The 72,089-nt window shown below is 37.4% G+C and overlaps 2 protein-coding genes across 2 annotated transcripts; both read right to left on the bottom strand.

Moving 5' to 3' along the window:
* Positions 1-14,173: 14,173 nt before the first annotated feature.
* Positions 14,174-25,683, bottom strand: LOC139726669 (sodium/nucleoside cotransporter 2-like). The gene is made up of 10 exons (XM_071637655.1): positions 25,513-25,683; positions 21,808-22,085; positions 20,889-21,030; positions 19,444-19,635; positions 19,097-19,258; positions 18,440-18,696; positions 17,784-17,952; positions 17,165-17,341; positions 15,447-15,627; positions 14,174-14,502 (listed from the first exon to the last, which is right to left on the bottom strand). Exons 1-10 carry the CDS (start codon positions 25,681-25,683, stop codon positions 14,423-14,425), a joined length of 1,809 nt encoding a protein of 602 aa, XP_071493756.1. The 3' UTR covers positions 14,174-14,422.
* Positions 25,684-43,585: 17,902 nt separating this feature from the next.
* LOC139726667 (solute carrier family 28 member 3-like) lies at positions 43,586-64,123 on the bottom strand. Its single transcript, XM_071637653.1, has 13 exons — positions 63,715-64,123; positions 59,850-59,936; positions 57,407-57,529; positions 55,079-55,171; positions 52,713-52,996; positions 50,723-50,864; positions 49,752-49,943; positions 48,931-49,092; positions 48,104-48,360; positions 47,519-47,687; positions 47,148-47,324; positions 46,109-46,289; positions 43,586-45,396 (listed from the first exon to the last, which is right to left on the bottom strand). The coding sequence occupies exons 1-13, from the start codon at positions 63,757-63,759 to the stop codon at positions 45,323-45,325; spliced, it is 1,986 nt and encodes a 661-aa protein (XP_071493754.1). The 5' UTR covers positions 63,760-64,123; the 3' UTR covers positions 43,586-45,322.
* Between the last annotated feature and the right edge of the window lie 7,966 nt (positions 64,124-72,089).

Here is a 72,089-nt window from a genome sequence, read left to right on the forward strand (position 1 = left end):
TTTGTACTTTATACTTTTGTTGGATATAAAATGAAATGAAACGAAATGAAAATGAAATGATAATAAGAACTATAATGAGATAATGATGGCCCTTTGTCGGTAGTGCAGAAGAACAGTGTAAATACTGTTCTTTCTGATGCAAATTCAAACATACACATCTTTATTCTTACAAACACGCAGGTCTGTTAAATCATAATCTTATTTCCCCGTTATACAGTATCAGGACAGTTTAAACTAAGAAAGAGAACTTTGATTGGACTGTTTCCTTTATCGGTTAAGTAAAACTCATTCGCATTAGGAACGCAATCATTTTCCCCTTGAGTTCTTATCGTGACCTCGGTGTTGCGTGTCACGTCCAAAGATAAGTTGGTACTGAATATCAATATTCACACACTTTGAATGCATATTCTGATACAGATGGTAAACAAGCACAACAAATTTTCTTTGTGCTCAAGTGATAAGCAATGAGTACTTCTTTCTGTGTTGGTGTGCAGTATAGCTATCTGTGTGTCCGCATTTAACATAAATCAACTTTGATATGTCGTAGCATCAATATTGAAGAATTAACAAGATACGCCTCTTTTCTTATCATTATCTCTTCTTTGACGCTTCAATGTAATTGCGTACATCATGCCAAGCTTTACTGACGACGATAAATCTGTATAATTTTTGTCTCTGAGCAAACGCTGGAAAGGTGATACTCCTCTTGTATATAAAGATTCTCCTACTTTTCTCACTACAGTGCATGAGACTGTCGAAAATGAATAAACAAGCACATAAAACAATAAGTCAGCAGCAGTATAAAGTTGTAGCACTTCATTCACACAGTGAAGTTAAACAGATTGCTTACGAATTCTGGTTGTGGTTTTATAACCCCGTGGGAAAATACAATATCAGATGCAGCGGTTTAATATTTGTGCTAAAGTATAATGACGAATCTTTCACGTTTCGTCGATCAGAACTGCAGATTAAAAAGAAGAAAAAAAAGGCAAATAATGCGTCTTTTCTGATGTCACTCTAGGAATTAACAAAATAATTCCGTCAGTAAACCCATTATACCTCTTCAAGATGTTGATACCGGCAAAACATATGGCGGCTACAATCGATAGGTCACTCGTTGAAAATACATGTACAATAATGCACAAGTAATTCATGATATAAAGTTATATGATGTATAGATCATATATGACATATCAAATTTCGATCTGATTTCATTTCTTAAAATTTCAAGGTAGAAAGCGAAATACTGAACAATTGGTTGAAATGTAGTACTACATGTTACACTGTGAGCCACTTCGTTTGCAGATACATGTCGTTGGGGTCGAGGACATAATGATTTGCCTCGATCGACAAATTTGTTATCGTATAATAAAATTATTATTATCTGAATATATACAACATTTTATGATGACTCCCTAAATGATGATTAGGATCAAAGTAATCATCAAGTCAACCAATTGTTTTATTAATGAAAGTCCCCTTTCTTACTTCAAACATTGAATCAATACCCAAGATTCTTCCCTAGATCTGAGTGGGACGTTGAAAAGTCCTTGGAACATTTGTAATACTTCCGCTATGTATACGTTAAAAAAATACTTCCAAACATACAAAATCAATCAAACAATATTTACCTTAGGCCGACAGAAGTACCATCACGCGTGCGGTAATTTAGTAAAATAATTCACCTGCAGTATACTGCTCAAACGGAAGTCTTGACTGCTTGGGACGGAGGAAGCGAGCGAGAGCTGAGTTAACGTAACTGTCGCTTCCAAAAGTCGAAAATCGTGGGTTGAAGAGCGAGACCTCCAACACTCCTTGACGGGTCTCGGAAGCAGAGAAATCTACTGTCGTTCCCCCACGGTCGCGACATGGAAGAGCTTGAGCGTTTCGCTGGCTGGTCAAGTCGCTCCGCTGGAAGGTGCGCCAAATAACCTCCGACTGTTCACGGCTGGAAGACTACACCTCTGCGCCTCGACTACAGCTATGCGGAATAGCTACGTCGAGTGGTACTCTTCACCACAAACGTCAACGGGTTAATTGCAATAGTAAGCGGAGCTGAGGTGAAGTCATGGATCAGATTTTTATGTCCTCTCTTCATTCCTCCACCTTCTAGGTATCCCCCCCCCCCCCTCTCTCTCTTTCTCCCCCTCCATCTCTGTTCTCTTTGCTGACGGTGATTGAGAGTGGAAGTGATACAAAGTGAAGGAAGTCTGCCAGCAGATTTAGAATGGGCAGAGCGAGTACACTGGAATCAGGGAGGTGGAAATACACCCGGTACAGACTTAATATCACATGGTGATTATAAAAGCGTTTTAACCATGTAGCTCCTTGCTTGAACAGATGAACTCAATTTCACTTCCAGTCCACCACTGTTAACCAATAAGAGGACAGTTTATGGAATGTAAAGATTGCATCGTCTGATATCTATCTGTGATTGAATAATCATTTCTTTGCCTATCTATTTTCCTTTACAGATTTGTTTTGGGTTTTTTTTCGCAACATGGTTGTTACATTGTATGTTCTCTCATATTTAAGGTGTGCTTAAATCGATTAAGAATTTCTTGATAATAACATTCTTACATTACACCTAATGTTTGTGATACAAGTTAGAGGAAATAATGAATAACACGGTGACACATGCAACCACTGGATAAAAATGTAACAACCTATCTTGATTACCCAGAAAATCGACGTTTGACATGTTTGATAGTCCCATTATACACTCGACTGTATAATGGGAATGTAGGGGCCTACACACAATATAATGTGCATGCGTGCACGCAAGCTTTTTATTGTGCAGTTTGCACAAGAACTTATAGAACTTATCGAAGTTGGTTTTACCCCTTCACCAAATCTCAACATTAATCAATTTATTGAAAAATTCGCTTAGAAACCTAAAATTTTGTATAATATTGATGAGTAAAGACACTTTCTATTATCAAATTAAATACCAACTAACACTGCAAATAACATAAAGTCTGATCCTTTATCGAAGCTACTATACGTAAAACAATGCCCACGGTCATCTATACGTTTGAGATCGGCATTATTCTTCAAGACATCCTGCAAGAAATTAAAAGGACATGAAAGTAGGTTCTATTATTAATCTTGGACACATTGAAATAGATTTAAAGTAAATGAAAGAAACAAAAAGAAAAGGAAAAAACAGAAGCTGTGTTTACCAGTGTTTTACTCGATGATCATGCAGAAAGGTAATTGATTACCGCATCTACTCTCCTAATCCGACCCCCTCTCCTACCATGTAAGAAGTAATTCTCAGGCTCCGCAAGTCCTTCTGCCACTGACAGATGGAGTAATTGGACAGGTGTACACTTGACGCGTGACGTCACTAATGTCATCTGCAAATGGGAAGAGATTTATTACGCTTTGTGGCGCGCGGCACGCCGATGACGGCGTCGGACAAAAGCGCGCGGGAAAAACAACAACGACAACATACTACAATGAAGTGGGAGTACAAGTTAATGTAAGTCTTTGGCCGTCTGCCCCCTCCTCTCTCCCCCCCCCCCCCCCCCCCGTCATTTTCTTTCTTCATACTCACTCTTCTTCCAATATCGGCACATTTTGGGTGTGTGTCCTAAACTTCTTTTCGGCTTCTAATACAGGAAGACAAGCATTGTGGAAGAGAAACTATGATTTAACGGGCATGAGCGAAATAAATTCACGTCACACGGGTTGAAAGCGTTCAAAACCAAGACACCTTTGATCAAAAGATTCTGCCCGATCCGGCTGACCGTCTATCTCCTTTACGACGTTTTGTGAATAAGTCCATGCTTTTCCTCCTTCCCTCTTCCTACTCTCTTTCTTACCCTCCCTCTCTCTCTCTCTCTCTTTACCCATCTCTATTTCCTTCAACATCGTTTTCTCTGTGCAATTCTAGTCTTCAACCAAGCCTAGGAATAAACCGAGAATTATGCATCCCAATTTTCTTCCTTCCCATGTTTACAGCTATCAGCTTTGTTTTGATCCCGTTAGTCACCCAGTACATCCATACACCTCTATTGTGCTGCCAATATCCTCTTTTCATCCCCCTCCCCTGCACATGAAAGCGTACATTGCCTGGTGAGCTTTTACTTGCCGTGGAAGATTATGCATTATCTTTCTCCTTTTCTTTCTTTTCCCTCCTAGATCGCTGAGGCTCGTTAACCTTGCCCAGCTTTCTTCCTCTTCATCCACATTCACGCCATCTATCTCCGACGATCGCGCCCCTGAAAAGGAAATTTGAATGTTTAGAACGAGCTTCATCACCACTAATTCTTTGTTTGGTCCGAGTATTAGGCTCGTTTACAGATGGGGGATCACCCCTTTGTATTGAGAAGCGCACGGGAATGGAAGTCTTGGGGAATAACACACACACACACACACACACACACACACACACACACACACACACACAAGGTTGAAAAAAAAAGGTTAAAAAAGGAAACCGAAGGGAAGCATTGACCGCCGAAAGTGACATGTCATTAGCAGGAGGAATGAACAATTTGTAACATGGATCGGTCAGTCAATTTGTCAATTAAACCTCCGCTGCGTCGAATGACAAATGATTGCTATCGTCACCTCGTCTGCGCCCCAACACTCGAGTATGTGTTTCAGAAAGTGAATAGAGAAAGAGATAGACAGAAAGATAGATAGATAGATAGATAGATAGATAGATAGATAGATAGATAGATAGGCCAATGGGAAAATATATTACAAGACGTAAAAGCTGAAAATTGTGCTCGTCATCTCCCCTGAAGCTTCCATACATTTTGCTTTAGGATTATTACATGTTACAATGCAGTAATTGCAGTGGAATTTTGTCGACTATAATAGAGCTCATTTTAGTTTCCTATTGTGAGTCAAGTTGTCAATTACATGTAAGAGCATGCATGTCTTTTTGAATTTCCAATAAACAATTAAGTCTGAATATTTGAAAGCCTATCTTAAAGGGATAGTGCAGTTTCGGTTGAGATGGGGCGTCAGGTTTCCAACGTTTTTTTATGATGATTTTTTGAGATACAGTGTAGTGATAAGATCATTCATGAAATATGGAAAGGCAAATAAGAGAAATTCAACGTTTATTTTATGAAAATGTGTTTTGAAATGGCTGAGATATCCAAAACAAAGCGATAATCATAAAAAGGTGGGACCCACCTTTTAATTAAGATTGCTTTGTTTTACTTTTTTGAGATCTCAGCCATTCCAAACCCGATTTTCATCAAATAAACTTTGAATTCCTCTCAGAATAATTGTATGCTCTAGTAGATCATTTCATAAAGTGATTTCTAATTAAAGTAACTCACAAAAAGTTAAAAGCTGAATCCTCACCTCAACCAAAACTATACCGTCCCTTTAAGATAACAGAGGGACTCCTTGAGACGCTCAGATCAAATCTAGATGATAAAGAACTATTTCAAGAGTTTGATCGCGAAATAAGTTACCTCTTTTCTTGTTAATGGTGAGATATTAAAGCTGCTAAAAACAGATATTAAGAAATATAAGAACTTTTTACTCATAGCTATATTTTTTACTCATAAGTTCACGAATATTCCTTGTTATGTAACAAGTGAGGTATGGCCGGAAAGGTTTAATTTTCGTCTGTCTGATCAAGGACTTACTTTAAAATGTTTAAAAATGACGCTTAACTTTTTTTTCGATCAAACTCTTCATTTCTCAGTATCCAATGTCATGTATTTCAAACTAAAATTTGCCAATTTTACAAGTGCAATATCGCCTTTTCAGTCCAAATTTGTGATGGGGCCTGAAAAACAGAGAGCAAATGATTATGTCAGTGACTTTGCAATCTAATCCGTTACCTCCGACATGTATCAATCCCTATATACTGGTGTACGCGACACCCGTTACCAGTGGGTTAAAATCCACAATATAACCTAATTGTTAAAGGGATTGTACGTGTATAGTACAATATCGATGGGGATGGATATTTAGATTTTAGAGGTCCTAGCAAAAGGTGGGAACAACTTTTGATCTAATTTCATTTCATTTATTGTTTCTGCATGGTACGATTAATCAACAAATCACTTTCGAAAACATTGGTTCACCATTAATCATGGCTAACTTTGCACATGAGAAACCAAAATAAAAAAAACCTTCGTGAGAGAAAGCAGACTTATGATAAAAAATTATTAAAAAATCATTACTTTTATCAGGACCACTTTATTTTACTCTGTTTTTCGATACCTGAACCATTTCAAACCGATTTTTATCAAATAAACTTTTGAATCCTCTTCTAATTGTATGCTCTTTGATATATCATGTAAGTGGTTTTTAATTTTCTCGCAAAAAGCTAAAATCTGAATCCCCATCTCAACCAAAACTATACCATCCCTTTAAGCAAACTGTAGTACAGTGTACTGGACACTGATGTGAATACACTGTACGTGTAATTATTTGTTAGGGCATGCGTTCAACTCTATTGCACATACCTCGGTATGATGCGCGTTTATGCTCGAGTTAGGGTTGACTTCAGAACAAGAGAGGATTTGACACTTTCATTTCATTACTTTAAGACTTTATTTGTTTTTTTTTATGACTTATTTTTAAAAACGGTGTGGTTCTCTCGGGTTATAACATCTGGCAGCGTAATGGCTGAAGACATTATCAGGACATGTAGAATTAAAACAAAAACAAAAACAGTCAAACAAACTTTGTCGGCAAAACAACTTTGGCAAGTAAAATTGATTCCACCGAGAGAAGCAGGCAAACAAATTCACTCTTTTTTAGAGCTACTAGCAATAACAATAACAACAACAACAATAACAAATCACTCAATATATGACATCAACATGGCAACTGTGAATGACAATTCTCAATTCAACAAAATCTGCATTACATTTTTTGTTGTAACAACATCATGGAAACAATCAAGAATAGCAGTCCTGATTAGAAAAGATGGCAATATGATTTTTCGTCAAGAATTTTAGTCTAACATAATCTTTGTAATATACCATACCGTATGTCTAAAAAAAATACAACAGGACCTTCCTCAACGATAACTTTTTTAGACAGTAAATCGAAAATACAAAGAACATCTGATTGGCGTCAGTGGTCAAAGAGAAATGAGGAACTAGAGTTCTGTCCATTGTGTTCACACATTAAAGGGGTATTCCAGGCGATATTCATAATTTCACAAATAGTACATAAATCGACAGCTCTATGTATAGATTTGTGGAATTTATTGTGGTCCTTGAGCAGAGAAACAATACTCTGAAAAATCTTAAACAAATTACACTGAACAGTGTTGATGATATACTGTAGAAGTCTCACATATTTCAGAAATGTAGCAGTGTAATTCCATTACAATACCACTTGCTTAACAAGGTCACTTGTGTCGAATTTATGCATACCGTCTTCTTTTGTTCTGCTTCCTTGAGCCCCAACTCATGCATTCTTATGGCGAGGCTGCCATGTCATCATCCTTGTTCATTGCCATTTGTTGTAAATTTTGAAAACATTCTTATTCCTCAACCCAATCATTATAAATTATGAAATTCTGTACTCGATATGACTAATGTATAGTTGTTCAAATGGAAAAGTCTGAAAAATCATCCGGAGTTCTCCTTTAATATGCATTTCCCAGAGCGTCCAAGTGCTAAACTTGGAAGAAACAGACCCATGACATGCTTTACAACGATCCACATTTCTCTGTGACCACTGAACCAAATTGAATGGGGTTGTCTGCGAAATATAGGTAAGATGTTACATTTTTAGATCCTAAAATAGCATTCAGACAGTTTAATCATATTGAAAGTTATCAATGCGGAAATCCGATTGTAATTTCTTTTTGGACATACTGTTGGACATACAATGTGTACCAACCAAATAAATACATACTTAGCGACAGCAGAGAAACGAATATAGATGCGCAAAACAGGAAACAGACACTAATGAATTCGTAACAAGTCACCATACAGCTGTATTACTTTATGAAAGTCGCAGACAGCTGAAAAGAAAAACCCAGCGAAGTTTAGGTTTTCTAGAGAGTAATCTTGATTAAACTAAAATACATGTATGAAATTTGTATTTGTTAGGTAATCTAAAGTTAATAATAATCTTTGCAACCTCTGGTCCATATGTCAAAGTCTAGAAGAATGCTAAAATGGTTAAATAATTATGTGGATTTCCTTATCTTTTGCCATTGCATTTTTTGTTCCTTAGTGCTGTCATCCATTACCAAATCAATAATTACATGTATAACATTATTCTATCAAATAATAATAACGATAAAAATACCATAAAATACTGATTCAGTATCAAGAACTTACACAGAAGCTCAAATGGCGGATTTCATTACACCGAGAGAGATTGACGAAGGTGGCTAACCGCAAAAAGGTACATCATAGGGTATAATCAGAAGTGATACAACCGTACTGAAATAAAATAAATTTTTGAATGCTCAGTTTGAAACTAACATATAAAGGAAACCAAAACCCAAAGAAAAATGTGGATTAAGTGAAAGCGGCAACATTAGTAGAACACATCTGTAAAAGTTTAGGAAAAACCGGACAATCGATGCAAAAGTTTTCAAAGTTTTGGTGTTGGAACCGATGGATGAGGACGGAGGTTATGATGTCATGTGTGGACAACAATATAAAGAAAATATAAGGGAATTCCACCAAAATTAAATTTTCTAGCAATATGAAAGAGCACTTGACTAACCGCTTTCAGAAAGCAGGGGGAATAATTGCTACCCTTAACATATTGTATGTCAGTATCAAGTTGATGGAATGTGTAATTTTCACGAAAAATGATTTTTTTTTAACTTCATGACATTGACACTCAAGTTTTGATATGTGAATCCAGTCAAAGCTGTGAAAGCCACTGATTTTCTTTTTAAATCTCCTACAAAATATGAATTTCATATTTTTTCAGTGTACAATAATACACAAGTGACAAATCACACAAACAAAATCAGGCCCGTAGCCAGGGGGGGGGGGGGGGGGGGGTGCGTCGGGTGCGTACGCACCCCCCAAAATTAGGTCCACTTTTTCATAATAACGGTTTTTAGCAATTCACAAAATAACAATCCAAATAAATATAAAGACACATTATATGCTACGTAAATGTGGAAGAGTACGTTTAACAATGTTAAAAATAATTGTACGAAACTCTTTTGTTGTATGAACCATCGGATCGTCCCCATGCACACAAACGCAAATGTTATGTATCAATTTGTGCGAGCTATATTGGCACTGCATGCCATGGCCCTTGGCGCGTGTGACCGGTGTTTTCTTTTTCCACTGGCCGCCCGAGTACGTGCGATTCGTGGATGACATTGAGGATTTTTTTCACAGGAACAGAGGTAAGTGGATGAAAATCTAATAGCCTCAAGTTTACATATATGATAAAAATTAAAGAAATTTCCTCGAAATTACTATAATCGAAAACCTGAGACATTTTATATCTACGTCTCACAAAGATATAGTACATGTATATACATGTTGGCATGATAATGCCTGGGGATAGATTATTATGTCAACTATTTTCCATTATGAATGCATGCTCCAATCAAATTGTGAAAAGGTGGTCATGAATTAGCATTTCTTACGAACGATCAGGAGAGACAAAACAAAATGAAAGGCCTGTCTTACTCCAGTTCTCGTGTAACACTCATTGGGCCATTATGCATGCCTAACGAATTATAATAGCTGCTTTTTCTAGCCCTTTTGCTAGTACCAACATTCGAGAAAAGATCATCTATCAAATAACTGTACGATCTCCGTGCATAATCTAATGCTTTTAAACACACACTTATTCATATTTTTCATAAAAACACAGGTAATGAGCCGGATTGGGTTAAAATTCTCACTTACAGCTTTGTAGAAGTCTGAGTCAACAGTATCACACAGTACTTCAAGACGTATTAGTACAAACGATTTCTTGAGCCTGCACCGTTTCAGGCTCTGTTCTGGATACGGCGGTAGAAACTCAGTCTTTTTTGTTGTTTATTTTATCATTATTTACTAATCTCTTTTCTAACTTACAGGTAGCGGATTTCTTTGCAGGCCGAATTCGGAAATGTACTGTTGATTATTACTTATACATTTTCTCATGTTGTGACAGTTCTATTGGTTCTCATTTTAAAGTGAGCCAAAACCTAAGAACATTTTCACTTATAATTTCCAAAGAGTATTATGCAGGCACGCAAACTCATTTTAGTTGTATTTCATTTAAATGTAATGGGTAAGAGGGTATGAGAGAGAATGGAAAGTGCTGAGCTATGAAGTAAAATGGTAAAGTAAAAAGTTTGTCAGATAGTATTACAAAAGCCTGAATATTGCAAGAGCTCCGGAGTAAAAACAGTCAGTGAAAAACCCTATGTATGATAACATCGTGAGAGCGTTAGACTGCATTGTGACGCATCGTTATCTAATTTACATTCTTTATTGATATATTTTCATAAATATCTCAGGTAATGAGTCGGATTGGATTACAATTCTCACTTACAGCTTTGTAGAAGTCTGAGTCAACAGTATCACACAGTACTTCAAGACGTATTATAGTACAAACGATTTCTTGAGCCTGCACCGTTTCAAGCTCTGTTCTGGATACGGCGGTAGAAACTCATTCTTTTTTGTTGTTTATTTTATCATTATTTACTAATCTCTTTTCTAACTTACAGGTAGCGGATTTCTTTGCAGGCCAAATTCAGAAATGTACTGTTGATTATTACTTATACATTTTCTCATGTTGTGACAGTTCTATTGGTTCTCATTTTAAAGTGAGCCAAAACCTAAGAACATTTTCACTTATAATTTCCAAAGAGTATTATGCAGGCACGCAAACTCATTTTAGTTGTATTTCATTTAAATGTAATGGGTAAGAGGGTATGAGAGAGAATGGAAAGTGCTGAGCTATGAAGTAAAATGGTAAAGTAAAAAGTTTGTCAGATAGTATTACAAAAGCCTGAATATTGCAAGAGCTCCGGAGTAAAAACAGTCAGTGAAAAACCCTATGTATGATAACATCGTGAGAGCGTTAGACTGCATTGTGACGCATCGTTATCTAATTTACATTCTTTATTGATATATTTTCATAAATATCTCAGGTAATGAGTCGGATTGGATTACAATTCTCACTTACAGCTTTGTAGAAGTCTGAGTCAACAGTATCACACAGTACTTCAAGACGTATTATAGTACAAACGATTTCTTGAGCCTGCACCGTTTCAAGCTCTGTTCTGGATACGGCGGTAGAAACTCATTCTTTTTTGTTGTTTATTTTATCATTATTTACTAATCTCTTTTCTAACTTACAGGTAGCGGATTTCTTTGCAGGCCAAATTCAGAAATGTACTGTTGATTATTACTTATACATTTTCTCATGTTGTGACAGTTCTATTGGTTCTCATTTTAAAGTGAGCCAAAACCTAAGAACATTTTCACTTATAATTTCCAAAGAGTATTATGCAGGCACGCAAACTCATTTTAGTTGTATTTCATTTAAATGTAATGGGTAAGAGGGTATGAGAGAGAATGGAAAGTGCTGAGCTATGAAGTAAAATGGTAAAGTAAAAAGTTTGTCAGATAGTATTACAAAAGAAACTCATTCTTTTTTGTTTGTTTATTTTATCATTATTTACTTATCTCTCTTCTAATTTATAGGTAGTGGATCTCTTTGCAGCCCAAATTCGAAAATGCCTAGAGACAGCTAGTAACCAAATATGCTACTATAATTTAATAAATAAGAAATAACCATTCCAGTATGTATCTTAGTGTGCACAGTAAGACAGATCAAATCAAATAGGAAAACATCTGAGCACTAAGCCTGAGGTCTGAATATTTAATAAATAAGAAATAACCATTCCAGTATGTATCTTAGTGTGCACAGTAAGACAGATCAAATCAAATAGGAAAACATCTGAGCACTAAGCCTGAGGTCTGAATTTGCACTCAACTTCTTCCAATGGCTAACGGATGTTTAATTTTTGAATTTCACTGACCTCCAAATTTCACAAAGAAAACCTTCTTAGCATGATGGTTAATATGACATTTGACTGATATTGGAGATGTTTGCGAATCGGATCTACTACCTTTGATATTATTAAATCTAAAATGATTATTTGAAATTTCGGAAATGCTGGAAATATCCTACCACAAGGAGGCAAAATATAAATGGTTCACATTTACAATTCATTTTGTTTTAAAAATTTTCTTATTTATTTTCGTTTTTGACAAACTCGCATACCAACGGCTGATATACTGTATAGTAAAGTCAATGTTTCATCTTCCAAACAGCATCCAATGGGATGGAAAACTCCAACTGAAAGTCTGAAAGGTGGACACCGTGACCATACTCGCTAAAGAAAACGCGTAATAGGGGTCGTTTTTTCTCACGGATTAGATGGAAAGTGTGATGTACGAGCGTATATAATCAAAGGGTATCAAAAAGGCCGAAATTTGGGAAAATGGTATATTGTTCAATCATGACTTCTTTAGGGTGCAGGAAACATTTAAGGAATACAGGGGAAACTCGGTATAACGAACACTGCTATAACGAGATATCGGTTATAACGAGGAAATTTTCTCGGTCCCAAATTTCCTTCCACACAAGTCTATGTAAAATGCTACTCTTATAGCGAGATCGGCTATAACGAAATAACTGCTATAACGAGATAAATTTTGTGACTTCCAAACAAAGAAAAACATAGTAAATCAAACCTGCTATAGCGAGGTAAAGCAAAATGCCTTCGGTAAAGCTATACTTCGCCTGTGCTATCATCTTCCGAGATTGTAAAGCTTGATGCGCCAAAAACTGTCTTGTACACACATAATCATTTTCTTCAATGCACTCCAGCTAGCACTGCATGTTGTACGTGTGAAGTGTGTGTGTGCACGCACACGTATGCAGAAAGTGTGGTGGGACGGCCATGTATACATGACATCATCATGACGTTTAGCGGGTGTGAGGCAATCTGACGCTGTGATTGGCCTTCTACTTAGGGAATTCCCCGTCTTCACACACACGCAGTCATAGTATACAGAACGTGTCACATACACACACAGCATTGTGCAGACCATATTCAAGCTTTCCACACAACACACACCCATACGATAACCATGCACATACCAATCCACAGACGATCTTGATACAATCGCAAGCTATATAAATTTACAAATTCAAACATCTACAATTAATAAGAAACACATTCTTGATATTGGATTTCCTTGGCAAAAACATCTTCTTACCCATAAAGGTGAGTAATTCCCTCACACACAATATCAAGTTTTCAGTATTGATTGAAATATGATGGGCAGCCCCACATGTGCAAATTAATGTCATTATTTTATGCCTTCTTTTATGCCTACCCGGTACTGATATGAGATATCGGCTATAACGAGGAAAATGACTCGGTCCCGACCATCTCGTTATATCGAGTTTCCACTGTACTTGTTTTTAAGGCCCGAAAAAATCATATGATCATTACTCGTTTAGGGGCCATTTTGAAAGTCCATGTATGAGCATGGTGTCCACCTTTTAATTGTCACTATGTAGATACCCCTCCCGGGACAGTATCAAAGGACCGTTTTGTTAATTAACGCAATCCCCCCTTCCTTTAAAAATCCTGGCTTCAGGCCTGCTAACGCGGGTATACAATAGAAAAAATAAAAGTTGGAACAACACCAGGAAAATCACTATTCTCAATTTTGCGGCGCGCTACGCGCGCAGAGTCTCGAACACAATTAAACTTTGCAACTTCGTGGCAAAATGAGTTTTTACTATTTAAACAGTCAAAATCCACAATTTGCGGCGCGCTTCGCGCGCAAATTCTTATACAACTTTTGTAGTTCGGTCGTCCAAAGAATATATATATATATATATATATATATATATATATATATAATTGTGTGTGTGTGTGTGTGTGTGTGTGTGTGTGTGTCATCACTGGTATTGGTACCGAAGGTCCGTTTTTTTAGTGACCGCACCCCCCTTGAAAAATCCTGGCTACGGGCCTGCAAAATGCATCACAGAAGTAGCATGGAAAGCTAAAAGAGTCACATTGCGTTCCATTTTTCTACAAGTAAAAAATGACGGCAAGACAGCAAGAAAACACAAGCAGTTCCCTAACGTGGGTATATGCACTGGCCTCGGCAAGATAAGTAATGAAAGGCACTGTTGTAATTTATTCACAAGACGACATCATGCCCGGGTTTTTGAAAGAAGACGCCAAATCTCATACGTCTCATGCGTACAACGTTAAATTCAATATTGCAAAGTTACGTGCACAACCCAGCAGTGTCCTTCTCTTCTTCCTTTGTCTTTCTCGTTATTTTATTTATCAGGAGACTTCTCAGCGTATCCTAGGGGAGAAAACCGCCCTTCAAGAATCTCAGTAATGTTCCGATCTGCTATTAATTCATTTCATTTTGGGAGGACGTCCTGCATATCACTATTAGTAGCCCTATAACGTCGTCATCGCTAGTGTCGATGTTTCGTTCCAGCCGGTGGTCCCGCCCGTTTCGTCTGGTACGTACAAAACGCCTACAATGGGGATAGAAATGAAATTCCACACAATATTAAAGTCGACTTTCAAGAAAGAGAGCAAAATCAGACCAACAAAATGTTAGAGATTTCGTCATAAATGTACATTAGATGATCAAAATGTTATGAAATTATCGTCACCAACAAAAGTAGTTTTAGCCAGTGTATATGCAAGTTCTTTGAGATGGTGATGTCACAACTGTGCACAAAAATATCATATTATGAATCATGTTGTGGATCAATGATTAACACAGCGACTACAACACTGAGATCATCACTGCTTGTTATTGCAACAAAACATACATTTTGTGTTATGGACATTATATTCCTTTTTTTTCCCCCATTTACTTCATGCCCAAAAGGAAATTTAGCAGAATGCACATTTCTAGACTTGTGAGGTAATAACGTCACACACCACATTTACACATGTTCTTGCTTTCTTGAAAACGTTTCGTGTACATTTTGTGGCCATGTTGTTTCAGTGCACTTTAAAAACAAGAGTTTGCGTGTTCATAATGTCATGTGCTTTTTTTTCAAATTTATGACGCCTATAACATTCCATTTATTCTAACAAAGCAAAAACTTACAAACAAGTTAACGAAGTAAAGACAGAAGACATGTACTTGCTAAAACATTTAATAGAGTAGTGAAATCAACAGAAGACGTCAGGTCTTTTAACGGTTTATTCCGGGCAAGGTTGATAATTATAAAAGGATTTTATGGGAAGTAAGACAATGACACTACACATTGCTACAGAAGACCGTGAACATTATACGAGAGAACACGCAAGATACGAATGCATGCATTCCTGAAGCAAGGACATCGATAGTTCTATTACACTTGAAATTCCCCATTCCGAAGTGTTGCCTTTTCATTTCTTTGCATCTATTGCTACCATTTTACTTAACCTCACCACTCATAAGCAGCTTCATTTGTCAATTTACCTGCAATGCACGCCGTCGTGAAACAAGCCGCAGACCCCGCGAAGAGGGCCCTTACAGCCAACGGGGCAAGTAAATGCCTCTTCTTGGGCAATAGTGGGGTAAGAACCCCAAGAACAACGCCGATCGAGGAAATATTGGAGAAACCGCAGAGGGCGTATGTTGCAATTACCTCCGATCGAAGCTAAATCAGAGGCAAATCAAAGACATCATATATACCAGAAAGAATAAAAGAAGAAAGTAATTAATTCACACTCCCGTTAACTATTAAAGCTGGTGTAGAATCAGAACATAAATTTGGAAGATTTCTTACAATACCAACACATAATGATCATTTTAATCATTCATAATCATTTCAATGTTATCATTCATTGCTGATTTTGCAATATACCACCCTTGCCGAAGGTTAGAACTGTTGAAATGTTAAAAAAAAATGCTTAATGATATGGTTCTATTGACATAATTTCTGCTCTTTTTCGTAAAAAAAAAAAGTGGAATAGAAAGTGCACAATACTTCGTACAAACCGACGTGAGATTGTATATATACATATGAATACGTTCGCAAGCGAATTCGGTCATATGACTGCCCGCGTGATCACGGTGCCTCGGAACAATATGATGTTAGATTTTAAATCCGCATAGTTTTCTAAGTTCATGTTCCATTTCGTTTGTTTGACTTGATTCTCTTCATTAAAGTCAACTCAATTACGGCGGATTGTAATGTAAAGTATCGCAAAATCTAATATTGCCACCTACAGTTCACTCAGTAAGGATGGCGGATAACTTTTAGTCGTCATTTCAAACGTTCACTCTTTGCTGCCAATGACATGTCTGCACCAATCGTTGTCAATACCTAATCAAAATATACGTGTATACTTCGGGGGGGGGGGGGGGGCGGGGAAGATATCTCAAGAATTTTCCATTATATTTCCTGATTTGACCTTTGCCTGTGAAAGAAAGGGACCGTCTTGTCTTAATAATACAAGAAAAAGCGCAACTGACGAATCAAAAATCGATTAAAAAAATCAAGCGTACAATCCTGTCTATTTTCGATATCCTCCCCCACCCTCTTTCTCTATTAATTTGCTTTGAGTCACACTGGATAAATAAAGTAAACTATTTAGCATAACAGCTTGGCTTTGGCTCTGTTCGCTATATGAGACAAGTGGCTACTGCATGGTTATTATTGCCTTTAATAAATGTCATGGTGAAGTGCTGGCTATACTGTCGCTTAGTGCTTGTTAGGGTATCTCACAATTTTTTTTAGGTTACTTGTGACATGGTTAATTCTCTGTACGCAAATCATTTGATATTCACAAGCAAAGGTAAGACAGGGAAACACCAACCAATATTAAAGTTCTACTCTGAATTTACTCAAGGTTAAAGGGATGGTATAGTTTTGGTTGAGATGGCTGAGATACTCTAGTACAAAGCAAAACAAAGTGATCCAAATAAAAGTATTTTATTAGAATCATTTTGGTTTACTCTATTTTTTTTTTTTGGGGGGGGGTATTTTAGCCATTTCAATATCGATTATAATCAAATGAAATTCTTGAATCGAATGCTCTTTAGTTTTCATATGCACATGATTTCTAATCATGTCGCAAAAAAACCCACCTGAATCCCCATCTAAAAAAAAAAAAAATAAAATAAAAATTGTACCAACCTTTTAAAACGAATAACATTTCGACAAGAGTTGAGAATATGAGTGAAAGTCTTACAGACATGGTTGGGCCGGATCCTGTAGCCCTGTTCTCAATGTAGTGGCCCATCTTCTCGTAGGCGACGAGCTCGTTCAAGAGCGTCTTGAGACCGATGAGTTCGGCAACGACTCGGCAATCTCCCCACTCGACTCCCATAACGAGCGCGAGAGGCATAAAGGCGTACGAGCAGATCCACTGACGATGGAAAAAACAATACCCAGAACAAACAAAATCAAATAAACAAACAGACTGGAGGCAATTCACTCAATAAAATTCTCGTGATGAACTTTACAATCTTCCCTGCTGGAAAGAACACAGTGTTCGCGATGTGTTCACAAGGTTGACAACATGATTGTATGTGAAAACGTTTTTTTTTTTCTTTTCTTTTTACAGAGAGTTCAGATAGTAATATTTTGTTTCACATACTGTGAATTGATGATTCGCAATGTTAATTGTATTCACATTTGCTGAAACGCTCGAAAAAAAAAGCTGCATACAAATGAAAAAGTTCTATTTATAAGCACATTCACAAAACTGACGGTAACAACTTTTGCTACCAGATCGCAGCTCTTGCATTCCGTTGCGTCACATGATTATTCGAGGGCTAGCAGCGTTCCGCGCAGAGCCTTGGATATACCTGTAGTGTCAGTCCTGAAAATCCAACCAGACTCCCGAAATATCCAAGTACTGCGTTGACGAGCGCCAGCAGCGACAAGAAGGCAATCAGGTTTGCTACAACATTGAACACGACGGGCAGTCCGAGCGTAGCCCCGTTTGCCGCTGCTTCAATGACGTTGCGCTCTTCCCTGATAAGAGCAGTGAGGTAAACAATGTTCGTATGATTAGCTCTTGATAATTACGTGTAATTTGCGAATTATTCGCACACAAGTACTAGAGTACACCATTCTATCTGGTAGAGTTTACATCATGTTTCCATACGCATATGCTACTTTAAAGGTGGCCTTTTGGGGGTATTAATCGATAATTGACATGCACATCAAGAACAAAATAAAAAGAAATAAATAGAGAGACTGTGGGGGGGGGGGGTGAAAGGAAGAGAAATATTGGTGTGGAAGACAGGTGCATGAAGAAACTTTCGTGTTTTGGTTTTGACGATATGAAGGATGGGTTTACACTGACGATAAAAGGAAACTTACGATTGCTCACTTTCATATGAAATTTCACAAGAGCCATACGTTCGAAAAAAGAAATGTAAATCACACAGAGGTTTCAGAGAATTAAATGTAATCGCACACTGTATTCGGATGTCACCTAATATTTTTTTTTATTCACCCTTTTGGTATTTTAACATCATCTTGCGTCACCAGCTTTGATTTCTCCGTCTCCGGGTACATGAGCTTCGCCATAGCTAAGGCGGCTGGGGCCGACATGACCGAGGCCGAAATGAGGTGTCCGGCGTCGACGCCGTAGTGAATGTATGCGCCAAAAACAGCGCCAGCTACTGTGGCCATGGACCCAGTCATGACAGCATGAATTTCAGAACTCGTCATTTGGTTCAGATACGGCTCGACGCAGATGATGGATTCGCTCTGTTGAGAAGGTCCGAAAAAGGATACAAAAGGAATACTATGTAATTTTCAGCATAGGTGATAATGTTACTCGAACAAGAAATGACGACCGTGTACTAGTCAGTATGATGATTGATACGGTCATATCTACTAAGGGTATAGGCCTATTCTTCAGTGTAAGGACTATTCCCACCAGAGGGTGCGAAAGCATAGTCATAACGCGAGCATGATATCTTCGTTTACTGAGCTGACAAGTACATCGTATAATTAAGCTTTATAGATCTATGACGCTAACACTAAGACAACGCTAATTAGACAACACACACACACACACACACACACACACACACACACACACACACACACACAATGGTGTTCTGCATGTACACGAGACAGTTGTGTCCATTGATCATGAACTCACTGTGCCCAGGAAAATGTTTCCCGCCGCACTCAAAGACTCGACTGCCGTGGTCTTCATTGTCCGCTGCATCAACCAGGCCATTTTCTGAATTATCACCTGCATCACGCCATAGTAGTACAAGATCTTGACGATGCTGCCGAAGTAGAACAGGATTGGCAAGACCTGAAAACGAAATGCGTACAAAAATGGATGAGTTCACGGCGGAATTTATATGAAAATGATTATATGATATAGTCAATGTTGTAAATACACATAAAAACAGACATATTTTCCCAACTTTTATGATAAAGTGGTCCATTACGACTCACGTGTCGAACTTATTGCATCATAATCTTCGTAAAACTCACCCCAAAGGCAAAGTAGTGACGGACGTAATCTTCGCCAAAGACGAACACCGCCCCCGCGTGGGAAAAGCCGTAGACCTGAATGATTATGTCTTTAAGCCACTTAAAGAGCGCCAGACCTGGAGGAGTGCGGAGGACGAAGAGGCCCATCAGAAACTGTAGGACAAGACCCCAGAGCACTGGCCGCCATTTCACCTATAGGAAAGGCACTCAAGGTTTCATCATTAGTGATCAGTTTTGTGCGTTACCCCCTGAACGATTACCCCACACCCATTCCCTCACTCCAACCCTAATCCTTATCATGCTGCTTATCCTGAACCTACTCCTGAATCTAACCCATATTCTAACCCTAACCCTAACCCTAATTTTCACTCTAACTCTATAACCAACCGGGGAAAGTTGTCCTCGGTGGGTAATCGTCCTGATACAATAGATGCTCTGGTAACCAGAATTGCACTCTTAACTGTACGAGGTGGAGGGATACGTAAATATGCATAATCGAGTTATTTATTATCTTACAACCACCAGTGCAATCAATACTTTTTAAAGGTCCAGTTTACCTTTGGTAGCAGTGATTTTAAAAATGTTTAAGATATCACATTTGATGCATAATTGTAGGTCTGTTGTATCACAAAACATCCTACCATATACAATTTTCACAATAAAGCCTAAAGGAGATATTAGTATTTTTCTCAATAAACCATAACTGTACACGGTTAAGTCTGGAAGGATTTTTATTATAACTATTGTTCATATTTGTGTATCTAACAATACTTAACATCGATTATGCTGGTTCAAATTTTTACAGTCGTTTTTTCTATCCTTAACTCACATTCTAAAACTATTTTAGAGCACCAATGCTGGGCTTTAGTTTCATCTGCAAATGGTAAATTATGCCTTTAAAGGGATGGTACAGTATTGGTGGAGATGAGAATTGGGCTTTTAACTTTTTGCGAGATACCAAGAAAATACTTATGAAATAGTACAGAGCATACCATTTTAAGAGGAATTCAAAGTTTATTTGATGGAAATCCGGGGCCCGTTTCATAAAACTTGTCATCAGTGACAAGTTGTCACAGATGTGACAAGCTACTGAAATCCTTGCATCTGATTGGCTGAGAGCAAATTTGTCATAGAAATGTGGCACTTGTCACTGATGACAAGTATTATGAAACGGGCCCCAGGTTTGGAATGACTGAAACATCTAAGAACAAAGTAAAACAGAGCGATCGTAATAAAATGTGGGTCCCACACTTTATTAGAATCGCTCTGTTTTGGATATCTCAGCCATTTCAAAACTAATTTTCATCAAACAAACATTGAATTCCTCATGGAATTACATGCTCTTTCATATTTCATAAGAGGTTTCTCATTATCTCACCAAAAAAAAATGTTAGAAATCTGAAATTAGGTCTCAACCAAAACTATACGATCCCTTTAAGGTTCACCTTGTGAGGGCGATGTGACGAGATATAGATGATGGTAACCAAGATGAGTAACCCTGACAGCGACACGAGCTGTATTGGTCGATCTCGTGTCAGGAGGTATAGAACAACAACAAAACCTAGCGATGCCAGAACCATGACGAACCTAGAGGCGAACAAGGAAAATGGAATTTTCATGTGATCATTCACAGGTCTGCCAACATTCCCATAGCAATCAGGGAGATATCTGTGTGTCTTAAATGCATTTCAAGGGGCGAAAATAATTCCCAAATCAAGGAGATTTTAATATTCTCTTATTCAGACATGAACAGATCTTGACATTTTCAGGGAGACTCCTGCAGAATCAGGGAGACTTGGCAGCTGTAGTCCAAGTTGTAATTTTATACTTGATTGTTATGATATTTGTTTGAATCATGGAAATCAATAAGAACATAAATACAAAAAACCCCTCTGCATTCCGAGTTATCGTAATGCGAACCATAACGATAATAATTGATGATAAAATTGCTAGTTATTAATGATTTTATATTCACATCATTATCGATTCCACAGGTCTATAGTCATAATCATGGATATCAAAACTATAGTAAGCCTATCACTGCCCTCATCGTTTAAACACTGTTATTGGCCTGATATTATCAACTGTTACCTTCTCTACAGAATTGCCACCTCCTAGTTTACTTCGGTCTTTCCCTGTCTGTTATCATGACTAATGCAATATTTATGGGGGGGGGGGGGGTTGTATCAGTTAATAACTTATTCATTTTGTCATTTTTGTTTTGCTTACTCCTGTAAGTATTAAATTCTACGGAGAAATGCAAACTCAGTTTACCAAGCTTAAGGACTTTTTTTGGGGGGGGGGGGGGGATACTCTGCACGATTATTTCTTTAACTACTCTAGATAAATGACTACATAATTCACCGTTTGACGAAGCGATGTTGAGTCACGGCGCAAGCCGGTTGCACGCAGCGCTTGTAGAGAAGGTCTCCGAATCTATCCCGGATGAGACGATAGGCATACGCTACGACAGCCAGGCACGTGATGATGAGAAGGGCCGAGGCTTTGTCGAAGTCGCGCAGGCAGGCGAAGATCAGGTACACAATGTAGAGCCCGAGCACGAGGCACGTCAACACTCCCTTGGCAGCTATCTTGTTGGTTTTCAGAAAGGACTTCGCCTTGCGCGTCACGTGGTATATTTTCTAGGGATGCGCAGAATATGAAATGAAATGAAATGAAATGAAATGAAATGAAATGAAATGAAATGAAATGAAATGAAATGAGATTTATTTACCAAACAAACAAACAAACATCGTCAACAAAGTCACAACAATTAATAGTTATAGTTTGGCAAAAAAGAACTGGCAATAGCGTGCAGGCTAGTCGAGGCCAGTCCTTTCAATGATATAGATTATAATATAATATAACGTATTTACAATATTTACAGAAGAATTGTTATATGTACATAATTATTTACATGTTTTCATAGGGGATCATTGTTATATTGATAACAGATATTTTCGCAATGATATCCGAAAAGCATTACGGGTGTTTATCTTTTTGACATAATGAGGAAATCCTCTCCAAATTTTACTGCCTGCATATGATAAGGCGTGTTTACCTGTTTCAGATCTGATTCTTATTGATTTATAATTCATATTATTTTTAAACCTTGTATCATGCTTATGGTCAATTTCAAAACAATAATCAGAGATATCATGCGGTAAAGTATGATGGATTAGGTCAAACATTACAGTTCCAATTACAAATTGGTATAGTCTGTAAACATCTAGCATTTGTAAACGATGAAATAAAGGGCCAGTATGCTCCCTAGGTCCTTTGAAACAGATTGCACGCACTAATTTCTTTTGTAACAAAAATATAGATTGAAGATATGAGTGGTATGTACATCCCCAAACTTCTAGTCCATAAGACATACGCGGAAGGATAAGAGTGTTGTATAATAATTGTAAGATTTGTCTAGGCACAAGTTGTCTAATTCTAAATATGATTCCAATTGTTTTCCTCATTGAGGAAGAGACACACTCAATATGTTTTCGCCACGATAAGTTTTCGTCTATATTAACTCCCAGAAAGAAAGTCGAATGTACCTGCTCTATAATGTCTGTGCGTACCATAATATTTCCATTTATCTCCACATGTCTACGTTTACTTTTAAAAACTATATACTTTGTTTTGGACGTGTTGATTGTTAATTTGTTAGCATTACACCATTTCATAACGTCTAAGAAATTATGTTCAACTTCCTTTAAGTTAATATTCTTAGTTCCAGATGAAAAAGAATGAAATAAACTCGAATCATCCGCAAATAATCGAAAACTGAAGTAATCTGTGGATTGTGGCAAATCGTTGATATAAATTAAGAACAGAGTGGGTCCCAATACAGATCCTTGTGGTACACCACATGTAATCGGTAGTTGTGCAGACTTTTCATTTCCATAATATACAAACTGAAATCGATTTGATAAATAGCTACGCATCCACTCTAACGGTAACCCACGTATACCATAGTGTTGTAATTTATATAGCAAAATGTCATGATTTATCGTATCGAAAGCTTTTGCAAAGTCTAAAAATAATCCAACGGTAACCTTGCCCTCGTCCGTTTGTTTGGTTAATTCATCACTTAGATTGATCAGCGATAGTTTTGTACTGTGTCCTTGTCTAAAACCGTACTGGTGTTTGTATAATATTTTATTTTTCTCAAAAAATTTCATCAGACGACTGTTTACCAGTTTTTCGATTATCTTACTAATTATTGGAAGGACCGAGATAGGCCGATAGTTTGAAGGCGCATCTTTAGCTCCCTTTTTATAAACAGGTAGTACCTTAGCAATCTTAAGCGCATCAGGACATACGCCAGATGATATTGATAAATTTATGATATATGCTAAAGGATGAGCTATGTACCGAGCAGCATCAAGTACAACTCTTACTGGGATGTCATCATATCCACATCCCTTTTTTGCGTTCAATGAGAGAATAATACGATGTACTTCAATCACCGTCACAGGTAACATGAAAAATGATTTATCAACTCCTCCTTTCATGAAAGTGTAAGCATCGTTTTCACTAATTTCTATTTTCTTAGCTAAATTTTCCCCGATTTCAGCAAAAAAATGATTGAACCTTTCACTTATTTCTCGAGGTGTTTTGCATTCCCTTCTAACACCATTCTCAGAAGCCTGAAGTTTCTCTACAATCAATTTATCTGATTTATCTTTCTTTTTGTTTAATATTTCATTAATGTGGTTCCACGTTTTCCGTATATCCTTCTTATCTCTATCAAAAAGTTCATAATAATGCATCGACTTTGCTTTCCGTAAAACCTTTGTTAAGGTATTTCTATAGCGTTTGTATTTCACGATTAAATCAATATTGTGTTTAGACGCAAGTACCTGTTTATACAATTTATACTTTTTTGAAATTGATTTTGCTATTGCAGGTGTAATCCATGGCTTCTTCACTCGATGTTTTCTTATTTTTGGTGTTTTAAAGGGAATATGTTTGTCACAAAGACTCGATAAGATCAAAAGAAATGAATCGTACGCATCATTTACATCGGTACAGTCATAAACATTTTCCCATGAAATACAATCTAAGTCATTCCCTAATGCTACTGGAGAATAGGTTGCATAGTTGCGGAACCTTTTTTCGGAGGCATGAGGTTTCAATCTTGCTTTTTGGAAATAACACTCAAATAAAGCAAAAACAGGTAAGTGATCTGACATATCAGCTAATATGGTTCCAGCTGAAATTTGACACGAACTGATATTTGAATAAATATGGTCAATCAAAGAGCTACTATGTCTAGTTATTCGTGTAGGTGTTTTAACAAGTTGCTGCAAACCATAGCATTCCATCATTGATATATACTCACTAGTTTTGTCATCTTCCGAAAGTAAATTGATGTTGAAATCACCAAGAATAATGCACTCGTTTCTATCTAAACTCATTTGATGCAATACATCGTTTAAACTGTTACAGAAATCATCAATTTTTCCACCTGGTTTTCTGTATACAGTACCAACAATAATATGCGTGTTACCATGTTCTACTTTCATCCAGAGCGATTCCGTATTCGGTATAGCGATATCACGCATGCGCGTGTAACGCAACTCGGAGTGTAAGTACATTGCTACACCACCTCCTCTACCATCATTTCGGCTTTGGTATTCAAAGTTATAATCAAACAATTTATACAGATTTGGGTTATCGACATGCCATATTTCTGAAATTCCAATGATCTTGAATTTAGATTGTAGCGCTGTTTCAAACAACAATTGTAATTCGTCGAAGTTTGCATTAATAGATCGAATATTAATATGTGATACGCTGAGTGTGGAATTCGTTTCACATGGAAATGTAAGTAGATCATTCGGGCTTAGATTGAAATGATTTACCGACAATGAATTATCAACTAAATCGTTCTGAAAGCGTCGTGTATTCATCTTTGAATATTTACACTATATACATAACATAATATCATCATGATATTAAACAATGTAAAGCCACAAGTAGACTATATATCTATACAATCTACTTAATCTTCTGAAGATCCTCCTCACAGCAAATGACAATCGCCGGAGAGTCAGAGTTTTTCCTTACAAGGATTCTGGCGTTCGATGTCCAGAGGTACTTGTAATCGGCCTTCTTTCTCTCCACGTTGGCCTTCGCAAGTAGCTGCCTGGTGGCTGGCAGGAGATTCTCGTTTATGAAGAGCCTCTGATTCTTGGTTTTGCCCCTTGGAAACTGTCTCTTGGAAACTCGCGCTTGCATCATCGCTTGTGTGCGTGAGTGTTTCCACGCACATTTTTCACGAAGTTCAGCAAGTGCAAACGACGCACTTACGCCATCTACGCGAAGCGCTACAGTTACGTTGCTTTGTGACGTCACAATGCCAAGGAAGAAGAGAAAATCAGCAGTGGAGGGAGGTGAGAAGGGGGCAGATACAACCCTAGTTGCAAAAGCTGAGAGTGACGGGGACGGGAGTTTATCTACAGCATCAACTTCCAATATCAACAGACATGACGGGGTAGATGGAAGCCCAGTCGAAGCCTTCATTCAGCTCCGAGAGCAGATGTCAAACCTTCAATCAGACATTGGAACCAAACTCTCTGTTCTTCAAGCGACTGTTCGTGAAATGAGCGACGGACAAGAAACCATCGTACGGTCCTTGTCCTTTCTCAATGAAAAGTTCGAAGAGATGAAAGTGAAGACGGAAAAGCTAGAGAAGCAGAACAAGGAGCTTCAGGCCCAGAATAGTTTGCTGAAGGAGAGCGTGACTCAGCTGGAGAACCGAGTGACCGACCTAGATCAGTACCACAGACGGGTCAACCTAGAATTTGTCGGCATTCCCGAGACAGAGGGGGAAAACGTTAAAAAGATCGTTGTAGAAGTTGCGAAGCACGCTGATCCCATCTTCTGCAACAGAATAAAACCAACATATAAACTGAAGCTATCAAGTGATCATTTTAATCCTAGATTTTAATTTCGTTACCCAATACATCGTAGAACCGTATTGATTAGCAGTGTAATTCTAATGTAAGAATGTGAAAACAAATTTGAATATGCTTTCAACACAATTTCAATATGAATTCAAATAATGCTTTTTACACAATCTTAAAGTAAGTTCTCAAATAAAAACAGCAGTTGATATCTACAGATTTTGATCAGTTCTAAAGCACTTTACACACACACACACACACACACACCACAACGCTCTTTTGACGTATAGATCATGAATGAGGCGCTTCAAGAAAACGACAATAAAAAAATAATGTTAAAAAGGAAGGCTAAAGTAGCGAAATATTTTTTGAAGAACAGAAATATTCTCACAGCCCAACATCTACTTTGGAGGTCGTCAACGTCGTCGTTGTCGATATCCTCATCGTCTTCTTGGTCACCATCATTGTTTGCCACCCCTCCTTGTCGGTCGGGATCATCTTTGCTGTGGTCGTTAACCACTTTGAGGGTGATGGTTTCATTTGCGACGTCGTCCTCATGAGCGTAGTCACAGTCGCCACTCTCATTGCACTTTGGAACATCGTTAACGGTTTCCATTTTGATGCAAACTTCGGCTATCCTGAAAAAAAAAAACAAATCAGCGTAAAAAAATTCAGGTATAAACGAACTATTACAATGACAGATGACTTGCCTTAATGAGTGCAATTCCGCCCATGATCATACATGTTAGTTTTAATGAGCAGAGCAAAATTTAACAGTAGAAAAGTACAAGTTCCCTCAAACTCACGCCTGATACATCAGAGTTGTAGCATGTCAATGGTGATATCATTAGCGACGAATTGATTATGCAAAGTAGCAGAGATGATGATGCCATAGCATCAAGACTACCATTGACCTGCTCACAAATCTTCACCCCCATTTTTCCCACATGAAATAGAATAATAAAAACGTGTATTCTTCACACCAAATAATTATGTTTCGGTGTGAAGTAGTAAAAGGGGCGAAGGAAGAAAGAAAAGGAGTTGAAAGGTCAATACTGTACCAACACACGCGAGGCACAAGATGGGAGGGCTCATCGAGAAATTTTGTATTGAAAGTGAAACGATTCACGATTTCGACAAGGAGAAAAACAAGAGACCCGGGAGTCTCGCGCTCACCCGAGTATCGCAAATTCACCTTCCACGCATTCTGGCAGACTCTTATACCGCACTACATTGCAAGCTTGAAGGGCGGGGGCATTTGCATATTCCATCACACCGGTAAAAATACCTGTCATGTACACTGTACTTAGAAAGCTTGGCTATGCGGTTTAAAAATCACTTTAATTCTACAGAAAAAAAAAATATTTGTAAATATTCCTTAATTTGGGGGTTGGGGCCCCCTGGGGGTCCCCAAGTGGGGCATGGTGCCCACATTAACGTATTGAGATCCTATCCTCGTAGGGATGCTACCTGCCGAGTTTGGTGAAAATGTATAATGATGTGTTCGAGAAGAAGATGAAAATGTACAATTTAGGCCCCATTTGGCCCCCCCCCCCTTCCCCTGCCAAGGGGGGCACCCCTGATTCCGTCATGAACAAGCCTGTAACTACATTCATCAATGCACTAACTCATATAATAGTATCAACTTAGTTCTTTCACATTTGGTTCTAGAGAAGATTTTTAAAGATCCCTTAACGGGGGGGGGGGGGGGGGGGAGGGGTTGTTGGGGCAGTTGGGGCACCGTGCCCATTTCAACAAACGGGGATCCTATTCCCCTGGGCATGCTATCTACCAAGTTTGATGAAAATCGGTGATGGGGTTTTCAAGAAGAAGATGAAAATGTAAAAAGTTTGCGAACGATGCACCACGGACCACGGACGAAGAGCGATCGCAATAGCTCACTTGAGCCTTTGGCCTAGGTGAGCTAAAAAGGACTTGAAATTAGAGAGTACAAAAATATGAATAATTATGCTATATAAGAGTTTATGAGAAAAATGCCTCAATTTGAATGTAAGAGTATTTAATCTTCAAGCCTCTTATTTAAGAGTAATGGTTATGATGAAAATGAAACTGATCATTATGACAATTATGCGAAGGACGAGAATGATAAGAAAAGAACACATGTTATGATAAATGTAGTCCCTGCACATCTTTTCAGCACAAAACCCCTTCTCTCCCCCTCATCTTTCCCACCCACACTTTTGGCTCTTTAAATAAAAAGGGGAAAAATGGGATGGGGTTGGCGGGGAGGGTTGCCCTACCCCCAACCCCGCATCCCCGCACCTGTGTAAAAGCAGTCTCGACCTAGAAGTTACTAGCATACAAGCCGCATCAAGGTGGCTAGAAAAGTACAGTTTCTCATTTAACGTGACATCTGATATAACGTTTAATGATGCTTGTCCCTCGATGACACCTGCGTCAAGAACAACGAATTTTCGTGTATCACTTTCACATCCACCTCCAAAACGTAAAACTGGTCATCACAAGATAAGCAGGCGCACCTCACAGTGGGAGGATACCTCACCTCTTTCATTTTTCAATTTCCTCATTTTACCATCTTGGTACCACTGCTTCAAAATATCATCAAGTTTTTGTTTTGTGTGTGTGTGTGAGTGTGTGTGTGTGTGTTTTTTTTTATTATAGAGATGTTATGGTTTGTTTCAATGGCTAATCTACCACTACCTTATGAAAAACCAGGCACATGTTATGGAATGAGTTTGGTACACAGAATATGTAGTACATTACTCAACAAGTTTTTCTTTTACGTGTAGCTCTCTTTTTCAACAACACAATGATTTAGAAAAAAAAAAGAGTCCCATTGGATTATGAACCTCCTATTTTTTCTTCCTTTTTCAAATGTATGTTTATATATTTTGTTTATACTGATTTGTTTTGATTTACGATATATGGCAAAAAATTGAATTAAATCGAACTGAGATTGCTTTTGGAGGATTTGAAGTTCAAAATATTCTTCAAACGTATAATTTTTCGTAGCAAAAAAAAAAAATGTACACAATAATAGTCATCGGTAAAATGTAAGACCAAACAATTATTTTTTCCCAATCAAAATATTGATAAGCAGTATCTCATTTTTTTTTTCGCACAGGGCGCAATTGATTGTTGTTTTTCGTAATTCTTGAATTTGAGTTCATATTTTCTCGAAGTAAAATTACTTTAAAGTGGCCCTTATGTTCATTCAAGGGTTAAAGAGAGATTATGTCTGCGATGATGCGTAGGAACCAATCTTTGCATCTAGTTGTTCACCCGTGTTGTCAGAATTATACATATACACGAAGATTCCACAAATATTCAAACATTATGATTGACATAAGTCATCAACGTATCTTGCGGAAAGAACATAATGACAACGGAGTAGAACAAATCTGTCTCATTATGCTGTCAAAATAAAATGACTTGAAAAATATGCAAATTTTCGATATTTCTTTCTGAGTTTGGGGGATTTAAAGGGACTGTACGGTTATGGTTGAGGTGAGATAGCTTTTAACGTTTTCGGAGGTATTCAGAAACCACTCTATGAGATGTCAAAGAGCATGCAATTCTAAGGGGAATCAAAAGTTTATTTGACGAAAATCGGTTTTGAAATGGCTGAGATATCCAAAAACAAGGTGAAACAAAGAGATCCTAATAAAAGTCGTGGCCTGTCGCCTTTTATCATTATCACATTTTTGGATATCTCAGCCATTTGAAAACCAATTTTCATCAAATATACTTTGAATCCTTCTTAAAATAACATGCTCTTCCATGGTCCATAAGAGGTTTCTCATTATCTCACTTAGGAATGTTATAAACCTGAATCCTCACCTCAACCACTACGGTACAGTCCCTTCAAGGAATACACTAACGATTTCCATCTATGTTTGTTTAGGGTTTTTTCTGTACAAAATAGGCAGTGAAACTGAAAGTTGCCAATTTGGTTGATGATTCTCCAACTGCACAGATTATCTAGGATTTGATTAATAACACAAAAGCGATCAAAATCTGACCATCAGTTTCAGGGGTGCCTATATCCTATTATCTATCGTTCTAGTGTTTAAATTCCATTCAATCATTATTTTCTTATTGTCATTCTTATTAGTGTGCATATATATAGGGCCTATGGACATTCCAAGTTTGCCCAGTTTGTTATACAAAACCCTTCATCACAGGCATCTCTGATTAAATAATTGTATTTCCCTCGTGGTTTATTCAAAAGCCCTCCCTGGATTGCCTTTATTTTACTTGTTTCGTACCAAAAAAAAAAAAAGTGAAGAACTGCTACTTTTCTTCACAATGCACCAAGTTTGTTGAGATGATCCCGTCATATACAAGTGGGGAAAACCGGACCAAAAAGCCTAAAATTGAAGGCGATCCCTACAACACTCTCTTTGAAAATACAGTTGTATCAGGGAGGTGGAAGAACTTTCTTCCACCTCCCTGGTTGTATCTTTTATCTCGGAGCGAGCAGGGGAGAGTCCTTGACCACTGACCTATTACATTCATGACCACATCGCTCCAGCCGAGAGCCAAAAGGGTAGTAACCAGTAGTGACTCACAACTTTGCACTGCACACTTCAAGTTTCTGTGCATCGCTGCATAGGCAATGAACTATCACATAATCTGCAAAAATCTTACAGTACAGTTTCCTGTGGACCTGAGTGTAGTACGAAGTAATAGCTCTTAACAAAAACGTAGTTCTACTTCATTATTGTGACATACCATGCACAACCCATATACACACTGAGTGGCTATCGGTAACTCACCTCCAACACTATACTATAAATTTATAGACATGAGAGTTACGCTGGTTCTTTGTCTGTCTGTAAGGGGGAAAGGATTATGTTCTCACCGTTGCTACTTTTCTAGCACATAATTGGCACTAATTCTCAACTACAAAGATGTTAATCTCATCTAGAAGCCCCTTTTCTAGATAACTATATAGGCCTATAACATTTCTTCATTATGCTAATAACGGCTTAATGAATTCCATATCATTTCAATGGTTTTCTGCATTAACTTTATATATACTACACATGCACTTTCACGAACTATTTCACCATATTAGTCAATGATCTCCATGCAGCCCACAGCAGTCACCAGCCTTCAACATACCGACTCATTATTGTAGTTATTCAATTGGAATTGTACATGAAATCAAATACCCGTGTGGGTCTATGGATAGAAACTTCCAACGACGTACCTGAAGGATGAAGGAGAAACAGGCAGAGTTCACGTTTACGAGCATCACGAGGCAACGTGTGTCACACTTTAAGACCGTAACAAATGTGACCTGCTGGTACCTATCTCAAGATGACAGAGCCCCGCGCAGCGAGTGCCGCTGCCTTTTCTGCTGACTGCCCACGAGTTCTTTCTACTGATTTCTTGGAATAAGCAATCACTACTCCTTCCGGTCAAGTTTTCTTTGTACAAAAAAAAAGAGAAAAAAATGGGGCGGGGTTCCATGGGATCAACACTACCGGAGCGCTCACCTAATGTCGATGTGGGTCCGTGTATGTGATTTAGCGAACTTCAATTTGAATGTATAACTTGAGTCAAGGCATTTATGAAATTAGAGCTGGTCTTTCTCACTTCTCCTTAAACAAGAACGTTTTCGAGGTCTGCGAACGATACCGGGAACAGTGGCGGATCGGGGGGGGGGGGGGGGGGGGGGGGTGGCGCATAGGGCCCTCGCCTCCCTTTAATTTTTCTTAGAATAAAATGAATAAAAAGTAAAAATGAAAGGGGGCGCGTGCGCCCCCTTTAATTTTCGATCGTAGTGACAGCAGAATATTGCGCTGAAGCGCCGATGAAACCGGAAGTGGCGGGAGAAATGAAAAAAAAATGTCAGCTGATTAAACCCGAAAGTGGCAACAGAATTGTTTTGCACCCCCACCCCCTTTACGGAATTCTTGCATCCGCCTCTATCTGGGAAATCGGTTTCCTGTGTCCTTTATCTCTGAGGTACATCAGGTTGTATACATTTGTGTTAATAGTGTAAAAGTTTCAAAAAGTTTGTTTTCTGTTTTTTTCTTTAATCTGTAATTTTTTTGGGTATATAGAATACCCCCATTCCACACAGATTTTCTCTCATCGGTCACTCATCGGAAGCAAACTTTTTCGCTTCCGGTCACCAAACACAGGGTATAGGATCGCAGTTCGATGAATCAGACTTGTGTTGGTGAGTGTCAGACATGTCGGGCGATGATCAGATGAGGCAAGATAGTCCGATGAGGATCACGCGCGACATGGCTGACACTCATCTGATAGTCGACCAACCTAGTCGGATTCATCAGACTACGATCCGATACACCGAAGGGTAGCCGGAACCAACAATCTTCGCTTACGATGAATGACCGATGAGCTCTAGAAAAAAAAAATCTCTTTGGAATGGGGTAGAATCTAAAAAGAAAACAATCACACAGGAGTCTACTATTTCAACGCAGTAGAGATAGATACCTTCTTATAAGTACTTTATTCCTATAGATGTTATCATTATTATTATCATTATATTAAAAAAAAGAGAGCACTGTTAGTACTATACTGGTAATCATATTTTACATTACTATTTTAATGACATTGTGTTCTATAAAACAGCATTTTTGCTGAAGTAAGAGTATTATACAGTAACTTTGTTTAGCTAAACGGAGTCAATTTCACAGTATAATCTGGGTTGATATGAAGGATTTCAAGAATAATCGGCTCATGCTTTCTTCTGAAAATTGCGTCGTCATAATAAAGTCTATGATATAAGGAAGCCCAGTGGAATCTAGGTCGTTAGGTATGATATTAAAGGAACATTGCAAATGTTTATAATATTTCCTTTGACTGTATAGGTACACGATAGATTCAGCACGAAAACCCGTGTTGTGAATTGGAAAGGCTTGCAATCCTACCAGGGAGATGGATCCACCTAGGATAGTGTATTGAACAGACACGGTTTACACAAACACAAACGCACATACACACACACACACACACACACACTCACATGCATGTATGTGTGACACAAGTGATGGTATTTGTAGCCTCAGGTACATAACTCGGTTTCTAAAATGAGCATTCGAGTGATTTAAGGCTCAGGAGATCACAAGATAGGGAGGTTTTAGCTTAATAGATTCAAAATGGTTCAGGTTGAAACTGGTTAAAAATCGGTACAGTAAAGGTAAAAACTGCTTGCTGCTTGCATACTGAAAAAATGTTGTAACAGCCAGGTAGCTTACGAAATAATATGTGATATACTTTCGCTTACCCTTTCTGTCAAACGGCCAGGATACTTTCGCAGCTAATTTTCAACTGTATTCTGAAGAACGGAGCCTCACTACGGACATGAAGGAGCAGTACTGTATATAAACAGACTCGCTTTCCCGCGCTTGTTCCCACCAGTCGAGTGTGTACGCCGCGACAGAAAGTGCATCATTAATATCGGCTGGCAAAATCGGCGTGCGTGCGCACTCAACGCAGTATGATTGGGATTCCCCCACCTGCTGTTTGCGATATGGGTGAGCCAACGAGGTCATGTTCAAGCAATATTTCGAAATCATCTTGCTCGACAACGGCAGAGAGTGAAATTCCGCGAGAGGAGGAAGCATCTTCATCCTTCAAAAAAGGAGAAGTCGATTTTTGTTTTTTGCGAGATTCAGAGAGGCGGTGTAGCCTTGCACGTGTGGTTGCTGTAATTTTGTCACGTTCTCATTTTCAAGACGTTTACCGACCCCGGTGACTTCATTGATTCCGGAACCAGCGAGAGCTTTTACGACGTGATGATCAGGAGAGTGTGTCCGCTGGAATTTTTTTTTTATGAATCATACAGGTCTGCTTTCTCTCTTTCTTTCTTTCTTTTTTAATGATACTAAACTTTGTTGCATTGTAATTGTTTGTCACTGTTTTTCTTATGAGCATTTCTTAAAGGACAAGTCCACCTCCATGTGAATTGAGTGAATGCAACAATGTTAGTAGAACACATCAGTGAAAGTTTGGTAAAAATTGCCAGAATTAGTATTTTGCACAGTCCCATTGCTGGATGAGAAGACTACTACGGTGTATGATGTCACATGCGTACAACAATACAACGATATAAAGAAAATATAAAGAGAATTTCACAAAATTTTACATTTTGAAGAAAGTGCGCATTTACTCGACTAGTCACTGACGTATGTTATAAGGGTAATAATTATCCCCCTGCATTCAGAAAGAGGCAATTCAAGCATTCTTCTATTATGGGAAAAAGTGAAGATATGATGAATTTTCCTTATATTTTCACAAGCAGTAGTCTTCTCATCCAGCAGTAACTGAGCAGAAACTTCAAAAATTCATAACTTTTGAACGGATTGTCCCATTCTCCTTAAACTCTCACTGATGTGTTCTACTAATATTGCTGCATTCACTCAATCCACATGTTTAAAAAGGTGGAGTTGTCCTTTAAGGAAAATGAATTCAAGTAAAGCTGAGCTGTATAGTTTTGATGCGGCGATGCGAAACTTAGAAAGAAAAACGTCATTATTAATGTCAATTATCCATATAATCAAATATAACGATGAAATAACGCAGTACTAGTAGATTTCTGGCACAGTAATGTCCATAGACTAATTTGATCGCTTTATACTTGACAATGTATCTCAAAAAACGGATTTGCATATTCAGACCTCATGCTACAAGTAGGACAAGAAACTGCCTTGGAGTTCATTGGTTCGTTGTATAGGCCTAAATTTCGCAAATACATTGTATACAGCTGTACTTCTCTTTCAATTTCACATTATTAGTACAGAGTATCTACAAATAAAGAGATGAACCCAATGATGTCATAGTATCGTCGTTAAAAAGACATTTAGGCCTTTGCGAGTATCACGAATTTCAGTAAGTCCAAATGCTACAATATAATAGTCAAACCTGTCTATAGCGGCCACCCGAGGGAGACGAGAAAAAGTGGCCGTTATAGACAGGTGGTCGTTATAGACAGGTTCTTGAACATGCTTTTTCTATCGGAGAGAATTGTTTTCAGTGGTTGTACATGGCAGATGGCCGCTTTTACAGGTGGTCGCTTTAGACAGGTGGTCGCTGAGACAGGTTTGATCGTATGTCTTTTTTTTTTTCTTTACTGCTCATAGTTGGTATGACCATGCGTTTAGTAATGTAGTAACGTTTGATAACACCCAATAACAGTCGTAAAGAACTCGTTACTGTCACGTGCAAAACGAAAGCTTAATTCCTTGGCCAGCAAATTTGCACTTCACCTCGGTGAGTGGAATGTCGTTTGATCTCATTATTGTTTCAGTTCCCTGACTGAACATCTTTTCTTTTCTTTTTTGGTCAAGTCATAATAATGATAAACTTGGCTATATTTTTCAAATTCATGAAATGTAGTGCAATTTATCAATCAGTTTCAATGAAAACATCTCGACGGAAGAATTTCATGAATTCGAATAATTACGCAGTATCCTCTGCATGCTATAAGGATTACCTCCAAAATCGATAACCATATTCCCCTGCGTAACATAAAAAATAATAAGCAAATTCCAAGACTCCCGTGGATAACCCAGTCTATATTACGATCTATAAACAGGAAAAATAATTTGTTTTATAAATATAGATGTAATCCCACTGAAAAAAATAAGAAAAAATATGTTTCATACAAAAACACACTCACCAAATTATTACGCACGCAGAAGAAAATGTTTTATGTGAATCAGATAAGCAAATACAAAAATGATATTAAAAACACATGGAAAACATTAAAGAATGCTATGAATACATCTAACAATTCATCTAATATTTCTGAAATTCGGTGGGGCAATGCCTCCAGCAACACTCCCGCTGGCATGGCGGAAATTTTCAATGACTTTTTCTCTTCAATTGGAAAAAATCTTTCTCAAAATATTCCTCTTTCTAGTAATCTTTTAATGATTTTTTAGATACACCTAACTCCAAAACTATATTTTTTGACCCAACGTATAAAGAAGAAATAATAAAGATTGTTGCCAATTTGAAAGAAGGAAAAAGTCCTTGCCATGACGGAATTGACAACTATTTGATAAAAAACATAATTCCTCAAATAGTGGATCCCTTAGTACACATCGCTCATCAACTCATCGCTTACAACTGGCCATGTGCCAAATAGCATGAAAATTGCGAAAGTAATTCCTATTTACAAGAAAGGGGAGAAGGATGATGTCAATAACTATAGACCCATATCTCTATTATCTTCTATTTCTAAGATTCTTGAAAGAATAGTTTATATCAGGACAATACGTTTTCTTAAAACCTGCGACATATTCTCAAACTTTCAATTTGGATTCAGGGAAAATCACAGCACAACACACGCACTACTTGCCCTCATCGACAAAGTCACACACGCACTCGACACACTTTCACACACAATAGGTATCTTCTTGTACTTCTCCAAGGCCTTTGACACGATTAACCACGAATACTTCTCGCCAAACTGTCTCATTATGGAATACGTGGAAAGGCCTTTAGTCAGGTCGCTTAATGTCAAAATTTGGGCTTACCGTTACAGAGCGGATAAAAGCACCAACTTTGGAGAGGTGATCCCTTAGGACATAGTCATTGATATTAGAGTAGGAGCCCTCTGGAATTTTTCGATTTTTAGGGTGAAAAAGCTGAATTCTGATATTTCTTTATAATGTAATATAATATACTGTATTGTGTAAGTAACAGTCAGGTCGCTTAGCGAAATTACCATGACACGGCAGATACAAGCATCATTTTTTTTTCACACGGATTCCTTGAGGACTAGTAAACAATATTAGAGTAGGAGCCCTCCGGGATTTTGGTAGAAAAACACTAAAAAGATCAAATTTCAAAATGGCCGACACTTAATTGGCAAAACCTTCACTTTTCATGTGATATGGGAGATACGATGACAATATATTACATTTGTTTTTGTATTTTTGGTTTATATTATATTCTTGTATAATGTAAAGTCTCTGAGCTGCTGGGGGAGGGGTAGGGCAAAATGGGTGGGACCCCCCCCCCTTTGTATAATCAAAATGGTTGTTCGCTTGTTCTTTTGCGTGTTTTTTTTTTTCGTTTTGCTCTATACGCGGGGGATAAAAAACATTAAATTTGGCGCACGGATTCCTTGAGGACTAGGAAACAATATTAGACTAAACACACACACACACACACACACACACAAGATCAAATTTCAAAATGGCCGACACTTATGGCAAACCCTTCACTTTTCATGTGACATTATTTATAGATAGGTGATACAATGACAATATTAGTACATATCTTTATTTTTGGTTTGGCTTAAAACCTGAATTTGGACATTGTGGTAGGAGCATTGTTTATAGTCTTGCGTAATGTAAAGTCTCTGAACGGCTGGGGGAAGGGTAGAGCAAAGGGGGCGGCCCTCAACTTAAAAAGTGGTGGTTCGCTTGTTCTGTTGCATACTTTTTTATCGTCTTGCTTTATACACGGCGGATAAAAGCATCAAATTTGGTGCACGGATTTCTCATAGTAAGAGTCCTGCAATTTTTAAGGAACACACACACACACACACACACACACACACACACACACGAAATCAAATTCCAAAATAAATCAATTCACAACAGATCTGAGCTCATATGTTATCACATTCCCTTAGTCAGGTTGCTTAATGTCAACATTTGGGCTTACCGTTAGTTAGAGCGGATAAAAGCACCAAATTTGGAAAGGTGATCCCCTATAGGACCTACTCATTGATATTAGAATAGGAGCCCTCCGGAATTTTCGGATTTTTAGCATGAAAATGCTGAATTTTGATATTTCTTTATAATATGATATATATACTGTATTGCGTAAGTAAGGGAATGTGATAACATATAAGTTCAGATCTGTTGTGAATTGATTTATTTGTCATGGAACTGAAAACATAAAACCAAACTTGAGACCACGATTAACATCAAAGTATCTGAAACATGGAATTGGTAGAACTAATTACTGATCAAATATCATATACATATATTATATACTAATCAAATACAATGTATACAGTTTAAACAGACAGAAGATAGTTTCTAAAATAAACAGTTTTCCTACTCAGTGGCGGATCTGGGTGCATGGAGGCGCACCGGGCAAACCCCTTCTATTCTTTGTTAAAACAAAGAAATAAAAAGAAAAAATGGAGAGGGAGGCGTGCGCCCTTTAATTTTGTAAAGGCGCCCCCCCCCCCCCCTCACGGAATTCCTGGATCCACCCCTGCTACTCCCATGATCTGAGACTCATTTTACACTGAAATAATTGTTCAGTGCAGTAAGATTTATTTGTGGATACAGTGCACTCCCGTTATGACGAACGCGGTAAGAATTTTCGTAACAACTAAGTAAAAATCAGGTCCCAAAACTCTCATCTTTTGCCCTTATACCTCTCCCCCAGTATACACAAGAATATGATGCTCTTAACGCAATGTTCAAGCCAAGGTTCTAAAGCAAACCAAAATACAAAAACAAATGTAATATACTGTTATCGTATCACCCATATGACATGAAAAGTGAAGGTTTTGCCAATTAAGTGTCGGCCATTTTGAAATCTAATCTTTTTAGTTTATTTCTACAAAAATCCCGGAGGGCTCCTACTCTAATATATTGTTTAATAGTCCTCAAGGAATCCGTGTGAAAAAAAATGATACTTTTATCCTTTTTATACTTTTATACTTTTCACTAGCGACCTGACTATTACCTACGCAATACAGTATATCATATTATAAAGAAATATCAAAATTCAGCTTTTTCACCCTAAAAATCGAAAAATTCCAAAGAGCTCCTACTCTAATATTGTTTAATAGTCCTAAGGAATCCGTGTGAAATAAAACTATGCTTTTATCGGCCGTGTAATGGTAATCTCACTAAGCAACCTGACTATTACTTACGCAATACAGTATTTATATCATATTATAAAGAAATATCAAAATTAAGCATTTTCACCCTAAAAATCAAAAAATTCCAGAGGGCTCCTTCTCTAATATTGTTTAATAGTCCTAAAGGAATCCGTGCGAAAAAAAAAAATATGCTTCTATCCGGCGTGTAATGGTAATTTCACCAGCCGACCTGACTATTACTTACGCAGAGATATCTTATTATAAAGAAATATCAAAATTCAGCATTTTCATCCTAAAAATCGAAAAATTCCAGAGAGCTCTTACTCTAATATTGTTTAATAGTCCTCAAGGAATCCGTGTGAAAAAAAAATGATGCTTTTATCTGCCGTGTATTGGTATTTTCACTAAGCGACCCGACTATTACTTACGCAATACAGTATATATATCATATTATAAAGAAATATCTAAATTAAGCATTTTCACCCTAAAAATCAAAAAATTCCAAAGGGCTCTTACTCTAATATTGTTTTATAGTCCTAAAGGAATCCGTGTGAAAAAAATTATGCTTTTATCCGTCGTGTAATGGTAATTTCATTAAGCGACCTGACAATTACTTACGCAATACAGTATATATATATTATTATAAAGAAATATCAGAATTTAGCATTTTCACCCTAAAAATCGGAAAATTCCAGAGGGCTCCTACTCTAATATTGTTTAATAGTCCTAAAGGAATCTGTATGCCAAATTTGATGCTTTTATCCGCCGTGTAACGGTAATTTCACTAAGCGACCTGACTACTTGGAGTGGTTCACGAGTTACCTATCAGAAAGATCCCAATTTGTACATGTCAACGGCTTTGACTCTCAAAGTAAAAACAATTGCATCTGGTGTTCCACAAGGGAGTTTATTAGGCCCATTGTTATTCATTATTTATATTAATGATTTTCATAGATCCTCGGAGAAACTATCATTCATATTATTCGCGGATGACTCTAACCTTTTTTTTTTTCTCACCCTGACCCAAACATTTTAATAAGAACAGTCAATGAAGAACTGAAAAAGGTTATACAATGGATATACGCAAATGAATTGTCATTAAATATTCAAAAAACAAAAGTTATGCTTTTTAGTAATTCTTTAGATAGCCTCCCAGGCAAAATAACATTTGATACTACTCCCTCAGAAGAAGTTTCTTCCTTTAAATTTCTTGGTGTTTGCGTCGATAACAAGCTTTCATGGAGGAATCATATTGATAACATATGTAAAATTATATCACGTAACATTGGCGTAATGAATAGATTAAAATATTATCTTCCTTCATCTGCATTATTAACTCTTTATTCTAGTTTGATACTACCTTATTTAAACTACGGGATTCTTGCTTGGGGTAATACATATCAGATGTTACTTGATAAACTTCTTTTACTGCAAAAGAAAGCGCTTAGAATTGTTTTTAATTTACATACCCGAGAACATACAGATGCTTTGTTTTCTGACCATAAAATATTAAAAGTAAATGATTTGTATGTGTTTCAACTTGGCCAGTTTATGTTTAATTACAACAGTAACTTTTTACCTAAAATATTCCATGATTCATTTCAACGAAATAGTCATGTTCATAACTATCCCACGCGACGATCCGACGAATTTCATCTTCCATTAATGAGAACCGCACATGCCCAAAATACATTTCTTTATATCGGACCCAGACTTTGGAATAATTTAGATAATAGTTTAAAAGATTCCCCCAAATTTGTTACATTTAAATACAAACTCAGAAAATATTTACTTTCTACTTATAATCTTAGATAATTTAAATTGTTTTGATTCATGCTTGAGCCTTCACCTGTCCTGATGTCGCAGCACTTGGCGTGTTCTGTGTGCAGACTTCTCTTCTTTCTTCTCTCCTCTTCCTTTCCTGTCTTTTGTTCTTCGTAGACTTGTATTGTTACCGTCTTCTCTCCTCTCGGTACTGTCTCGCGTCTTACAGTGTATACGTGTGGGTAATAGAATGTGTGTACGAACGTGTTGTCCTTGTCATATTTTCCCGGTACACGTGGTTCAGTGAGCAGTGTCCGGGCACTAGCATTGGTATTCTATATTTTTTTCCCAACCGGTGTATCTCAGAATAATTACGTGTATATTGTTATAGAATAGTATATAATTTACTCATTATTTGTCTAGCGATCCACGTCCGACAAGCTATGCTTTTTAGTGGATCACTATTTTCCATAATCGAATTTATTTTCCGCTCGCCCACGAAGTATTTATACAGTGTTTTCCTAAATATTGTACATGTTATAAAATAATGTTGTTCTATAATTTGTCTCGTATATATATTACATGAATCTTTTGCAAACGTTTGAACAATATTTCATTACATGTATACTTTGTACTATGTTTTTTTTTCGATGATTGGAAATAAACTATGATTGAATTGAATTGAATTGAAATTGATTAGAACCAACACTTGCTGTCGGGCGGAAGCTCGGTGGTCTAGTGGAGATGACGCCTGTCTGGAGATCAGGAGGTCGTAGGTTTGAATCCTGTTCGAGTATTATACCCCCATGATTTTTTATCATAGCTACTACTAAAACAATGATCAATTCAGTGTTTATTTACGTCGATGTAGGGCAATTTGCAAATCAACTGGCTTATTTGGATTAACTAATCCAGCGACGACTTATGCTCTTCACAGTTATACACAAACATACACACGCTCATAGCAATCAGACTCGATGCACATTATACACCACTCACAGGCACATATATATACACACACACACGCACTCGCAAACAGGCAATACTAATAACTGTATTGGCCATGTTTCTTATAATGATTCAAACGTAAGCTCTGCTTTATTCAATGTCGTCTGTGATATGCATAAACAACATCATAACTTTGTAATATAAATCTGGGTAAATATACACACACTATCAACGTTTTCATCCAAAGTAAAATATTCATCTCCGTGCCACTTATCAATGTACGCGATAAAATCTATACATCTGTTGATATATATTAGTCGTGAAGTACTTTCATTGTGTACTAAATACATTATCATTAATGACATGCCAGTCATACTATTGGACTTCATGAAAACATTGAACAAAATTCCTCTATTTTGATACTTATCTTTTCTTTCACTATTAGTTTGAGTTGAGAGTAGAAAGGTCCAAACATATGCAAATTTCAGTGGGCCTGCATTCTGTTTTGCTTAGACGAGAAAAATATATACATATGGCAGTTATTGTACAGTCCAGTTTATCTTTCGTTCCAAAATATCTCATCGGATGTCGAGCCAGACTGACTTCCTGATGTCAAGAATAGCAAAATCCAACACAAATCTACGTGAGCCGAGTAAGCTCATAATGATGGCACCATCTGTACGATGCAACATTTGTAGCTTGGACAACGCAGTAATGATGTCAAATATCCAACCAAAAACCAACAATAAGCAATACCTACTATACAAATATTGAACAAAATTGTAATGATGACACTACAAGTACAAAAAAAAAGTTGCAATATTATTCAGCGCGGATTTAATGATGCAAAAGCAACTTCTACCTTATTTGAGCGAGTTTCTAACATCTACCTGAAAAACACTCTGGAAGTAAGATTTACAACAAAGGATAGTGTATTTAGGTCTTTCTGCAAAGAAAGCATAAGCAGCGCAAGTTGGTGAATGTGAGTGTAAGAAAAAAAAAGGAAAGATGAGTGTATACCATCACAGAGGTACTCAATTCATTAGCATTGCTCAGAAGCATTCTCTTCAACATTATAATTTCGAGAATATAATCGCAATTTTATGTTGTTCTCCATTCATTAGTTTTGAGTGCATGTTCTTTTTTTTTATGAACAATGCATTCTTATTCTTCTCATAGAAATGATATTTCAGGTAACTCACATTTGATTTCTCTCTCTCTCTCTCTCTCTCTCTCTCTTACTCTCTGAGCCTTCTCAAATCTTTCTGCTACTCAAATATGCCCGTAGTCATGTTAGTTAAGACTTTCATACAATACTGAAACTTTTTCCGTGACCTATTTACTTTTTACGGCAGTGAAATTATAATGTAGTCAACATTTTAAACTTGTACTTTCGAAAGGTTATAATGTCATATATCGTAGAGCAAGTTAGTAATATGTGTGATGATTAATTCTCACGATTAATCTAACCATGAAAGAGGAGGTTTATCTCTCTGAAAAAAATCGAGTGAAAATATTCACTCTTAAAGGAGTGAATACAAAAACTAGTGAAATTAGAGTGAAATTGGAGTGAATTTTGAGTGAAAATGTTTTAGAGTTACGTTAGGGATCACTCCAAAATCTTCGAATGATCCCTGAGGTCACTCCAAAATGAGTGAAAATGAACATTTTCACTCAAAATTCACTCCAATTTCACTCTAATTTCACTCTTTTTTGTATTCACTCCTTTAAGAGTGAATATTTTCACTCGATTTTTTTTAGAGAGTATATATCAGAGAAAAGAGAAACGACTTCCCGCATTTTCTTCCAATACCACTAGCTATCACGAACAAGCGTCTTACTTTCACAAATTACCGTGAACCCCCTTGAGGCCTCGAAAAGGTTTCCTTCTAATTCCGGAGAATTCCACAATTATCATTCATTGACATTATGCATGCAAAGAGAACGGTGCCGTCGCATTCGGGTGACTTTGATAGAAAGAGTAAATAAAACATAAAGAGGAGTGGCAGAAGTTTCAGTGTACTCAAACTTGAAGTGAGACGTGTATAGTCAAAAACTTGTTTTTCAAAGAACGATAAACATGGGTCACAATTGCTATGCAAATTATGAAAATGAAGATATGACATCAATGCGGCAAATATTTCTCGTTAAGCTGCGCACCAAATTTACGCTAAATTCATATCTAGTTGGAACTGTTTGCAAAGGGAAGATAATATCACATCTTTCGCATCATGATTGGTATCGTAGATCTTTAATAACTTGCAGTTACAATGATTTACGGAAAAGAGTGTTGGAGTATTACCTAGTTAGCAACCACAGACATGACTTCAAGAACTTCATTTGCGTTGTGTATATACTAACTATTGAGTGAAAAGGAAACGATGATATTCAATTTGCGAACAGCTAGAACAATAACTAATTATTTGAGTTTGTGGTCAACATCCTCCTCCGACCAGCTATGGATAAGTTATTCGAGTCCTATGTATATACAAGATATTATGCATTTCAAATACGTATAATTTGCATTCAATATCATTATTTGCTTCTATTAAGGAACACCTTGTGCAAGCTTTTGGCTTGTCGGGAACAACCTTTGTTATTAAGTATTGTTTGATTTACTAGTAACTGCATTTCAATTTGAACATTAAAGGTGCACTGACTCGGGATTCAAGAGGGCGCTATTGATGATCTCCGCAATTTTCATTACGAAGATCGACGATGTAAAGTAAGGTAACCGAGATGGGTTAACTACCAATCAAAGAGAATAGCTATAGCCAGCAAAATGTGTCTCTAAAGGATCGGTATGTTGTCCAATCAAGAGACAAACTAAGGTTGACACTTTGTATTCCGATTACATTGTATTCGATTCATTCTGATCATTCCGACCAAACTTCACAACTCCATTAGAACGTGCGGAACCCTTACGTCGCGATAAAGAAGACTCATGCAACAGCGCCCTTGTTTCCTGATGTGATGATTATAAATTGTGTGTTCAAACTAATGATGTAAGAATTGAAACTCCAGTCTGCACTAGAGAGTCCAGTCTGAACTCCTAACTTCCTTTTATGTTCAATCAGTTACTGACCGCTGAGCTTAAGGAAAAATATTAGATCCTTATCTTGAGTGCTATTATTTTATAGGCAGGTTTGTTATTTTGTGATTTATATGACACGTTTGTGGTTTAAATACACTGTGGTCCATTTCTAATCGAAGTGCCCTACCCTGTTTTCAGTGCAGTGGCTTTAACCTTGACCTTCATAGATCTTAGTGTCTATAGCCACTTCCTTTGGTTGATGAGGAATAGTGAGGGATTTTCCCTTGTCTGCATAGTTACACGTAGCCAGCTAGCTACACGTAGCCAGGAGTAATGGGGACACATATTTGTTTCCCCATTACTCATTGGGATCATCCATTTCCAATCCTCTTCCTGTTTGCTTGTTCAGTATAAAGTCGTGACTTCTGGGATTGCGGTCGAGTTTGTCGGCAACACCTCCTCTGGAACATAAAGTATGCCTGTAAATACAAAGAGATGGAAGTTCTCATTGAACAACTGTCACCTCCATCCTCCTCCTTCATTGGTAGGACTGGAAGGTTTCAAATTATGCAAAATGTCCTGATAAATTAAAGGAACACGAGTTGGTTGGAGACGATTCACAAAGTGCGTTTGCGCTGCTGATCAACACTATGTGTTTCAATTCCTTCCTCCCACAGGAAACTGCAATTGCGGATAGTAGTAGCACCAAGGACTGATAGAGGTACCTCACTTGCTGGCACCTTGACAGGATTATTCAATTTCACTCGTCCTCTATGCCTTCACAAACCTAATACATTTGTACAGACAGCAATATCTTACGTTACATCTCAAAGCTTTCGAAAAGCCTACAACTGCTGTTATACAAAGCCAAACGCAGTCCCACAGCAAGAAAGGAATGGCAAAGAATTAGCTGTCTTCAAATAACCAATATTGCTTCCAGATTCCCTAATCTCTGGTAGAAAAAGCTGAGGATCTAAGCACATTGTGCTGATCGTTAAGTATCACTCTATTCTTTCTTAGGAGAAACTAAAGTGCATGGCCATGTCGTAAATTCATAGAACATGTCCTTTTTTGTTGTTAGTCGAGATTTGTACAAATAAGTGTCGTGTCTCCCTTGGTATGTATTGGGTGCTTGATAGATAGTCGTTACCTATGTGGTACTTGGTACACTCCTATACCAGATGTAATTACCTGCAATGCAAGCTGTCATAAAGCAGGCCACCGTGCCAGCAACAAGGGCCCTAATGGCCACTGCAGTCATGTCCTTCTTCCTCTCAGGGGCCATTGGAATGAGTCCTCCGAGGACAATGCCTATGGAACCAATATTTGCGAATCCGCACAGTGCGTAGGTTGCAATGACCTCAGATCGTTCCTTTCGCGGCGAGGGAAACAAAGGGAAAAAGGAAGGAAAATCGGAGATTAAATCATATTTAGAAAGAAGTCATCATTCGAAATAGAACTTGCAAGACATTTCAAACACGAGCAACATAAAGTCACGCTTTGGATTTTTTTTTAGCTGTCTTCGCAATGATGAAGGAAAGGAGCAAGAAAATCAACAGGAGGCAAGAATATTCCTTAGACCTTTGTCCGTTATAAATTTGTATCATTAAAAAGGCGTCATCACGTTTTTTTCAACCTGCAAACACAAGCGGAAAGAAAAGCCATAATTCCTCATCCCAATCTTCCCTTAAAAAAAAAAAAAAAAAACGGTTCCCAAGGCAAGGCATTCACTCGATAGAGCTTGAAAATTGTCATCATGGTTTCGTACCAATAATTATTGTATTTTGTGTTACATTTCACATATGAATTCATGCTTTCATGCCTTAATATTGGAGCATTGTATAATAAACTACTTAGGGCTGATCAACATCAGAAAAGATAAATCACTACTGTCATCAGGAAGCTCCATATCCCAATATCTTTATGAGAACTATTCTTACTACTCTTAAGAACTATCAAGTCGTACTTTTTGATCTGTGTAGATATTCTAACAATGGTTGTTTAGAATTATGTTTTATTCTTCAGAAGCACACTACACACTTCAAAATGATAACAATGATTCAAATAGCGATGGTGAAACGACTGCAGTTTCTTGCTTGTTTGCTTGTTTGCTTGTTTGCTTTTGCTTGTGTTTATGAGCATGTATTATTTGCTCGCAGATTCGGGGACGTGTGTTAAACACCTTAGCTTTTTTTTCCCCCCATTTTTCTTTTTTCAGGTCGCCTCCTACCGACAAGGTGGGTCCTGCTCCCGTTTCCCTGTTTTCGATGTACTGGGCCATAACTTCGTAGGCATAGAACTCATTGACGAAGGTCTTGAGGCCAATCAACTCGGCCACTACGTTGCAGTCCGCCCACTCGACCCCCATGATGAACGCCAGGGGCATAAAGACGTACGAGCAGATGAACTGGAATATGACAAACACACAACAAGAGAAGGGGAGAGAAAAAATGAAACTAAGGACGTTCTTATATAACGATGAATGAATATGAACGCAATGAAGAAAATTATTATGCATTTCCATTCACTGTGTATTTGACAGAGTGCATGGAAGTGTAGTCATCATTGCTAAATATCAAACTACTTTCGAATATAATTTACCTCAAAGGTTAGCTGAGGGTATCCGACGAGGCCACCGAAGTAGCCGAGCAGAGCGTTAACGAGAGCAAGAAGGGAGAGGAATGCGATGAGGTTGGCGGCGATGTTCAGGACGAGTGGGATGGCGGCCGAGGCTCCAGATGCGGCTGCTTCAACCACGTTGCGCTCATCTCTGTTTACGAGTTTCAACAAAATATGGGGGAAGAAAGGAAAGAACCAGAGCGAAATGTTACAGGCATACGTATCTATGCTACTCAGTGTTCTCATGGGAAGAAAAATGCTTTATTAGACCATGCATTTTTCTTGTCTCATTCATTTCCGAATAACATATAAATGACGAATAACATATGCACGTGAAGTTATCACAAGATATTTATTGCACTTGTGCGGTAGAGCTTGGAGAAAATTTCTTCCTCTCTATATTTTGTTACAGATGTAACGATATAGTTAAAAACAGAACAATTTATTTTTTGCATGTGTCACATGACTCTCAAAGCAATACGTGGGACAGATTTGTTTACTTAAATCTACGTGGATTGCTGTTGATGTCATTCCCAGAGGATCTAAATTATTTTGTCGTGACATTACCCCTTCGGGAGCTTAACGCCATCTACTGAAGTGTGCTTGGATTGCTCCGTCTCCGGAAAGAAGAGCTTGGAGATGGCCAGAGCTGCCGGGGCGGACATCACGGAAGCCGTGATGAGATGTGTGGCGTCGATGCCGTTGAGGATGTAAGCGCCAAGCGTGCTGCCCGCTACGGTGGCAAAGCCTCCAGTCATGACGGCGTGAAGTTCAGATCTTGTCATGTCTTTCAGATAGGGCTTAATCAAGAGTGGCGCTTCGGTCTGACGGAAGAAGGTAAATAAAATAACTTTGAACGGGATCAAACGAAGGAGTAGAGAGAAATAGCGAGAGATGAGGGAGGGAGAGGGGAAGGTAGTAAAAAGAAGAAGAACTGAGCAGCGCAAGAGACCAAAGAAGACGTAGACTTTGATCAAACATGTCAAAGTAGAGGCAAAAGTTATCACTCCAGTAGTTGTAGGCAGCAGTGGTGATAATAGTGAAGCTGTTAATTAAGGTCATAATTACACATAAATTGATTATATGCTCCAAAATACCAACTTTTTCTATTTGCATTAATACTTCCTTTTATTCGACACATCAAGACCCTAAGCATTACATCTTCAAATGTTTTCATCCTGATTTTGGCTTATAGTCATAAAGTTATCACAAATGATCGTACGCCTGTGCTTGGTTTGCCTGTCCGGATGTAATGTGTAACTCAGCCATGATTATAATAATGATATGAATAACAATGCTAAGTAATTATCTTTAATTCGTATCCATTTTTCCGTTCTTTGATCGAATTACGTGATAAATCTCATTTGGGGATGCAAGTTGTCGCTACTGGTTACCATGCCAACAAAGATGTTGCCCGCGGCGTTCAGGGACTCGGAGCCCGATGTCTTCATGGTTCGCTCCATGAGCCACGCGACTTTCTGTATCAGGACCTGCATGACGCCCCAGTAGTACAGCACTGAGATGACACTACCGAAGTAGATGATAATCGGCAAAACCTGAAAGAGTCCGCAACGACAGACACAATCACATTGTCAGTTGATTGTGGACAGCCATCACCAAAGGTGCCTTCTCTCTTCTTTCCTTATCCTTTTCCTATCGTTGAAGAGTATGACAAAGCTGGCAACATTTGTATATCCCCTGAATTTTGCAGTCTATTATTTTCTGAAAATATCTGTCAACTACGTTTTATTGAAGTTTGACCACAACAGCTATATACAGTGACGAAGCAATTTAGAGGCCCAAAAATATTTTTATATTCAGATTCATTTCGTGTGTGTTTGTGTTTGTGTGTGTATGTGTGTGTGTGTGTGTGTGTGTGTGTGTGTGTGTGTAAAGATTTCCTGTTTGCCATTTAAAGCAGATCTTATGGATTGCAAACGGTACAATGCAATTTTGAGATATTTTGCAACTTGAAACTTTTAGAAATTTTAGAAAGCTATATCTCGATTATAAGTATTGCTTTCGTGACCTTTGAAACGATATCGTTAAGATTGGCTGATCCTCCTTTAAATAACAATAGAAATTTGCTGTCTGCGATGTTCAACCATGCATGGTTGAGATTTGTAAGGCGTGATTAACATCTTTCGATAACTTGCACCCTCGTAGTCGCAATAGAGATTGGTAGAATTAGACTGGCAGTAATATGTTGACTTACCGAGAAGGCGAAGTAATGCTCGGCGTAGTTATCGCCAAAGACAAAGGCGGAACCAGCGGACGAAAAATTTAGAAAAGCGAAGACGACATCACTCAACCATTCAAAGAGGACGAACCCCGGATATGTTCGCAAGATGAACAAACCCAAAAGAAATTGTATAGCGAATCCCCATAACACTGGTCTCCACTTGACCTAAGAAGACAAAGGTAATTGATCCAAAGCAAGAATTAAGAAAAAAAAAACTACAGCGTGGCTGATAGAGCTCAAGCTGCTAATGTGGATATATACCCAAAATAAATAAAAAAGATAATAATAATTGATTATTACTACAATTTACTACTCACGAGGGGACTACATTCTACAAGCTAGGCCTTTTAGCAGTCCCCTCCATTTCCGACTTTTTTTCTTTGTTACGATTCAGTTACTGTTTACCCACACATTTCTTTATTTAAAAGTATGTTTTGCCTCATTGCAAAAAATAAATAAATAGATAAATAAATAAAAATAGCGTGCATTTATATCGCACTTGAATATGCAAAAGTCATATTGTACTTTACTTTGTATGCAAATGTCATATTGTATTATAATGAAATAAAATGAATTGAATGAAGTGAAGTAAATAAAGGACTCCAAATACCCTGTGATGCTCATCTCCACTTGATGGGACTTAGTACTTGTTTGGTAAACAGAAACGAGCCGTAACTTGTATAATATAAGGAAGGGTTCCTCGCTACGTTAATTATCATGGGTGCGATTGTCAAAACAAAAAAATGGGAACCCCTCTTCAAACCTGTCAAACGTTTGATGCAACCAACGCAGCCAATAGACATCTGTTCACAGTCTTCGGAAGAAACAAATATGAAAGTTGCATTATTTTCTGTTTGTGTGTGTTATTACATACTGCTATCTGCTGTCATGATATTCTGGGAGGATATCATTGTTTCTCTAAGAGATCATTCCGAATGACTCACCTTACTTGGATATTTGGAGAAGACGTAGGAGAAGGCGATGAAAAAGATAAGACCGGCAAACGATATCAGATTTTCAATGTTGTCTCGCGTGAGGAAATACAGAGCAACTGCGATTCCCGCCACTAAGATAAGATATATCGGCCTGTGGAAAGAAGGCAAAATGGTGAAACCGCCGTGCTTGTATCATCTTCAAATTTGTGTAATAAATATCGCTCTCTCGAAGAAACTGAAGAAAATGGTGGGCGCATATAGCTTAATCAATACTCTCTTTTTTACTAAGTTTGACCTTGAACTCATTGATTGGGATTCGGTGTTCATAACTTACATAGTTTAACAACCATTGTGGACTTCTATCTCTCATATCTGACAAACTCTTTGCTGGCGGAATCGAAATTTTGCCTAAGTTTTCACATGACATTGACATAATTCTCATAACTTCCGTTGAACTCCCCATCTACTTTCCCTACTGACCCCTTACTAACTAATAGGCCAATAGTATTAGTTTTAACCTGGACATTTCCGGTAACAAGCTGATTTTTTCAGGATAGCTCCAGGAATGTGTCTAGAATAACATACTTAAAGTCCTCATAAATCCTCTTTGAGCGTTTTCTGCAATCCAAGATGGCGTTCAAAATGGCCCCATTTCCTTTTCAACCAGGTATCCTAAATACAAAATTTGAATGTCTTAATATATGTTTTGAAGCATGAAGAACTCAATAAAATACGTATTAAGAGATGTTGACGCACACAAGTACCGTAAACCAAGATGGCCTCCAAAATGGCCTCCATTTTCTAAAATTCTTATAATTGTTCAACCATGTAACTCAAATACAAAATATATATTGAGACACTTAAGTGCGGATCGGGGTTACTGCATGAGTTCCTAGGTATTGAGAAAAACAAGAAATGGCGCCATTTTGGACACAATTTTGGATTTCTGAAAGTGCTTAAGCGCTTTATGTGTGTTTCAGAATCTCTGAAAAAGTATTCTATTTGGTTCCTTGTGACTCAAAACGTATATTTCGACATTTGAAGTGTGTACAGGTGAAATCTACTTGCAAAGTTATGAGGGAAAAAAAGAGGAAATGGCGACCATTTTGGACGCCAATCGTAGGATTAAGGCACTTGCGTGCTTCAACAACTCTTACTTTGTATTTCATTGAGTTCATGCTTCAAAACATATATTTAGGCATGAAGGTAATAAAGATGTTTAGGAAATGGCGGCCATTTTGGACGCCATCTTGGATTACGGTACTTGTGTGCGTCAACATCTCTTAACCCTTTCTGTGCCGAATTCTGAAATCCCTTAGTACACAGGCCACCAAGTTCCCGTAGGGAATGGGTTAATATGTATTTTATTGAGTTTTTCATGCTTCATAACATATAATTAGACATTTAGATTGTTGAAAAGTTATAAGAATTTCAGGAAATGGTAGCCATTTTGGACGCCATCTTGGATTGCGGAAACGCTCAAGGAGGATTTATGAGGACTTTAAGTATGTTATTCTACACATATCCTGGACCTATCCTGAAAAAATCAGGTTGTTACCAGAAATGTCCAGGTTTAAGCCTATTTTGACCTAATGCTCTTGGACTCTAAAGCATTGCAGGCATGAAAATGGTGATTGGGCCAGTCGGGAGAATATATCCTTAATATAACAGACTCAACATTACTGATGAATTCAAACCCTTAAAGGGGGACTCCACTTATGCTAGAATTGATTTTATTAACCAAAATAAGTAATAGCGTGGTGATTTCTAGGCAAAATACTTAAAGCGTTGAAAAATCAGAACTTTCATATTTGGTTTAACAAGTTGACATTTCCCCTGTTCTGTTCGTTTGATAGTATTCTTCTTATTGATACTAAACTAGAACGTGGAGTACAGGGAGTTTGGGTTGAGACCCATCCACCTGCCCAGGAGGGATCCCGTCTATTTCATGTTTTTATATAATCAATATCATGTCATGGTACTTGAAACAGAAACATACCACTCGAGATATTTCCACGATTCATCAATCTTCTTCACCGTGGGCTGTATGACGTGCTTGTCGATGTCATCACCCCGCGTGTCTCGTATGAGGATGTAGCAGTAGACGAACACGACCAGGCCGGTGATGATGAGTAAGACGAACACGGCGTCGAAGTCGTAGATGCAGGCGTATATGAGGTAAGCGGTGTAACCCAGGAGAAGTGTGATTAGAATGCAGTATCTCACCAGAGTCCGGTTTGTGGTCATGGAGCCCTGTATGATGTCAGTGTAACCGTAGATGACCTGCAAACAGAGTTAATCTGATGATCAGCGATAGAAACTCAAACGATGATGGACTATTTCCCATGACAACTTCTGGACATAATGATGTTAATGTTGATCCAGAAGTTATCATTTCATAAACATAATGCTTATTAAAATTATCAGAAATATATATCGAAGCATTTTATTCTATAGACGCACACCTCGAAGACCACAGGGTCACTGTCATCATAGGACTGTGAACGCATCCGGTCAAAAAGATCTTGGATCCGGATCATGATCCGAATCGCCACCAAAAACAACAACAACAACAACAACTATTTACCTATTATTTTCATCACATAAAGCATAACCTGAAACCTCTTAAAGATTCCTTCATAACTTTTTGAGTTACTTTTTGCCTGCAGAACACACACACACACACACACACACACACACACACAAACACACGCATAATCTAACTTAACAAACGCCCGCAAAGACGTAACATCCTTGGCGGAGGTGAGAACAACTCAAAGTGAGGGACAACTCAAATGAATACATTTCTTTGAATATCTGTCGTCTCATACCACAAGCTTTCTGGATACGAAAACGAATTTCTCGTACTTACAACCCATTAACACCATACCAAAGATGTGATGTCAGCATTTGCTGACAATGTAATTATCACGTAAACAGATTCATCGATAAAAGAATGTGTTCGTAAAATTTCAAACAAATATTGTGGACCTGGTACTATTTTATACGCAAAACGTGGGAAAGCGCTGGGTTTTTTTTTTCTATTCTTCCCTGGGTAATGGGAGTTTTCCAGAAGGCCGAGGTGTTAAAATTTAGAGCATTCATTTTGATTCCTCTGAGGTGAGGTGGCGAAGAAAACGGATACTGTGGGCAATTATTTTCCAATCACTGCATGCGTGCTGGCCTGATTACACCTCTCATTATCGTGACACGACCTTTGCTCCATCGACAATTGCTCCGGTCTTAATTTCTCTATAAAGGACTAAAGGTTATTTTAGCGCTTATGTTGTGAAAGGGTTTTATGTTTAGTATAAAGTTAGGATTAGGATTACGGTTTGTATAATTACTAGGATTATTGATATGAACACTGGCCGAGTTATTTCGGCCCAGCAACGACAACTTCAGTGCGCTGGTTCTCAAACATCTGGTGTTCTCCCTTTCAAATTGAGAATTCCTATATACTTATCGATCCATGTATTTTCACATTATATACATCTAATCTATTTTATTGTAAGATATTTTATTGTTTGTACTTTGTTTCAATGTTCATGACATTTTTATCTGTATATAATATGAGCAGGGGCCCTTGGTAGAGCAGTTAACCAACTGAAAGGGCTACCCTGCTAAAAGAATATTGAAACAAATGAATCAATAAATAATCTTTACTGTACCTGGAATGCAATCAAATTTTTACCAAACTAAACCAAATGAACCTCCTCAACGCGTGATGGTACGGATTTACACAGAACGATAAAGTCAGTAACAACAGCGTGTAGAAAAATTGTTTTTTATTCCACAACAGAACAGGTGAAGTTTGTTAAGTTTCCGAAGATTTGTTTATCCGAAAATAAAGTAAAGTTCGTTATTCCGATCTACCTAGGTTCGTTTGTCGGAAAATAAAATACAAGTGAAATAAGGTACGTTATTCCGAAGGTTCGTGTATCCAAAAATAAAATAAGGTTCATTATTCCGAAACACACAAATTCCCAATACCCATATGTTCGTTGATCCTAGAATAAAATAGGTTCTTTATATTCCACCATTGTGGAGTTATGTCATTCCGAAGGTTCGTTAATCTAAAAATGAAATAAGGGTCGTAAATCCGGAAATGAAAAGAAGGTGCTACGAACGAACCTTCACGATTACGAACCTTATTTCATTTTCGAACTAACGAACCTCCGGAACAACGAAACTTCGGAATTACGAACCGAATAATCGACAGAGCAAGTGATACTACGATACTGTCATTGACAACGGCAGCAAAGCTGCATATTCTTATTTATATTTGTCCCCAATGGTCCGGAGAAGTAAGATTATTGTACATAAGCTGTCGCGTGAGTTCATGCCCCATTGACATCCACTTACTGCCCAGAAACGGCTTTGGAGATCTTTGTCATTGTTGTTATCGTTGTCGTCGTGTTCACCATCGGTTTCACCATCTTTGACGACACCGTTGACCTATGGGAAACAATTGAAAGAATACACTAATACACAATATAGTGCTAATGTATAAATACTAGTAAATTTGCTTGTTTCTTTGTTTTATCTGTCTAAACACGGGTTAAAAAAAAAAAACCAAACCAAACTCCCCCCCCCCCAAAAAAAAAAAAAAAAAAAAAAACTCGCTCTCAGTCGTGAGGCTGTTTTTCACCAAGTCCGTTTAGGCCCACATGTATGCATAAATGAACAAAGATAACGCAAAAATGAAATTCAACATGGTGACGAATCTAAACCAAAGTGAACGTTCATAAATGGTTTCACTAAACCTGACATTTATTGCCAAATAATGAAACGATAAAGACAGTATCTTCATATAACTACATCTTAGATACATCATCTACACTTCACAAATAAACATTCATGTGTTAAACCAGAGTTTTTAATAATTTGCAATTTAGCCACAAGGCGGTGACAAATTATAATAGAAAATAGATTATGTAGAATTATATCAGGTGATCAGACATCGGGTAATATCACGATTCAACATAATAGAAAGCTAGCAACGTTTACCACGTTACAACATTAAATGACATTGTTGATATCTGTTTATATATACTATGACATGAATGATTAATTACTCATGTCGACCCTGAAGAAGACGTGTGCATGCGTCGAAAATTTTGTTTGAATAAATAGCACTGTTGAACTTAAGTGCATTACTTCACGTACTTGGTCATCTTTTGTGTACTGGTACCAACACGCGGACTACAAACATCCCATATCATGCTAACATATATAATTCATATAGGGGTGGGAGGTGGGGGAGTGGAGTACGTTATATTTGTACGAACAGTCATGGGGTTCGAATAAAGGGTACTTCAATAAAAGGCATTTTCGCATGATTCCTACGTAGTTTTTTCTTTCGCGTCCTGATTCATCATCGTCATGCATGATCGCAGGAAAAAAAATAGAAAATTATAATGAACAGGATGTCAAACTGCAGATTGTTTGTTTTGTTCTGTTTTTCCGAGGAAGCTTGTACCAACGCATCAGTCATCACCTCAAAAAAAAAAAAAAAAAAGCCGAGGCGAACATTGCTTGACATCAACGATAGAGCTTACATCGGCGAAAAGCAAACAGACCAAGGGAGAATCAAATATTGTCTGCAAATTTCTTTACTTTTGTAAACTTGATATTGTATGTTGGACCTACCACACACGATCATCTTTGATTATGCTTTTGTGCTGAAGCAACTAAACACACATTGACAAAACCCACGTACCACACCAGTACAATCATCTGACAATGGAAGCAACTGATGCAATTGCTCTATAAATCTTATAAATGGAAAGTTATGCAATTTTAGGCTTGTAATTATTTTTAAATGACCTGCTTTCATTTTTACAAAAGAATTACTGTTGTGACAAAACCAATCCCAACATGAGGGAGAGAGATTTGATTAACACCAGACTGTGAAACATGCTTCACGTTGGCATTTGAGGCATAAGTAATCAATGCGATTCTGGCAATCTTTTTTCGCTCGTATTGATAACACAGAACAATGAGAGGGCAGAACTTTACCCGAAAGCGTGCAATGAACCAGCGTACTAATGAAGGACGAGGTTCTAAAGTCTTCAGTATGGCTATCTGGTGAGATAGCAGGACTGAGGTTTCTGCTTAATGATGTACATAATGTAACAAACATGTGACAAACACACCAACATAAAACACACAAAGCATCACTGAAAAACGGATCTGCTTCTGTCGCTATCTGTCCTATTTGCCTTAACTGCATTTATCGGTCCTGTAGGTTTTTGTTTTATAAAGGAGTTATACGTTGAATTGTCAATATTAAGACGCTAGCATCGAGTGCTAAACATGGTAAACGTACCGTAATAGCCTTTTTAACCTCAAATGGCCTTAATTCCCGATAGCGTACAAGGGGAAGTCTCTTTCTAATTCATGATGTAAATGTGGTTGTACTACAGGATATAACGAGCTGAAATCCTTTCCGTTAATGTTCTTAATGTAAACATATTCGTAAGCGAATTGCAGCATATAAATAATTGCTGTATAACCAGAGGCGTTCAAAGTTTGTAAGCATTCTTTGCCTCATCAGTGTTATTATGCGTTTGAGTGAGAAACAACAGTTTACCACGGCTGGGAGCAAAGTACAGATAGTGTGTCAATGTTGAGGTAGTGTGTAAATGTTATCCTATACAGAGATTATCCTAATACGGATATCATACTCACCTTTCCGTTTGCCTTGGTGGACCCGTTGGAGGGGAGGGGGGTTATTGCCTTCCCGTTTTCCTGGTGCGATTCTTCCTCCTCGTACGTGTGGTTGTCATAAGTTGCATTCTCGTATGTATTATCCTGTGTGGATTAGAAAGAAAGAATAATACACACCCACCCACAGACAGAACAATCGCATTACCATGAAGGGTGGGGGGGGGGGGGAGGGGAGAGAAAAAATAGACATTACAGAAATAGTGATTTTTTTTTAATTCTTCTCTCTTTCACAGATGTACCTGCCTGAGATGAGGGGAAAAAACAACACACAAATCAATCATCCGCATGAATGAGAACATTTCTGTTTTTTCTTGTTATTTATGAATGTGTGCGTGTGCGTGTATGTGTGTGTGTGTGTGTGTGTGTGTGTGTGTGTGTGTGTGTGTGTGTGTGTGTGTTATGGATGGTTGTCCCTGTATAAGAACATGATGGGGGAGGGGGTGGTGAAGAATATTCTACAAAGACTCATTTCATGTCAATGTTAATTAAAGTGTAATAATTGTCCTAGAAGCTATTCTTAACAAACAAAATCATTAGTTTCATTTTCAAAGTATGTCTTCTTTGAATGCTGTGTCATGTGTTCTTTAAAGTTACGTCTGTATATACCACTGACATTATTGAACTAAGTTCTTAACCCGCACATAACACTCCACCATCCTCAAATACAACTCCACCCTAGCTCGCTCAAATACACGCAAATTATATCCAAATGAAGAGAAAAAATGCAAACACCGCCATACAAACATTATGAGTACATTAACATGTTATGAACTTGAATTCCGTACAAGGAAAGTTAAGCCAACTATGATAGGAAAGAATTTGTAAACATTATTGTAGTCAATTATTATGTGAGATTTCTGTGATACTCGATGCTTCCGTTTTCACAGAGCTGTCGCCTTAGCCGTCTTTCTGTTTAGGGTGAAAATTCTCATTCGACCAACTGGGACAGCGGAATTATAATAAAGCTTCTATATTTGCTCTAGACTTATGGCCTATATTTTCATCTGATACAAAATAGTAACTTTCAAACTCTGGACAGAATGATTCTCAACATGTTTTTCGAAGGCGATGACTGAGTTCCTATTTCGTCCTGTTGGTCACCATCTATGTTCTTTGTCCACTCAGCATTATTTTACAGTCAACTAATGGTAGAACCTGCTCCACAGTGTATATACTATGTACAAGCTATATAACTCGGGTCTTTCCGCTCTGGTCTTGCACATAAATACCTTCGGTTTTGATGATTATAAACTCGTATAGGCCTACTGTCAATGAGGTGGGGGGGGGGAGGTAACAATGTTTTGAAATAACCAAAACAAAAATTTTGAGACGAGAAATGTTGAAATCAAAAGATATAATGCCTCATCCTACTCTCCCCCTCCCCCTAAGGAGAAAAAAAGTTGTCCTTTATTGTTGTTCTTTTTTTTTGCAAATCGAATTTATTCTTTCTACCTCGCCTATTGCGTTGATGCTTCTGTGAGTTGAAATATTGTCCATTATCATATTGCTATTTCAAGTCACAGTGATTTCATGAAGATCAAAATATTTCTATAACATATGTGTACACTCATGCTCATGTATGTACAGGTGTGTATTTACTGCACTATATTGTTGTACAATTGTTTGAATTAGTATCCGTTTCATGCCATTTCACCTACTTGTACAAATCGCCATTGTTACTTCACCGTAATTTTGTATCATTTAGATATGAAAATATATGAAATGAAATGAAAATGAAGATGCTGAATATGTCTGTACTATATACAGTAACCAGTAACAATAGTCCTTTTTCCTCAATAAAGCATTGTTACTTTAGTGATACATGTGTCATAATTATTATTTTGTAACACACCAGGAGACACAGTGTTATGATTCTTTTGTCTACTTTGACAACTTGACAATTCGATATTTCTCAAACTTATAGGCAGTATCTTTGAGGATGAAGTATCAAAGTTGTCAATTTTGGTCTTCAGCAAAACTTGTGGCTATTGGAAGCTGTGTCACATATACAAAGTCAAATGAACAATAATTTCGATAAAAACACAGATGAAATTAAACATGGAAAAGAGCTGACTTCACTTTCTAGAAGAAAATACCACATTTATGACTTATATATGTATATATATATATATATATATATATATATATATATATATATACATAGCAGATGTGTTGTTGAGCAGGCAGGATGTTCAGTGTTGCATAAATGTGCATACACAAACTCGCTCTGAGACATGCATGGAGAAACATACTTGAAAACACACACTCACGCCAACACACGAAAACACACAAAGTTTTCATTATTTTTACATTATAGAATGAATACATTAATTGCCGTTGTCATCCCTGTGCTTTCCATCTTTAAATATATACGAAGACTATTGGGGTGGGGGGCTCTAAATACCTTGCCATCTGCGTTGCTGTTGCTGAGGTCGGTATCGACGTCTGCTCCTCCGTTGATATCAGTTTGAGTCACTGCGGTATTCTTAGCCTGTGTCGAAAAGGAGAAATATAAAGGACAAATCTTCAATACATACATCATTAATTTTGTTGCAGCTACCGGCCCTCTGCAAAGTTTACGCTCATGACTTTATTGTCAAAGATGATTTAACCACAGCCACACGTCATCAGTTGCCTCTTTGGGACAGCTTGGAAATGAAAACTCCATCGAAATTTGTCTTTAATGACCCACTTTTTGCGATTATCCTCCGGTCACGGTTTACACGGTTTACGTAAATGATCTCATCCTCATATTATTTTTGTCATTGATAAGAATGAGTATACCTGAGGTTATTAGGACTTTCAGAGCTATATGGAGCCTTTGTACTGTTGTATTCACGACACTACTTATTTCCAACCAGCTAAAAACTCCTATTCCTTGAGAGCTGTTTGCCTATGGAATTCGGTCCCTTGATGCATGATATTGATTTTTGCTGAGATAATTTGTCCCCCAATATCTTACATTTTTACGGTATGTTTTTCTACTTCTATTCCTCATAAGTTGTTGCTTAGTCAAATTCAAGCCCTTTAAATGTGTGATCTTTTATTCTTGCTGTGCTACATTTCTTTGCCAATATCTTATGATTTTCACAAACGTATAGTGAACAGGTGCTAAAATTACAAAGACGCCAATAGCCAGTAAGTTACAGCGTACTTCGGTTTAATAGTTTAATCAACCGGGAGGTACATATTGTAAGTTATATCTTGTAGATTTTAACCGATGTATTATCAAACACCATCACATATTAAGAATATTGTTCAGTGAAAAGAGAAACTTTAGAAGAATAAAAGGATTTAGTCTACAAAAATATGAGATAGAAAAATCAAAAAGCATATCTTTTGTGCTGTTCAATTGTTCTTATGTGGAAATGCATGACCATAGTCAGTATCATCCTACCATACGCCGTGATACCCCCTGCAAACTGTACTATATTTGTTATGCACACGTGCTCTCCGTATATTATACATATTACACAAACACTTTCTACATGTCACTAAAATTTATCCATAGCTCAACATCATTCAATCAAGCATATCGCGCTCCTTGCAACAGTAATTCATGATACGGGGAGTAGACAGTTAATATGATATTTTTTTTTGTTTTGTGTGTTTTTTTTTTTTTGACAGCAAGAGTGACAGATAATCAGATATTTGACTAAGAATCGGAAAGAGAAAAAGAGATAAAAAAAAGTAATCACATAGGTCATATCGCGTCAATCATATCCATTATCAAAACACATTTCCGGTGATGAATTGATACTTGACTATGTTTGCTTTGTTATGGCGGTATCATATTAACGAACATTACCTAGCGATTGCGCACAGCAGAGAGTCTGATCGCACGAGGACTCTGGGTAAATAAATAACAAGATTATGATGCAAGTTGCCAACTTTTTCGTGATATCGCAGATTGTTTATCGATGGTGGTATATAGGCTTATAACCATGTGTATTGTCTGGGGGTTTTTTTTACGGGACATTATCTGTTATAATCATTCAATAAAATATGATTTATATCAACGATATTATATTCTCATCAATGTACACAAAGCCGTGCATGGTACATTATCACATCATGTCACGTATCAACCTATGTTCCTCTCGTATGATATCTGTATTATCAACCCTGGTTTGCATACAAAGCGCTTCCGTTTTTCTTAAGATTGCAGCTGTTGAAGAAGTTTTTAATTTACAATCCATCGGTCGGGGTTTGAGGTAGACTGTAATATTAATTTCTCACAATTAAGTAAAATATATTTCTAAGCCACTTTAGACTGTCACAGAATCAGATGAATTGTAAAAGCAATCGGCAATGTATGGGAGAGCTCGTGTAAATAGTAAATCAAAACAGCCGCGAATCAGAAAAGAATTCTTATATCATTATTTTGTTTATATCAATATGTTATATGCCACATTGTATTCCAGTGAAACAATAATTTCCGGCATTCCTATTACTTAATTCTCTTTATTGATGACAGAAAGTAATTCATGACGTCACCTCAAGATGCCGATACTTAGATTTACATGCCACCTATTCAATATCCTTCTTGAAATGTGCATTTTAAATCATGATATTTTCTTCTCTGCAGCTTATATAGCCATACACATTGATGTGGTCCAGATCATTGTAGCTCACCGCATCTAGAAAATTAGAGCACGCCATTAGGAAAATAGATGAATAACAGATGATCACGTAATATGCACTTATAATACATCTCATAACAACATGTAATCAAGATCATTCTACACGAGACCTGAAGCTGTAGGAATATGAACAGATAAACCATGGTGTGACTTTTGTGTTTTCGTACATTAAACAAGCAAGACCCCGATTAAGAATAGATTGAATTCACTTATGTTTGAACTTTGGACATAGAATTGAGACTTCTTGTTGAGTCTTGCACTCATGATCCTAATCTCATGTGTTTGGGGACGACGCCCCATGAATGAATGCAGTGTGAAGATATCTAGATCATGCAATTGATCTGGAGAGTTGGATTTGTTTGTTTCTTCATATTCCCGCCTTTCCTGAAGACATTTTAACCCTTCTCATCAAGATAGCTCTCCCTCGCTATCTAACTTCCTGCATATATATATGATTATTATATTTGCTCATAAATAGACACATTTTACATGATAGGTCATCATTTATCCATACTCATACAAATGACAGCGAGGTGCAGGTAGAAAAAGAAGGATTAACATACTATAGAAAGCTAAAATATTTACTTTTTTTTCATTCACACGGGTTTACATATCATCTTCACTACCAAAGCGACTCGCTCTCCTTCGCTCCGGACATGGTAGATATTTATATAAACATATAAAAATATATACACACGTTATGCTTTGTACATTAACATATTATTTTTTTGGTGTTTAATTGAAATGAGTAAATGAAATGAAACGTTAGATACAGCATCCATTATAGTACACTACTGCTATCTGGTTTTCGTTAGAATATGTTAATAGTATTCGTGCGGATTTAGTAGCTTGACTGCATAAAAACTTTGTTATTCATTAAACTTAAACTAAATAATAATAATCATAGTTGTCTTTAAATCACCTTTACAATAAAACGTTTCTTCCCCCTAATCATGCTAATTCACTACATAAAACAGTTTACTCCAGCGTGAGGGGATAGAAAATGCGATGTGTAGCCATGAACTCGATGGTCGATGACACCCATTTCATCAAATATTAGATATCTAAGCCTTCTATTATGTCGAACGACTAAATGAAAAAGCTAATGTGCTCTTAATCGTTTGCTTGGACATCAGTGCGTAAACCGATCTGATTCACAATATACACCACAAAAGTATCAATATTGTCCATGTCATTATGTACCCGACTGTGTGAAATACCGTTCCTGTCACATGGGATTTATCTTTTACCTTTATCAAAGAAAACAAAAATAGCCTCATTTGAGTTCGGATTACACGTTGCATAACGTTTATCGGAAATGTATATTCACTAAACTATCAAAGTTTCTTATTGATCGTGAGTTAACACTGTTGATATTTTTGTGTTAATAAGCTGTCTACGTCATCTGATATTTTCATACAAACTGCGTTTGAAATACAATTCTCTCACCTGAGAAGATATATTAATGTAAGCCCTTGTTTGTCGGATGCAGTGTTCTGTCGATTGATGGTTATGTTTGAACATTGATTTTCTTATGGGTTTGTTCGGCATTACATTTTTTTTTTTTGTTGCGTAGCATCGCGTGATGAGTTGAAAAAATGACGAAATTTTGCTGTCGGTACTCACCTTCATTCCGATCTCCTCGCTGTTATTTCCTCCGTGATCGGACATCGCTCACAAATAGATCCAAAATCTGCTTAATAAGATAGAATTCAAACCTCAATGAAGATACGAATGTCTGGCGTCATTTACCACTGCTCCCCGTATGTTGACGTTTATGAGTCCCGACGCCACGTCCCGCGCTTTAACATTGCCGTGAAAACCGCGCGAAAACACCAAGCTATACCTGAGCAAAATTGATTTGGACGTCTGAAGAAACATTCAAAATATTTTTAATGTTTCCTGTTCACTTGTTTATAAGCTGTGTACCGAGCACATATCCTCTATCGGCCTAGGAATTACACTGGAACAGCTAGCGGCTGGATAGAAGCTTCAATAATAGCGTAGCGATTCGTAAGAAAATGATTCCTTTGAGTAGGTGGAATTGTTCATTTGAGTTTCTTGTTTATCCGCAGACCATTTGCTTACATCAATTGGTTCTCTGTATTCAGTACACTGTTCTAATAAAACGGAGGATAGAGTGCATACAGTCAAGAACTTTTCGTTTACATTTTGACGACTCCTTTTGTTCGGGGACTTCTTCAGCAAAGTACGAAGGTCGGAGCCCAATCCTTTTGACAAAGACTCGACAGGGGCGTATCAGCCTGATCAGGGTGCATCTAAGATTACTGAAGTGTCTCACCTTGCTGTGCAGAGCAAATAAGTTTTGTGCTTCTCCTTCTCCTTATTCTCTTTCTTCTCCTCCTTATAATTCCGTTTTATTCTCACTATTCTCTCTCCTTCTCTTCCTCTTGTTCTCCGTTTTTCTTCTTTCTTAGCTGTTCTTTTCGTCTTCCTCAACTTTTTGTATCTTATTGTTTCGTTCATCTCATCGCCATGTCCGTCAGTCCCCTTTTCTACTCCTTTTATGACTTTTTCCTTTCTTCTTCTTCTTCTTCGTCTTTTTCTTTTTCTTCTTCCTTGCCTTCTCCTCCTTCTATTCCTCATTTCTTGCTGTCTGTCTTGTCTCTTTTCCGGTATTAGTTTTCTTATTTCTCTTAATTTTTTTCGTGTTTATTCTTTATTCGTCTCCAAAATTTTCACATTAAAAAAAATAGAATCATACCATACGGGGGTGCGATGTCACATATGAACTCAATAATATACAAGGCAGTTTTGTCACAACTTTTTGTCAGTTTCATAATGAATCAGTTCATTAACGTCTTCAAAAACCTGAGTCTCTTTGCACAATTCTATGTCATGATCAATTCCACATTTTTAGAAGCATAGCTTACATGTGACAGTGCCATTATAATACTCTATACGTGTAAAAAGAAAAATGTCACAGTACCACTGAGCAGGCAGCAACCCCCCCCCCCCCCACACACACACACACACACATACTTTAAGCTCTTAAAAGAGAAAACAGGACTTTTCGCGGTGGCTGCCAACAGTCTGACAGATCTGTGTGATGTTTTTTTTTTGGGGGGGGGGGGATGGGGGAGGTCGAATTGTATTTCTTCAAGAAAATGTATTTCTTTAAAAAAAAACACGCACACACACACACATACACACAGACACGCAAACTAAAGACTGAATAAGTATAGTGTGACAAGCACGCCTCTATACGTGCTTACTTCACGTTCAGTTGTTCAAGTTCTTTCTGTAGTGGTTTGTACGAACGTTCGCTATATCACACGTAAGCAGCGGGCTGTGCAGCGCTCCTCTGCTAATGGACGAGTTCACCCAATTATAATGATGTGTGGATTGAATGAATTTAGCAAAATTAGTAGATCAATCAGTGAAAGTTTGAGGAAATTGTAAGATCTGTTCAAAAGTTATGAATTTTTAAAGTTTCTATGCAGCCATCCCCAAATGAGGAGACTACTAACGTTTGTGATGTCATGTACGTATATAACAATATAGAGAAAATACAAAGAATATTCTACAAAATTTCATTTCTTAAAAAATCCACACTCCCTCGACTTGTTACTAGAACGTGTTGAGGATAATATTATTCAAACCCTGTTTCATTTTGCTAGAAGTATAAAAATATGTTGATACTTTATCACTCTCCTGCTGTGACGGCACGAAATGTAGTTTTCTCAACCGGCGATCGACGGCGGCACTGAAACCTTAAAAAACGATCACTTTTGAATGGATTGTCCGATTTTCCTCAAACTTTTACTGATGTGTTCTAGTAATATTACCGCATTCACTCAATCCTCACATACTATCTGGGTGAACTTGTCTAGCAAGTTGAGTTTAAATGCTGATTTCATTACCCAAATTTGTGGTGCACTGTGTATGCGTGCATGTGTCATCGGTGTTATATCAGGTAATCGACAATCTTCGTGTAAAAAAAAAAAAAAAAAAAATCATGATTTATTTCGTTCAAAGATGAATCCCCCTAAGTGCGTAACAGTCAATATAGGACATTGTGTATGTGTGCGAATGTGTGTTGGGGGGGGGGGGGGGGGGGTTGTGAGTGTGTGAGTTTGTGTTTTGAATTGTATTTGCATTGTGTTTTTTTTTTTCTCGTTGTAGTTCATGTTACACCCTGATATGCGTTGAATCATGAATGTTTTCATTCATATACATCAAGAAAAAAACAAAAAAGTGTGTGTTTGCAGCTCAGCCAACTATTTAAAGTTGATGATATTTTTTTTTTTTCAAGCGTGCATGCTAATAACTCGCGAACACGTTTCAGAAGGAAACAGATGAACACATGTAGGCATGGTATAAGTCGTATATTTATAGTCGCACCGGCGTAAAAGAATGCTGCCTATTTTTACCGAACTTTCAAATTACAGACTTATAGATCTTTAAGCTACCGAAAAAACTGATAATGTTACGCAATTTAGAATGCATGAAGTATTTTCTTGACCATGAAGAAGTCATTTATTCTCTCGTCTTGATTATACTGACTATCGATAAGGTTAATATAATTCCCCTTATATTCTAAAAGAGAGAAGTTAAATGCTGCCATAAAATGAACCTATTTCAAGATTTCATTATATTTTCTTTTGTAAGAAAGCCTTCTAAGCTTTGCTTTCTGATGTAATTTTGCTTGACGTAAAGCTGCACTGCCAGTTCATGATTTTTTGTAAGCATCGTCAAACCGAAGATAATAACAACATTAAACTCCTGTCTTTCTATCTAAACCGAAACAGCAGATGGCGCTCTGTGTATTTACAGATTCCATTGATGGAGCAGAAAACCCAGATGTATGCGTATAATGTGGGTTGAGTGAATACAGCAATAATAGTAAAACTTACCGGTGAAGGTTGAGGAAAATCGGACAACTTGTCCAAAAGTTATAAGTATGTAAAGTTTCGGTGCCGCCAAAATTGTTGACTCTAGTCGTTGTAGATTACGTCAAAGTAAGAGCAGTGTCAATCAAAAAGAAAAGAATTAGATACTGATTATTGAGATAAGACGATGTTCATAATTTCACATCATTGTAGTACATAAATTGACAGCTCCATGTATAGATATGTGGAGTTAATTTATTGTGGTCCTTGAGCAGAGAAACCAATACTCATAAAAATCTTAAACAAATTACACTGAACAGTGTTGATAACATAGAGCCTCATATATTTCGGAAATGTGGGAATGTAATTCCATCACAATATTTCTTGCTTTACATGCTCAACTGTGTGAAATACACTGTATATGCATGCCATCTTCTCTTGTTCTGCTTCCTTGAGCCCCAACTCAGGCATTCTTATGGTGAGACTGCATGTCATCATCCCTAAAATTTTTCATTGCAATTTGTTTTAAATGTTGACAACATTCTTATTCCTCACCTCAATCACAATAAATTCTAAAACTCTGCACTCAGGATAACTGATTTATATTTTTTCAAATGTAAAAGTCTGGAAATCATCCGGAGGTCTCCTTTAATAAGCAGTGATCAGTGTGGTCTATACTGGTGCGCAAATGCTAATGGCGCCCTCAACAGCTCCCGCAAGTGTTGGGTGACGAAGGCACGTAATGGCAAAGTGTACTATAGTGTACATGACTTATTCTTTCGTATAATAATGGCCTTGTTTATCATATTGCATCGCAGACGTATATTGTAAGATGTTGCACTCTCATGCTAATCAGGCCCCCTCGAAGTGAGAGGTCACCGTTTTGAGCGCATTTCATAAGATAAATGTATATCAACCCCTACAACGACTTTACTGTGTTATTTACAGGCAAAAAAGAATGTGTACGGTACGTAACTACTTAAGTAGGAAACGTAACTCGGGAAAAATCGACTGGACATGAATGATACTTAGGCCTATATAACTACTTGAAGTGTGCATCGTAACTCAGGAAAACTTGGTGAACATGAATGAAATTACATTCGAAACAGAGAAAAAAAACAACAACCCAGGTATCTGTTATCCTTGTACTGACGGGACGTCCTTGCATCGGTCCTTAGGAGATAATAAGCGCTGATATAAGGGGAGGAGGTTATCAAAAGTTGCATGGACATCTCTGTGTAGCTCATCAGTCATTACAGTGTAGATAATTTTTCAGTCTTTTAACCTACCACGACACACTTATGAAGATTTGCATTAGCCTTACACCACCACGGTACATACACATCAACTGATTTCTATTAACGTGAACCATACCATCACGGTACACATTAGATGATTTTATTTCTTCGTAACCACCAAGGTATACACAGTATATTATGATTTCTGTTTGTTGTATAACTTGCATAATAGCTCGTCTTAATAGAACATATATGTTATTAATTCAATGTTTTCGACTTCCTTGTTGCAAGGCCGACAAGACCGCGTGATGTCAGTATCCATGCACAAAATGACACCGAACCATATGAACACGCATGGGAACACAAACTCAATGTCGCAAGATCGGCGTTTGTGTACATTTCGAAGCGGAATCACGTGACCATGATGTAAATCACGATGAATAGACAACTTGGCTTTGTGCACCTTTCTGCGTATGAATGCAAAACACGCTAAAGAACTATGAGCATTGTTTGCTACCCACAGTTGTGGAGAATATTCTGCCATTGTATATTGTGATTTAATACTAGCATGGGCGTAAACCATACCATATTGGAGGTCAGGTCAGAGTATGTGGTGGTGTAACTGATTTTTTTTTTCTGTTTCATATCGGTTGCTCATTTACTGTAGATAGAAGTACATATTCCTATATTATTGTAATGAAATTAAAGGTGCTTGAATATGTGCTTTTCGTGAGAAACTGACATAGTATTATAGCTGATGAAGGACTACGACAGAAAGCTCAATCAAATTAAAGAGAGAGAGAGAGAGAGGGATTCGTGTAACCATAAAGATAAGTCCCCATGGCCTGAAAATATGCACATGTTCATTAAAAATACGTATGGTAATCAAATGTTCCAAACATTACGTCACTGTCATGACTGTCATTCCATTTTTTTTCTTTGTTGGTTTTAAATTGATAGGCCTATCTTTTTTTGTTTACAAATCATTTCATCTTAGCTCGTCTACGGAAGCAACAATCATCGCAAACCCATATATCCAACAATCAAATTAAGATTTTGTGTGTTCTCTCGAACCAAAAATGTTGATTCAAAACTTTAAATACTTACATATTTTTTCTTTAATGATAGAGGAATCATAAGATTATGGCATAGCAACTCTCCGCACCGGATACGACATAATACATTTTTTTTTGTTTTTTTTTAACAAAATAAAAAGAACGAAACAATCAGACAGAGATAACAAAGACGGTACTTGTCTTGATAATGACGGCTGAGTTTTTTCTTCCACATTCCAAGCATATTTTAAGCGTTATCATATTTTCGGGGGCTGAGCGTGAAAAGCTTGGCAAGTTAAAAAAAAAGAAGAAGAAGAGATATTTGCATGTGTGTTTGTGTGTATGGTGTGTTTGTGTGTGCGTATGTGTGATTTAAATACTTTGATACCAATGGGGTCATGTGTCTGATAAATCTCAAAGGTGGCAACTTCGTCGGGAGCGCCCTTTTGAATGTCTTGTGGAAACCAGACTAATATCTTCATTCTCTATTCCTTCTCTCTTAATACAAATAAAGAATCAATTCTCCTTGTTAGCTTTAGAATCTTCTCCATGACCTTGACGATTTTTTATGGTGATATTTAATAGTATAACAAGGAACTTTACAACTACTGATAATGTGTAGCGTATGGGTAAGGATGCATGTGTCAGGGATGTGAGTGATCCGTACAAGTTCAGTGATGTGACTACTGTTTCTACATTACTCAGATCTAGATTCTCACAATGAGGAAGATAGAGTATTGATCCAAATTATAAAAACGATTCGGGCATTTGCTTAAATGATTCGATCAGTGGGCATACATGTCCTTTGAAAAAACCGAAGGATATCTAAATAAAATTCACGCCCTGTAACAGAGCACAAACCCCACCCAGTGGTCGTGTGTATTTGACATTACATCACGAAACAAACAGTACATGTTTCGCCATGCCCTTCGGCTTTGAAACAAAACCATATCTTTAATTGACAATCAAACTATCATACGAACAGATGATTCTTTCTCTCTTGCTCCTAAGGCCGTTTATACAACTGTCCTGTCGTTCATCTCATCGTTTCTCTCGCGCAATGGTTTGGAAAAATCTCTCTCACCCCCTGCCCTGCTTGGTTTCATACTGTAAACCCTGATGCACCAGTTTCTTAGAGTGGACAATCTATCTGTTTATCTATCTATCTTTCTCGTCTACATCTATTTATCTATCTATACCATCTATCTATCTATCTATTTATCTATCTATCTATCTATCTATCTATCTATCTATCTATCTATCTATCTATTTATCTATCTATCTATCTATCTATCTATCTATCTATCTATCTATTTATCTATCTCTCTATCAATCTATCTCATTTATCTATATGCCTATCTATCTACTCACCTATCTATTGTATTATCTTCCAATCTAGCAATCTAGGATCTATCTATCTATCTATCTATCTATCTATCTATCTATCTATCTATCTATTCATATATGTACTCACCTACCTATTTATGTATCTTCCACTCTAGAAATCTATATATTTTTAATAATCAATCAATTTATCTATCTATATCTATGTACTCACCTATCTATCTATCTATCTATCTATCTATCTATCTATCTATCTATCTATCTATCTATCTATCTATCTACATCTATCTATCTGTCTGTCTATCCGTTGGTCTCCATCTATCTTTGTCTATCTCTTTCTTCTTCCCTCTATTCTCTTTCTCCGCTGAATATATAGAGTCACTGATTTCCAACGTTGATCATATTTGCATGGTATGTAGGTATTCATTCAGAATCACTTTGAATTCCACCGAATTTATTGAAAAGAAAATATGTTTGGAATGCCATTGGGGTACGCTTCTCTCCTTTTATATTCTTCGATTACGGTTGGGTAAAGATTGTTTGCTGCTATTATTCTGATGACTGAAACTTGTCATGTTCATTTTACTGCTACATGTATATTTCAACCAGCCCCGTGTCGACTTATGCATTACTGTTTTTCCTATTACTATACATGTACTATATGTGCTACCGTTACTACTACTACTACTACTACTACTACTACTACTGCTACTACTACTACTACTACTACTACTACTACTACTACTACTACTACTACTACTACTGACTACTATTACTACTGCTACTACCACTACTACTACTGCTGCTGCTGCTACTACTACCACTACTACTACTGCTGCTGCTGCAACTACTAGTAGTAGTATACAGTAGTACTATCAGCATTATTTCATTCACTGCTTTGTGATTTTGATTCTTCTGTTTTTGTATTGAGCGCTGCCCCTATATTACAACTAAATGTATTTTGGTTACTGTAATACGAATTCAATGCAGTGATTTTTTTTTTTGCCAAATATTGATCTTCAATAATTTTCTTGACTGTAACTTTTTCGTATTCCTTCTTCAGTTTCAACGTATAAAAGCGGATATAAGTATCAAAGAGTTGGAGAGCCAAAAAAACACACACTGAAGAGATATAAAGAAAGAAAGCGTGTGAAATTCATTTTTATACTGTTTGAGCAAATGTGACTGTCATTACGCCGTTAACATTTCCTATAAATTTTTCGTTATTGTTTTATTTTGTTGCGATGCAGTGAAATCAAGAAGAAGTAGTCTACAGATACCCATAAACACAAATGTGTTGGCACTTGTGAAGAAAAAGACTGGAAAAACGAGAGTGGCTGCGCATTGCAGTTTTTAAAATGAAATATGTTTGAGATGTATTTATGGATCAGGGACAGATTAAGGTTTGATGGTCCGAATGTTACATGTAAAGATCTTTCAGTTTTGCTTTATTAATGCTGATGCATACTTTCTTACTTATGAGGAGTTTTTTCTCACAATTAATGACATAA

This window comes from Diadema antillarum, unplaced genomic scaffold, assembly GCF_040938485.1.
Source record: "Diadema antillarum isolate AM-2024a unplaced genomic scaffold, OU_Dant_1.0 seq00000095_RagTag, whole genome shotgun sequence".
NCBI lineage: Eukaryota > Metazoa > Echinodermata > Echinoidea > Diadematoida > Diadematidae > Diadema > Diadema antillarum.

Excerpts from the sequence above, each read along its gene's own strand:
- LOC139726669 (XM_071637655.1), bottom strand. The coding sequence starts at position 25,683 with ATGCAAGCGCGAGTTTCCAAGAGACAGTTTCCAAGGGGCAAAACCAAG. Across the intron at positions 22,086-25,512 it reads CATCGAACGCCAGAATCCTT|AAAATATACCACGTGACGCG; the intron begins GTAAGGAAAAAC and ends GCGCATCCCTAG. Across the intron at positions 14,503-15,446 it reads CACGACGGCGTGCATTGCAG|GCGTTTTGTACGTACCAGAC; the intron begins GTAAATTGACAA and ends TCCCCATTGTAG.
- LOC139726667 (XM_071637653.1), bottom strand. The coding sequence starts at position 63,759 with ATGTCCGATCACGGAGGAAATAACAGCGAGGAGATCGGAATGAAG. Across the intron at positions 46,290-47,147 it reads GAGCAGGACCCACCTTGTCG|GAACGATCTGAGGTCATTGC; the intron begins GTAGGAGGCGAC and ends TCGCCGCGAAAG. Across the intron at positions 45,397-46,108 it reads TATGACAGCTTGCATTGCAG|GCATACTTTATGTTCCAGAG; the intron begins GTAATTACATCT and ends TTGTATTTACAG.